The sequence below is a fragment of the Cyphomyrmex costatus genome, unplaced genomic scaffold, assembly GCF_001594065.2.
Source record: "Cyphomyrmex costatus isolate MS0001 unplaced genomic scaffold, Ccosl1.0 scaffold189, whole genome shotgun sequence".
Classification (NCBI taxonomy): Eukaryota; Metazoa; Arthropoda; class Insecta; order Hymenoptera; family Formicidae; genus Cyphomyrmex; species Cyphomyrmex costatus.
In genome coordinates, this window is record NW_017275921.1 from 289,950 (window position 1) to 357,657 (window position 67,708).

The 67,708-nt window shown below is 32.1% G+C and overlaps 6 protein-coding genes across 7 annotated transcripts in view; 1 reads left to right on the top strand and 5 right to left on the bottom strand.

Moving 5' to 3' along the window:
• The window catches only part of LOC108772456 (putative sodium-coupled neutral amino acid transporter 11), an 8,311-nt gene extending 5,749 nt beyond the window's left edge, over positions 1-2,562 (bottom strand). The window contains exon 1 of the mRNA XM_018537982.1: positions 2,462-2,562. Within this exon, the coding sequence (XP_018393484.1) occupies positions 2,462-2,530 (69 nt within the window). The 5' untranslated portion in view covers positions 2,531-2,562. The remainder of the gene's footprint in view (positions 1-2,461) is intronic.
• Positions 2,563-4,619: 2,057 nt separating this feature from the next.
• Positions 4,620-12,209, bottom strand: LOC108772421 (mitogen-activated protein kinase kinase kinase 7). Its single transcript, XM_018537943.1, has 9 exons — positions 11,945-12,209; positions 10,941-11,166; positions 10,744-10,861; positions 10,334-10,663; positions 9,598-9,710; positions 9,078-9,499; positions 8,690-8,792; positions 5,704-5,948; positions 4,620-5,537 (listed from the first exon to the last, which is right to left on the bottom strand). Exons 1-9 carry the CDS (start codon positions 12,038-12,040, stop codon positions 5,367-5,369), a joined length of 1,824 nt encoding a protein of 607 aa, XP_018393445.1. The 5' UTR covers positions 12,041-12,209; the 3' UTR covers positions 4,620-5,366.
• A 15,276-nt stretch (positions 12,210-27,485) lies between these two features.
• On the bottom strand, positions 27,486-30,150 carry TwdlT (TweedleT). The gene is made up of 3 exons (XM_018537946.1): positions 30,098-30,150; positions 28,052-28,681; positions 27,486-27,952 (listed from the first exon to the last, which is right to left on the bottom strand). Exons 1-3 carry the CDS (start codon positions 30,110-30,112, stop codon positions 27,773-27,775), a joined length of 825 nt encoding a protein of 274 aa, XP_018393448.1. The 5' UTR covers positions 30,113-30,150; the 3' UTR covers positions 27,486-27,772.
• A 10,679-nt stretch (positions 30,151-40,829) lies between these two features.
• On the bottom strand, positions 40,830-42,660 carry Coq5 (ubiquinone biosynthesis protein COQ3, mitochondrial). The gene is made up of 6 exons (XM_018537969.1): positions 42,609-42,660; positions 42,324-42,528; positions 41,667-42,079; positions 41,384-41,472; positions 41,170-41,293; positions 40,830-41,047 (listed from the first exon to the last, which is right to left on the bottom strand). The coding sequence occupies exons 2-6, from the start codon at positions 42,499-42,501 to the stop codon at positions 40,958-40,960; spliced, it is 894 nt and encodes a 297-aa protein (XP_018393471.1). The 5' UTR covers positions 42,502-42,528; positions 42,609-42,660; the 3' UTR covers positions 40,830-40,957.
• A 545-nt stretch (positions 42,661-43,205) lies between these two features.
• Positions 43,206-48,523, top strand: Hcs (holocarboxylase synthetase-like protein). Of its 2 annotated transcripts, none has more exons than XM_018537948.1 (17): positions 43,206-43,250; positions 43,804-44,036; positions 44,285-44,415; positions 44,489-44,656; positions 44,815-44,971; positions 45,054-45,122; positions 45,198-45,338; positions 45,425-45,671; positions 45,748-45,879; positions 46,079-46,408; positions 46,537-46,903; positions 47,011-47,193; positions 47,361-47,490; positions 47,550-47,710; positions 47,824-47,944; positions 48,021-48,234; positions 48,329-48,523. In XM_018537948.1, exons 2-17 carry the CDS (start codon positions 43,886-43,888, stop codon positions 48,495-48,497), a joined length of 2,871 nt encoding a protein of 956 aa, XP_018393450.1. In that variant the 5' UTR covers positions 43,206-43,250; positions 43,804-43,885; the 3' UTR covers positions 48,498-48,523. The 2 variants fall into 2 exon arrangements, with proteins under 2 accessions (XP_018393450.1, XP_018393451.1); XM_018537949.1 differs by having other exon boundaries at positions 43,242-43,280.
• A 1,279-nt stretch (positions 48,524-49,802) lies between these two features.
• Positions 49,803-57,186, bottom strand: ClC-c (chloride channel protein 3). Its single transcript, XM_018537951.1, has 11 exons — positions 56,982-57,186; positions 56,117-56,229; positions 55,619-55,790; positions 52,679-53,028; positions 52,409-52,570; positions 51,972-52,259; positions 51,576-51,758; positions 51,282-51,496; positions 50,534-51,094; positions 50,068-50,445; positions 49,803-49,982 (listed from the first exon to the last, which is right to left on the bottom strand). Exons 2-11 carry the CDS (start codon positions 56,213-56,215, stop codon positions 49,892-49,894), a joined length of 2,499 nt encoding a protein of 832 aa, XP_018393453.1. The 5' UTR covers positions 56,216-56,229; positions 56,982-57,186; the 3' UTR covers positions 49,803-49,891.
• Between the last annotated feature and the right edge of the window lie 10,522 nt (positions 57,187-67,708).

Sequence of the window (67,708 nt, forward strand, 5' to 3'; positions counted from 1 at the left end):
TGTCTCGACTTAATTTATTCTTAACACTGACGAAATTATTGGATATAACTTCATAATGTTTTACAATATATTAAGCCTTTGATTGTATCTCTACACCATCAAAGTAATGTAACCCGTGGATTTTCATCATTCAATTGTGTATATAATATATCTACATTATTATCCATAATATCTACATTATTTTACAGACTTGAGTTTAAATCACATTAGTAATTAATTTTTTTCTGTTTTTTATACGATAATGTTTTACGATAAAAATAATTGTTAATATAAAAAATTCGTTGCTAATGTAATTTGAATTCGAGTCTGTAAATTGAGAAGCTGTTACCATATCTACTATGCTAAAATAATACTTAAATATAAATGTTCTAATAAACTAAAGAAAATATTTTTTATCAAAAAAATTTAATATTAAAATATCTCTCTCTCAGAAATGGTAGACTGTCTACACTCAAATAAAAGGTGATATTCAAAAAAACGTACTCTATAATCCTATTAAATTTCGTTTGAAATCAGTGAGGGCCACTTTGAAGCCTCTCTTTGTTAGAATTTTAAAAAAATGAAGAATTAGTTGAATCAAGATTAAAATTAAATTGTGTGTAGGTACATTGATAGAAAAACGAGCATAATATATAAAAGCAGCACGTTACCGTTACTGATTTGTTACTTCTTCGTTACTTTTTTTTATAATATTAAAGTAAAATATTTTAAAAAATTACATTATATATATATATATGTATATTTAATAATCAATATTAAATGTAAAAATATCAATATGCATTAAAACTTGAAGTTCTATTTATTCCTATAGTAAGTTTTTTTCTTTATATTAAATTTATATATGTATCTAGTAAATCTAGAGACTCTTTTATATTAATATTTTTATTTTTTTAACAAATGCATATCTTTATAAGGAAATTAGATTATAATACACAAACGCAGATTTTACAAACATTGTTTTTAAATACTAATATCGTTATTAAGAATTTACCCTAATACTCACTGTCAATATTGAAAATTTATAATTCATACATACATGTATACTATATATGTATTTTTCAGTATGTAATAGTAGTGACTATCGGCAGCCTAAGATGAAGTAAAAAACATTTATCGATATATAAATTTCTATTATAAAATATTTTAATCATTAAAAAAATTTTATTCAACAGTTAAAGGTAATAAGGGATTAAAGTAACAATAAAAGTAACGGCTGAATTTATCACTGTTATTGTAATAACGTTACCATTACAAAAAAAAGAAAGGATCGTTACCGAAAAAGGTAACGAAAATGATAACAGCGTTACAAATAACTGAAATAACGCGTTACCTCCCAACTTTGAATAAAACATATGGTGTTACACAACAGTTATATTGTTGAATGCGAAATTATAACACAGATGTTATGTTACTTTTAGTTTGTGTCGACTGGGACTAGAAGAGAGATCTCGAGAGATACGTTTATTTTCTAAACAAATTTTCCTCTAGTACGCGAAAAAATATTGTATAATACAAGTAACATAAAAATATATTTTACTTTGCAGCATATGTTTCTGGTGAAAACTGATAGCGAATTCGGCTAGATACATTAATGCATATTTAAAATCGTTGTACATTAATTTAATCTGATTATGAGCGTACAAGTAAAAAATGTAAATATTTCAAATTACGAATATAGTTTACTCACAATAAAATGTTGATTTCATAATTTAATCCGTTTTTACATTTTTCTTGAACATACGTCTTTACGTCAATTTGTACTACATATCTAACCAAACCGCTACGACAACTAATTATTTTTGCTTGGATTAGCAAAAATTATAATACATTCTACATATTGCGAAATGTTATGCAGATATTTTATATCACGCTATGAACATATAGAAGCTTACAGTGTAATCAAACAAAAAACCTATGCTCTCATCAATCAATCTTGTATTATATGTAAAAAAAAATATTTCATCTATATCAATATTTATAGTTTTCATTACAAAAAGTACGTTTAATTTACGTAAAAGCAATTTAGGTTGTAAGACCTCTCTTTCACTTTACGGGAACTTGGACATTTTAAATTGCAAAATATTTAAATAAACCTTCTGTAAAACGTAACATCTGTGAATAAAAGTACCATAATTTTTGTACATTCCAGTTAAATTAAATTCCGTCGATAAATTCCAGGATGTCAAAAACTTATTGTAATTTTTATTCTATTTTATTCGCGTAGCAAATCTTGATAAGACGTAAGAAAAAAAAGACGTTAGGAAGAAAGAACACAAAAAAAAAAGAGATGCAAAACGTTCTCTTCTCGTCGTAACGCGGTTTAGTGATCTGCATACATCTGCATATCGTTTCGCCGGCAACAATTTTGTTCGCTCGTAAAAAAAGCAAAATGGGAACGTGTTCGGTTGACGCGGAAGACCATGTCCCGTTGAATAGAACAAGATAGAGACGGTTTACTCACATCCTCGAAGTTCTCTCTCGCATCCAGGATGTAGCTCTTCTCGTTGACATCGGACACGGCGTGAACCATCCTGATCTTGTGATCAGGATCCTTTTGCGATGAAGACGATCTAACGGGAGAAATGATAGCGCGAAAAAAACTAGTGCGAAACTTAAAGGGAGGAAACGAGGCTCGCGGACAGGTCCGTAGACGTCTGAAGTTCCGGCCTATCTTCTGCCCCTTCTTCAGTTTCTCGCTTCTCGTCTTTCCCCTCTGGCTATCCGTTCTCCCTCTCTTGTATACTATCTCGATCCGCTTCCCTTATTCTATCCCTCTACTCACGCACGCGCGTACACATATTTTCACCGATTTCTCCCTCCCTGCGAGCCTCAATCACACCCCATCATCCTCCCTAGTTTTCATCCTCTCTCTCTCTCTCTCTCTCTCTCTCTCTCTCTCTTCTGTTTTCCGTAAACCGGGAAACGCCAGGCTTGCATCTTCTTCGTCTAGCCTATGTACGCCTACGTATGCACACCCCTCATACCCTCTCTTCCGCCCCCTTCATTCATCTATCTCGTCCCACCCTCGTCGCAGCCTCCCAGCTTTCTCCCCCGGTTAACCGGTCGCGTCCTATTTCCTTTCTATCTCTCGTGCTTTCCCTTCATCGAGATATCGAAATACGGGAACGACTGGCAGCCGGGTTTATTGATTCCGCGACGTATATATCTTCTCTGTCGGTGATTCCAGTTTTCACCGGAACTTCATTTCGCGTGCAGGACTCATCCTGCATTTTATTTTTTATAAAATATGTAAGCCGCGCGCGCACGAGATCCGCATCAGATCGTTACATTATGCAGATTTAACATAAGCTCGATACTTCGCTGTTTGCAAACAAATAAGTCCAATGTATTACAAAAATTGGATCTTCCAGTTCTAATATATAATAATTTATCAGCTGATTAGTTTTTTATCAATTTTTTAAATTACATATCAACAGCATACATTCATACGAGATTTCCTCTAATGCTAAATTTCTACCAATGTGAATTAATTTTAATCTTAATTTAATTTACATATCTTATTCAAGTACTAAGAATTGAAAAAATATAAAGAGTAAATTAAACCAAGATTAAAATTAATTTACATGGATAAAAATGCACAGAATTATAAACACTAACGTCTCCGTGTGGGTAACATATAATCAAAGATCTTGAACACGCTATTAAGTCTCACGGCAGCTTTTAGATATATTTACAATTCTATATTACATTTTTACAAATTTAAACAACAATTTCACATTATAGATTCTCAAGAGAGAATCTGTCGCAGAATATAATTATTTGATTGTTCGTTACCGAGACCGCTGTCGAGACAACGCATGAAAATAGTTTTAAATTCTTAGTTACATTTTATACATAATTTTAATATAGGAACAGAAACGAGAACGTGTTAGTTATGAGCTTCAGCCGCTGCCAATTGTTAACTTCTATCACACATTTTCAGTATTATTTTAAACGAAAAGATAGTTTGCTGTAACCGCTCTGGATATATACGCGCATTTTTTTTATACCTATCTTAATTTTAATAAATGTTTCATGCCTCAATTCCATTTAAAATCTTTTCGATACACATTTTACATGAATTTATTTTGGTTATTGATGTCTTGCATTTCGAACGTTAAAAATAAATGAAAATACTATTACGTTTCTGTATATGCGATAATAATGTGTTGACTTAAATAGTGCCTTTATTTTGTTAGATTTGTTGTTGCAGAGAAATCAAACTCACAGTTAAGCAAGACATAAAATTCTTATTTAAATAAACAGTCACACATTCGGAAAGCGAGAAATTAAAAAAATATATTTAATTTCTTGCAGCGTAATTGGCTAAAAGTAACAATGGACTGTATTTGAGATTAATACAGTATATATCATGCAGTAATGAAGACAAACAGAATTACGTCAATTTAAAAAATGTTTGAAAAAATACTTTTAATATTACACATTGTGCCATACTTGAGAACATTAATTAAAATTTTAATGTTTTAAAAACTATTATAGATTTTAATACTAAGATTTTCATCGTCAAATAATATCAGGTGTTACTAATGGGTATTAAGATGGATTTAAAAATCTTGTATACATATAACTTATATCACACAAAAAAATCTAAATATAATTTAAAGAATGATTCACGTTTGTCGATATATAAATCTTTTGTTATTGTTCGATTCGTGTCTCTTTCAAAATACCTCCTTTTTCTGTGATTACACCAAACAGCAGTAGAAGTTCCATTGAAGACACTATCATTTAAATAATAAAAGCTGCGTATTTTATCTTACACAATGTACATTTTATATGTCAAAATACAAATGAATGATTCGATAAAATATGAATCAAAAGGACTAGATGGCAATACATTGTTAATAATGCCTTCGAGGCTTTGCAATCAAAAAATATCTTCTGTAACATTCCCAATGGTATTTATATATCAATGGTAGCACTTGCATGTGCTTGGGGTTTCATTTCAATCTATTGTATTAAACTCACACCGCAAACGAGAATGCGCAAATGTAACTGTGAATAAAAAAATTTAATTAAAGGCGTATCCGTATTAAGTGCACACTTAAAATTGCGCTTTTCATGTCGAAAAAGTCAATTGTTACCGTGCGTCGCGTCGTAGACAGCAAGTTTGATAAAATCGGAAACGATCTTCCGTTATGACTGATCACTCTGACTCATATATTCTCACATACTTTATTAGTAGTAAGCGACGCGGTGCTAAATTGCATTCATATAAAATTGAATTGGAATCTTAACGTGATTCCATCAGCATTGCACGTCATCGAACGACAGTTGTCGGGATTGTGCAATGTAGCGTAAGTACACTTTTCGTCGAGACCCTCAAATAGTCAAGTTGTAGCATCTCAAGAAAGTCTCGACGGGTCTTGACGATGAGGTACCACCACCCAACCATTGTTTCCGGAAACAGCGGGCCCTATCGTTGGCGCAGCAGCGGCATTCGTTATCACCCCCCTCTGATCCTTCATGATCTGCAATTGTCGCGTCAGGTTGCGATACAATTTCACCAGGGACTCCTGAAAGTCATCGCGTCAATCGCGATAATAATCGAAGTTGAAGATCTCTTAAACTTAAGGATTTTTTTTAAAGAGTTAGATTATCATGTAATGAAAACTAATCCACTGGTCCAACGGTGCAAGAGAATGTAGAATTCATGCAAAGAGCAATATAAAAAGGAAAAACCTTTTCATCTTCCAGCTTCCGTAACTCCTGCTGCTGTCGGAGACTGTCGAGACTCAGATTCTTCAACATCTCGTTCTTATGCTGGCTTAACAACGCTATTTCCGTTTGGACTTTGAGATATTCCTCGGCTATCTGCTTGTGCTCCTCGAAGATCTCTCGCGAGAGTTTACACGTGTCGTCGGGCGTGAGAGGCCTCAAGTCGGCATCGAGTAGGCGACAAAAGTCTTCACTCGTAGTGCTGCTACCTACGGCATTCCAAGATTTTATCACGGATGTTGATAATCACGAAATTCGTCATATCCGGCTGCAATGAAATACGCATTATTAAGAACATAGTCTTAAATGTAAAAGTGTGGACTTGAGAATATCTTCAGAATATTACAAGATTACATGTTTGCACTGGCAAACAATTCGTGAAGATTTATATCAAATTAATTTATCAAATTATTATGCGCTTCCAGTCTTGTTGGTTGCCCGAAAACATAATTCTTCTTAATTCTGAATACTACTTTGCATATCCGATGAATGTGTACTAACGCAGTAGGACCCAGCAGCGTTTGAGAGTGTCCGTGCCAACGATCTCCGGGTAGTCGTCGCACATGTCGATCATCTAGCAGCTGCTGCTCTCACGCGAGCCTCAGTTACCTCAATGATGTTAACGTTCACAATTATCTCCCGACAATGCGGCTGATCTTGTTGACATAATTCCTTCGTTCGGTTCCTCGGAATCAGCTTCGGATCTCCATCCTAGGATGTAAAAGGCAGCAGTCTCGAAAACAGTGTGATAGAGAATCACAGTGGCAATATTAAGAATCTCACTGAGACGGCTGAATTCTCATAATTATTGCGGTACCGCTCAATTAATGGAATGGTCCGGGAATGGCCGTGTTAAAAAAGTATATCAATTCCCGGTCGGATCGATCGATGTATCCTCGATAAAATCGAGCTCGTATTGCGCGCTTGGCGACCTGCGATCGGCGGGAGGTGCTCCTCCGTAGGGAGTCGGCTCTCTACTAAACAAACGTACGTCTATATTGGGGATGCTGACTCAGCCACACCTGCTTCTAAATACTCCCCACCCTGGCTCCGACGTCGAGGAACGTCGCGGAACGTATATGTGAGCCAAGAACAAAACGCGCTTCGTGGCTTGATTCATCCTCGAGAGAATCTCATGATTTTTTATTCGTCTTGCCATCGTCTTTTCATCATTTTTCTCCTCACTCTCATCCTTCTCTTTTTTGCACATAATGCCTTAGTTTTTTTCTTCTTTTTTTCTCAATAGCTCTTCTGCTATTTCCACAACTGTCTCTCCTCCTCACATTTCCATCGCTGCTGACGCGATGGTCGTCCTCTTCTTCGTCGTCGTAACGTGCCAATCAAAAGCGAGTCACACGTCCTACCGATTAGTCGTCAGTTAAATTTAGTGCACGCGCACATCGCGGCTGCTATTGCGGCTATACGGGCCCTTTGCCAGGGTACACCACCGGCGAACTCCGCCGATCGACGAACCCTCGATGAATATAGCATGCTGAGCTTATAACTTGTCCCTTCTCCGCCTTCTGGTTGCATCTCAAAATTGACCGCAATTATATTATTTATACGGCCGTCGCTATATAAAAATATATAATCCTGTGCACAAGAAAATACTTTTGTCTTTTATACACATATAGTAGTATATGTATATTTGTAAATTTTTATAAGCTTCATGCGCAAAGTTACTTAAGATGTTTAAAAGTATAACAAAATTTATATATCACACATACATCCATATACATATATAATATATTATCGAAAAAAGATAAAAAATTATTATAATTTTAAACGATGTGCAATTATATCTGGATGACCGCATAAACGGAATAATTATTCTATGATGAGATAATAACTACGACGAATCGCATACGTGGAAGTACATTATGAGTAATATGCGTTAGTCGAGGCAGACGAGAGACGAAGACGCGATCGTGGAAGGCACCCGGTGAGTCAGTGCTTAGTATTCTAGGCCGAAAATAATCTACTTCGTGTACCACAAAGCGCTACTCTGTAAGCTCAAAATGTGTGCTCATGTCAGCTCGTCTGAGGTATTGTGTTCATTAAAATATTTCATGTTATCTGATCTATTAATTATATTAATTTCATATTTTTTTCATAACTGTGCCGAAAAATAAAATAATACGATGAATTATGATAGTAACCAATAATAGAAAAAGTGTATATGTTCTTTTCTATCATTAATCTATTATTATATCGCAAATCAAACTTATAGTATTTATAAGACAAATATAATGGTGTCTTATATATGTATGTATTATAAAACATTGCATGCATCATGTGTTGGTCAATTTCTAGAATTTATATATATATATATATATATATGTGTATTTATAATATAATGTTATGTGTTATAAATATACATAAATCTTTTACTTGACATAAATTTAGGTTTTCTCTATTTTAAACTTGTTCCATACTTTTTGTACTTACAGATGACGCAATGTGATTGTACATATTATTAATTTAATTCATGCATTGATTGCCGCATAAGGCATTAAACAGAAACTTGCGCTAATTTTCTTGGCAATGTGCCTTCAACGCGACAGAGACAAGTCTCGTATAGACAGCCAGTTTGGTGCCACAGCCTCCTTGCAATCTTTTTTCGGCACTTGTTCTAAGAAAGACTTGGGTACGTGTTCGCATGCAAGCCCCGTAAAACTCTTACTGTTTATTTATGAATAAATCGAAGCGATCAATATCACATTTGGTCATCACGTACAAAAAACATCAATTAAATAAAAAAAAATGACTTCGTACAAGTATATTTCAAGGTTATTTTTTTTTAATTTAATATATAATTAGAGTTTAATCGCAAAAATCTTAATTTTTTTTATTTAATATATTTGTTCATAAAATAATTCTGTGTTAATTAATAACTCAGTATTATATAGAAAAAGTATTTTCATACAAATAAATAAAAAACTGTACTTACTTTGATTATTTTTCTTTGTTTTGTGAACCACTTTGTCTAATCCGGCCATGTTATTTGGGATTTCCCAAGATGTATCAGAAGAGCTCGGCAAATCCCAGGCATTCTGTAACATGTTAAAAGTAATGTTATTATATAAGATTACTTTTAATATAGAGAGAGAGAGAGAGAGAGAGAGAGAGAGAGAGAGAGAAAAATTCATATATTTTTAATATATATATTACAGATTTAATTATATAAATAGTAATATATAAAAAAGTCAAAAAGAAAGATAGTTATGAACTGTATAAAAAATAAAAATATATAATTAAACGATATAAAAATGATATTTAAGGTTTGTATGTGTGTGTGTGTGTGTGTTTATACACACACTAACAAGAGAATTACTAACCAAATCACATTCCACGTGCAATGGAGCAAAATTGCAATTTTTGCTTTGCAATGCAGCGAATTTGTCGTGTGCCGTCGGTGTTGTTGCATTTTGTGAAATTGATGCATTAGCGTGTTCTAAATTGCTATCCATATTTCCGAGAAAGTTATTCAATACTGGAACCTCAGGTACCCGTTGAAGTCCTAAATTATTTTGTTGCGGTGAAAATTTTGTCGATCTGTCGCTGATCGGCACGGTTTGAGGTAATGTAAAAGGCAATGAATTCTCTTCATTCGAGCATTCGTTAGTTTTTCCTACAGGCTTTGGAATTGTACGAATAGTGCCGTTTTCAACGGAGCCGTTCATACGAAAATCTAATGTACTGATTATATCAAGTGTATCCTCCTTTGATGTTTCGTTTCCGTCTATATCATCTTCACTACCTATAATAGATGTATAATAGATATAATAGACATATGATAGTATATTTTTATATAACAATATATTACGTAATATTTATGAATAAATATGTTGTACATACTTAAGGTATATTCAACAGGTTCTAAATGGCGACTGAAAAATTCTGATAGCTCAGCCATTATCCTCACCACTTCGTCCATAGAAGGTCTTTCTTCAGGTGCTTTCTGCCAACATCTGTCGAGAAAAATAGCAGACATACAACATTAGAGAAATAGATTTTACACATATTTAGTACATATAATTTTTTTACAATCGCATTTTTAAAATTTAATTTTTAAATATCTCCATAAGCATTATAAATTTGTTCATGAATACAGATATCCAAATAGTTAAGCTTGCAGACGTAGATTCTGAGCAAAGTAGCTACTTTTAATGACAAAAAGGTAATAAATTTCATAATATCTAATATAATATCTATAATATATCTAATATCGACATTTCTGCTACCAGAAATAGGACAAAATCTGCTGACATGTATTGCCAGCAGAAACAGAGTAAGATATACAACTCTTACTCGATTTCTGTTGTCAGTATATCATCATATAATACGCAAATAGATTCTGCTAGGTTTCTGCCACCAATCTGCTAGCATAACATATCAACAAACTTTGTTGACAGATCCTAAACTTTATACATGTACAGATGGCTACGGATCTACAATAGGAATCTAATCAGATTTGCTGCCAATCTATCAGCAAACTGCTACATTTTGCTAATAAATCTGGATAGTAAACTTAGATTTATAAATATATAATATCATATGTTATTAAATACTTTGTGTTTTGCACATTTCTTACCTAGTCATAAGATCCTCAATTGGTTTCGGACATCCTTCTATTAAAGGAGGCCTTCGTCCTACATGAACAGCCCACATTAACCTATAGGCTGAAGCACCAAGGTCATCAAAGGGTTTTTTACGTGTTAAAACCTCCCACAAAATGATACCCCAACTAAATACATCGCACTTCTCTGTATACCTAGATCCTTCAAATACTTCTGGTGCCATCCATGCGGCTGAACCTTTATTATTAGTCATATATGTATTTAAGTCACAGGCTGTACCAAAATCACAAATTTTCAGCCTCTGTCCACCCATAACTAATAACAAATTAGGTGGTTTTAGGTCTCTGTAATAAAATTTATCAAATTTACTTCTTGATTCATTTTTCTCGAAAGGATAATTATGAGCATGTCAATGTTTTCTTACCTGTGTATCAATGGTTTTGGTTTCATATTGTGAAGATAAGCAACACCTTGTGCACATTGAAGAGTCCAACTCATAGCATGACCAATAGTATAATGCGGTTGAGGATTGCAATGTAATACTGTATGTAGAAATGTAAAAACTTAATATAATCATTCAGTTCATTTAATTAGAAGAAATCATTTTTTTCTAGACATTACCATTGTACAATGATCCACCTTCTGCATATTCCATCACTAGACATACTGGATTCTTGGTACATGCACCATATAATTTAACAATGTTGGGATGGGCAACTCGAGACAACTGCCGAACTTCCACAGTAAAGGCTTTTCTTTCTCCTTCTGAATTTATATGTTTCACGGCGACATCCTGTCCTCTCCATTTTCCTTTCCACACAACTCCAAAGGATCCCTTACCAACTACCTATAGTCAAATAAGAATCGTATAAATCAATGATATTCTTAAGTCCACAATATACTCTCTAAATTCTTTGGAGTAGAATCTCATTTTAAAAAGCAAAAATTGAGCCAGTCTTGATAAATCTTCAATCTTTAAGAATGAAATTTGCTCTAAAAGTTTTAAAAATAGATTTACTTTAACCTTGATATAATTTTTTATTCCTTCCCAGTATTAAAGAACAAATTAAATTGAGATTAAAGTTAATTAATTGATGTTGATGGAAATAAAGACATTAGTTAAATGTTTTAATCTTGTATATCAAGTTATTGAGTTTGTATGACACAACCATAAAATAGAAAAGACTGTCATCTGATCGCATAGTCTTTTTTAAAGAAAATTTTAAAGCACACTCCAATTAATTAAAGGTCGACTTAATTGGTAGAATTGTTATCAGAGAATTGAACTTCCAGTTGTTTCGTTGTTTCATGATCCAATTTTTCTTTCCATGTATCAAATAGTAAAAAATTAACAATTCTATTTTCATCAACATTACAGACATTACTTAAAAAGAAAATCGAAGTTTCGTCGAAATCATCCTGTATACTCTTGTGTACGAATGATTAGTTCTCTCTCGTTTGAGGTTATCTTGCCGAGATCGAATGTTTCGTGGGAACAACATCATTTCAAAACAAGCTTCGGCTGTGAGAATTAACAATCGAGATGACGTTAAACTCATAAGAAGCATTCAACGAGCATTCGCGGAGCGAGATCAAGAAAATATACAAAGGTAGAGAGAAACTACCTGCTCCGTTTCGATTTCATTATAATCGATTTCTTCAACGAACTGCTGCTGATGGCCGATCATTACTCTGCTTGCCATCGCACACAGTCGACACATAATTTTTTCATTACATGAGAATGATTATCACATTATTGTCAGGGCACATTTAATCAACGTTGCGAGTACGCGCACGAGTACGTGTTTACTTGAATTGGCTTCAAACAACCTCGGAAATCGCCATTTCCCGTAACGAACCGAAGGAAGGGCACTGCACGGCTAATCTTGTTGGGACGAGCAAAGCGCCACTAGAATGGAAGTTATCGTGAGTACGTATTGCTAGTTCTAAATGAGACTGTTGGATGGCGCTCCCTTTTTTTATAAGTATTTATACGTATATGCATTTGTATTAATTTGTTTTTGCAGAGTATATAAACTGGAAATAAACATAGGTATCAGAAAACAATGAACTATACATATAGATTTTCAGTGCTTCATTGCTAACCAAACATTGTAAAACAACCATGATGCAGCCTATGGATATAGGAATAATTAATATGTATCTATACTAATAAATTAAACATCTTCAATTTTATTACATTTTTGTGAAAAATGCAGAAATAAAATAAAAAATAATAAAATAATTATAAAAATGAATATTATTTTTCCATAATTTATAAAAAATTAATTTCTTTTTTCAATTATTTTTAAATATATATTTTACAATAAAATCAATTTTTAATTTATTTTGCATTAAATACTGACTGCTTAGTTTATGTCAATTTGCTTTATATTTATTTATGGCTGCTTATGCTTTATATATTAAGTTCGCACTGCAGTTACACTCATTCTCTCTCATTTTCTCTTTTTCTTTGAAGTGCGTTCAAAGTTGAATTCCTTTCATTCAAGATTTGAATTAAGATGCACTCGATGGAACACTCGATATATTAAATGGTTTTGAAAACGATTAACTTTCAAGAAACAATTTCATGGGGTGAGGACGATGCGCGGTTCACTTGATGCTACAAATGTTTCGAAGCTTTCGATCAACCAATCAAAAGAAAGAATTTTATTAATTAACCAATCAAAAAATGTTTTGAAGCATTCGATAACATCAAATGGACCATAGCCTTGAACCAAATTTCGAAGACTTTTTATTTAACCGTTGGCTTTGAAAAAAAGTAAACAATAATAATTTGTGTTATATACGGCAAGAACTCCAGCTACACACATATAGTAAATACATAAAATGTGTATTAATTCAATATTCTTTGTCTGAAATTTCTTTTCTATTTATCAAACGAAAAAATTTAATAATTTATATTAATAAAATATTTCATTTTTTGACGAGTTAATCATCGATTAATTCACATTGAATAGAATTTAAAGTATAAAAATAGTAAATCTAAATATATATATTAGGGTGTCCGTTATTTTGGCGATTTTCGAAATTTGTACGGGATCCCCCCCCCCCCAAATTTTTAGTAAAAAAATAGAAAAAATTTTGGCGCTAATAAAAAGTTCCTACGATGATTCTAAGTGGAGGCTCATCGATGTTGAAAATTAACCCGTAAATCTTATGGGAAAGAACATTTTTTTAGTATTTCTTCGGGCATTTCCACCGCAGTCAATCTAAAAATCCAGCAAGTGAGATATCTTTTCTTGAATGTTTTCCACGTGAAATGAGCCTAGGTGGAACAAAATCGATCAATTCCGGCCGAGTTATTCCACTTTGAACTTCAATAATTTTTCACCCAAAAAATGAGAAGAGCCTAAAATCTCTCAATAAAATTACAGTAGCTCTGATAGAATGCATTTTAAAATCATGAACCATTGAATTTCACATTTCTTATAGTTTTGCGATTAAAATGACCACCTTACAAATTAAAAACGATCATTTGTAGCCGAATTACCGCAGTTTTTATGAAGAAGTTTTTTTTTACTAAAATCAGGTGAAGGAAATGAAGGTTTAGTTTATTCGCTATATAACTCGAGAGAAAAAAATCGTAAGTTATTGCACGAAATACGATCATATTCCTTACGTTTTTTCCTTTCGAAAAGCATACCTGTCGTCATTGAAAAAAAATTTCTGGACGCCATTCGGTCCCTTTAATATTGCTCTTCTTCGAACGCGAGAAATCTGCAAGCTGATAAATATCTTTCTTATTAATTGTAATCTCATTAGAATGTTGATTTTTCATGCAGATAATTTGAAATCAAGCAGAGAGCTGATAAATCTCATTGAATCGATCGTATTAGAAAGAAATGAGACATTTCAGAATCCTGAAGATACAGTTATATCGTCAAGTCTCAGTAATAAATTATTAAAGTTTCAATTGTTTGCTTATCGTTGGATCCTTAAAATACGCGTTCAGAATATCGACATAGAACATTACAAGGAAATTTACCAGAAAAGTTCCTTTCTACGAACAGGGCAGCCTTCATTGCCTATGGAAAATCATGACAATAGACAGACAGGTAAAAGAATGATTTTTTGCCGTATAAAGATGCGATATTGCACCGAAATAAAAATATTATCTTGATAAGTTTTAATCTTGATTTTTTATATAGATCAGAAGAATTATCGTGTACCACGTGATGTAGATGCAGAGATAAGGACTTACATCAATTCTATTAAAAGGTTTCCAAACCGTTTTGAAGGGTTGGATCTTCTAAACCTGGAGAACTTGAATTTCCGTCAATTAAGGTTTAAATTGGCAGTACATCGTTGGATTTCTAGTACAATAATTCACAATGCCCTTGACAAAACTGCTTTCGGTAACATGATGCCAATTCTACGAGACTGTGAACCTACGTTTCCCATAAAAGAGACTAACGAGATTGAAAAAGGTAACAGAAAAATTTTTGTCGCGCATTATTGTGCCATTATGTTCCATAAAAAATGGAAATATTATTTAACAAAAATTTCGATCTTTTGTTATAGAAATTGAGAAATTGAGTGACGAAGTCATTGATCAGGATAAATTTATTTATATGCACCAGGTAATCTTCGGTTAAATCTTCACAAAATCTAAGGACATTATTAATAGTTTAATTAATGCAATTAATTATTTGATAAATCTATTTATATTGATCATGAAAGAAAGGAAGCAAAGTTTGAACTTTGATTTAACCGAATTGATCTTTTCGCTTATTTGTGTTTTATTTATATGTAAGTCTTTGCCAGTTGTTATTATTGTTTGTATGAGATTCAAAAGAAAGATTTCACCGTACGCGTGTAAAGTCGCATTAATTATCGTCAAACTGCAAACAGCACGCCAAAAATGCATAATTAACGCACATATATACATCCGCTAATTACTACAAATATTCCGTAGTACTTATTATCAGTCATACCGGTAATCCATACAAGCAACGCATCAAATTCAAAGTTCCATTATTCAGTATATATAATCTCAAGTCTTTTATAATTCCAATATGTTTACAATTATTGTGTCGTCTAATAATTATATATAAACTGTAGTAAATCACCGTTTGTTAGAAATGTACAATTTTAATAGTGACCAAGATTGTAATGATAAAGTTAGTAATGGCGATCCATCAATTCATAAGATTGTCGTCTTTCACATTATGACTCGAGATAAAAAAAAAAGTTTAAATAAACAATATTTACAATAAAACAATACAATAAAATAGAAATTTATTCTGATTACTCGAAAAGATTGTAATTATATCTTGTACTTATCGTATTAACAATACGATAAATACAAGATATAATGTTATTATAAAAATTAATTTAATGCTTGACTGATAATTACATGCCATTGTAGATTTCTTTGTAATTTTATTCTGTGGAACAAATTCAATTAATTAAATAAGAACTTATTGTTAATTAAATAAAACCGAACTTTTATTTTATAAAATATACTATTTGTTTTTTCTCTATTAATAAAATACTTTTCAAATAATTGTAGAGATGAAGTGTCTTATATATAAAACGAAATCTATGTAGAAAACCTTTTTGTAAGGATCTAATTGCGAGATTCAAAATCATTTTGAATGTTAAAGAAATTATTCCGATTGGAAAATTTTATGAAATTTCAGAGATACAAAATCAATATCAATCTGAAATATAATGTTTTATAAACATATCTTATTATTTTTTCCAAAATTTCCTCTTTTTAGCTTATATCTTATTATTAAATTACATAAAATATTTTAAGTATTCACAAATGTAAGGATTTAAAGTTTGCTTTTATTAAATCCTTTTAAATTAAATAAATATATATATTTCGAGTAAAATAATATGTCATTATCGTTGAGCTTCTTTCACATTTAATCAATATAAATCAGAAAGGGCGATATAAGAGTCAAACAATAAAATTCCATTTAAAAATAATACTATACTGTCAATACATTTAATTAAAATTTGTAAAGTAAAAAAAATGTATAAATATGATACTAAGTATAAAAAAATATATAAATATAAAAGTTACTTAAAATTAAATACATATCGCGTTATTTCGGCTTGTTTTATACCGTTAATTTAATATCGTAATTTGTTGTTTTTTAAAAGATAATAAGATAACAATGGATGTCAGCAATCCGCAAATTATATGAAAATAGTTATATATGTTAATTACAACTGCGCAATTCACAGTATTATCAAATTAATACCAATTTAATAAAAAAAAAATACAGCCTTTGCGTAACTTTTTTACCCTTGGAATTCTTTAATATAAAATCTCTAAAAATTAAAAACTGGAACAGTCTTGAAAAACAGCAGCTTAATTTTAAATCTTTAAAAATAAGATTTAATCTTCAGGATGAGAATAATTTTAAAAACTGTAGGGAATATTTACATGTATAAAACCTACGCAACGACGATGTAACGATATTGTTACTACCATTAAATGTTACAGAATAATAGGTTTCATATTTTACTTTATCGCCAATTTGCTATATTATACTCTAAAATTTTCCTCAAAAATTATAACTTAATATTTTTTTTTTATAAATTAATTTCTCAGGTAAAATTTGCATACAAAATGATGCTTTCCAGCTAGAAATACGTATGTACAATAAACAGTGAATCATTTAATTTTTGTCTAACATTAGCAAACAACTTAGGAATACATAATGATTCTGTGTTACACTGTGTCATCTTGGAGAAAGCACCCGTCAGTATTAAAATCGTCAATACATCAATAGTTTATGAGATGCCTTATATTTTACTTTGACACGATAAGATATGAAATGTTTCGTATGATATTTAATTTCAATTATCTTTATGAAATATAATTTACAATTTTGTACCATTATATAATACATATACCATACATATGTATATCTGTGGAGATATATGATACATTAGTACCAGATTATAATTTATATTTTACATATATCTATAACTTATGTTTTGTAAAGATAATTGAAAAGTAAATATATTTGACAAGACATTTCATGTTTTATCATGTTAAAATAAAATATAAAGGCATCTTGCAAATTAATGACGTTTTGATGATTTTAATACTTTTGAATGCTTTCTTCACAAGATGACACACAATAAATCATTATGTATTATATTCCTAAGTTGTTGTCACTTATATATGAAAAACATATTTATTATTTATTACTAACGTATTTAATATATTTATAATATTTAAACAACACACACACATATTTAATATTATTATTAATTATTATTCTATTTTTTTATTATATATATATATATTCGATAAAATATATATAATATTACTTGTATTTGATACAATCTCGTAAAATTTCCTATTATTATACCCGGAATTAAATTAAAATACCGGGATACAAATCGGCAAAATAAAATCTCGACGCGACGAAACAATACATTTATAGGACACCCATGTGTCATCTACCGCAATGCATAAGTTCTAGTGTGTACAGACACCGTTTCGTATGTGTCACACGATATTCGCATGGGAATGTCGCAATAGCCCGCGCGCTCTCGCATTATATAGAAGAGGAAAGCAAGAAGGAAATGGCTCTTCTTTCAGCCGAACTGCACTGAACTTAACTCGGCGAGCGCGTGTAATTGCGCGAGTTAGAGATATGTGCGGGTTGTATGTATCGGGCTAGATATACGGTGCTTGGCCTTTACGTTGACCCATGCTTTCACCCGGTAGCGTCTTCGTCTCTTCGACTCGTTTCGTCCTCCGTAGCATGTAGCCCTCATCATGGATTCGTCCCCGCTGGTCACCTACTTAGATAGTCATGACATAATACTTATACCAAGAGATGTTTACGAATAACGTCGAATTTCGTCGTTATTGAATTTTTCTGCGAGATCCTCCAAAGTGACGCAAACCTCGAAACTGTTTCTCTCTTTGAGAAGAGCTTTCCATTTTGCATCAAAATAAATTATTCGGGAAACTTGTCAATTAAAAATTTTGTTTTTGAAATTTAATAATAATAACACATATATAAGTTATAATAATAACTTAAAAATAATAATAATAATTTATTATGTGTAAGATAATGATGATGATATATAGTTGACAAGTATGTTGTGCAAGCATGACGAAGATACGCGTGAAAGATAAGACTTTAGAGAGGCGGCTATGATGTCTATCAGGAAATTAAGGAAAGAGTTAATGACACGTTCATGACTTAAAACAAATAGAACAAAACATAACACGGGAAATACGATGAACTGATTTGTAATGCAATTTTAAACATTTCAAATCATCGTTGATATATTTTCTTATCGTTAATGCATGCTGTGTTCTGATGGGATAATCGAAATCAACAACGATGATTCAGGATAAACTTTCCTTTTATTCTGTGCCGTAATGAGAAGACAGGCTCATGATAATGTATAAAAGGAAAGTACACAGCATATGTCAACAGATTATAAGCCCAATATATTATAGTTTATGATTCTGATTCTATAATAATAAAAAGCGAAAAAAAAATTAAATTTTTAAAGCAAATATAAGATTGTGAATTATACAATAATTCCAACATTTACGCTAAATAGCATACAATTTTTTGAGGACTGCCTTAAATGCAGTCAAAACATACGAACTTGTAATGTAATAGCGAGTTAAATATAATTTACTTGTACAGCTAAACTCTTTTCGGATGTTTATGCACTATATCGCATTCTTATCTGTCTAACGTCTAACTTTTTGTGAATTATTTAATTTTTTACTTAATTTCTTTAAATTTTTATTTAAAAAGAATGTTGAATGAATGAAGTATAATAGATATGTATACATAGTAGAATATCCTTCTAAATAGTTAAAAGTTGAGCGAGGAGCTAGCATTGCTGCGTCGTAAGCGAGAGCAAAGAAGAGTATAGCAGATTACGCCAAAGTTACATTAAGGTTTGTTAGATTACGGAGATAGATTAGAGACCTGTATGAGAAAGCGAGGATATACACAGGTATCTCTGCTGCACCAGCGGACCACGTATGCACTACTTTGGCGTTGTTCATTATCTCTCACAATGTTTCGTAATGCAACTCTGGTCTGCAAATTGGTTACGAAACCGAATTATTTCGAAGCTCGCAATCAATTAATGAAATATCGAGTGAAGATCTAATTAAGAGAAGAAAATATATATCTAAGGTGCAGGCTTGTGAGTTATACTTTAGCGTTGTAGTGTGCATGGTGCAACAGTTGACTATTTGTTATTACGTGATTATGCTACTCACGAGTGATCACTTTGTCATAACCACGCGGCAGTGTCTTAATTACCACCATTTTTCATCACAATCATTATGATTTATCATGACAGTGATGATCAGATCGACTAGAAATTAGATACACATTTCAAAGATTAGATTCACAGCTAGTGTAACAATTAAATTAATTTACTACCGTAAAAGGATATGCCTTTGTTTTATCGAGAAGAAAATTAGTAAAATATTTTTAGAACATATTCAAATATGTTCTGTTAATTTATAAATCATTTAGGAATAATATTAAACAATTTAGAAATAATTTTTTTTCTATTTTTTTTCTAATAAGAAAAAAGAAGAATTATTTAAATTGTTTTGCAAAATAAAAATACCTCTGTATTTTATCCATAAATATATATATTTTTTTTATTTATTATAATTATAAAACGAGATAATCATTAATAAAGTCAAACATTTTCGAGAACAATAGTTAATATATAATTGGTTTAATTAATTGCTATTCTAAAAAAAGCACGTGTTTAAAAATACATCGTTCGTTACATTTATGGAAAAGAAACTCTTTAAATTCCTTGAAGTGAAATCTCACTCTAAAGATTGAAAATTGAACCATTCTTTTTCAAGATTGGCTCAATGTTTTCAATCTTTAAGAATGAGATTTCACTTTTCAGAGTGAGATTTTCTCCAAAAGTTTTAGAGAGAAGGAAATGAGACGGAAATCGAAAATAAAAAAAATCGATTCATAAATTGATACAGTTTGCTCAATTTAATCGATTGTGCCATACCATAAAGTATATGGTAAGAAATGTATAAAATATGTCTCTGAAATATATTTTGTCAGCGTATATCTTTCTATCTAAAATACCTTTGTCAGGCTGCTGATGTAACACATTTCGATGTGCAACCAATCAATATAATCGCGATAATTCACACGTTAGTAAAGTTACATCTACGATTCGATCTTAACGTCGCATCTTGTGAATATCTCGAAAATGGACGAACGTACGGTACAGTGCCGTGTACGTACTAATCTCTCGGCACCTTTCACCGAGCGCGTGTCATCACGGTCCATCATATTCGGAAGGATTGTATAGCGCTCGCTCGCGAATCGCGATCTTAACGTACCCTCGTCGTGAGAGCTCTTGCCGTACGATCCGCGAGCTATAATATCGTGTCCACGATGACGCTCGCACGACACATAGAACCCGTCGTTAAACAGTGCCCCGGTCTTACGTAAGATATGCACGCGGGAAAAGCCACGGTTCCCCCATGCAAACATCGCATAATCGCGTTTTTTTTTTTTACCGATGCCTCAAACTAAGCTAGAGAATTACCCTCGTAATGGTGCGAGTAAAGCGCAATCAGCAGCAATTCCGCTTTTCTTACATTCCTCGTGAAGAAAGAAGCGACGCGACGGGAGGCTTCTACTTGGAATATCGAACATACGTGGGTTTCGATTAACTGAGATCGACAGCCGCTTATTAGCTGTTGCAACAGAAATGCCGCGAGGGATATAAATAATTCAGATTATCTATCGAGATTAACGATCACGCGGAAGCGCAAAAAAAATTTGTAAAAGTGATCGAAACCGGTATTCGTGATCCTTTCTTATTTCAAGACTGTCTTAAGTAATGTCTTAAGATGCTAATACATAGACGACAACTGATTGATTCGTGACATTTTAAGACAGTATTGAAATCAATCTCAAATATAAGAATTGATTATAAATCAGTTCGAGTCATAGCAAATGGAAAAGTTTGGAAATCTTTTGAATCTTAACTGTAGACATACTGAGAAAAAAATGTCTAGTAATTAGATTAATTCTAGTAAAAAATGACGAATCTAAATTTTTTTTCTCAATGTAGTAAATTTATTCGACCTCGCTGAATATCCGTAATGGTGTCAATTGCTAATCTTGCGCAGATAGGTACTATTATCAGAAGATTTCGTGAAAAGATCTTCAATTTATCGTTTCCGCAAAGACGAAATTGTGTGGAACAGTATCGGGAAACTCAGGACAGTGAAAGTGATCTCTCGACCCCGGCGAATGTATCTCTGATGTTCTAATAAATTAGTTGCACGCCAATCACGCAGTCATTCTTGTACTCGTGGGATGAGATCCGCGGGAAGAAATCTCTCGTGTTAAAATTTCTTCCGTATATAAATACAATTATTAAATTATTTAAACCTATTATTATTACAATAAAAAATAAAATTGTGTACAATATAAATTCAAATTTATTCGCATAAAATTTCGGACTAAATTTATTATAGAAATATAGAAGTAAAGAAAATCTGATAAAAAAATTTTGCGATGCTACATCATAATTTTTAAGGGAAGTATTTTAATTGGCTAAAGAAATATCTAATTAATTGTCAATAAATTGTAGTTAAAATAAATAATAATTATTAATAAATTTTCTTATTACATGATATATAGACAATATTTACCTTTTATTGATACACAGAGCACAAAAAGAATGTAAAACTTATGTAATTTGCAATAATTATCAATTAATTATTAAAATATTACAAAAGAAGAATGATTTGGTTGAAGTATTTAAAAATTTTGTTAGAAGTCTGAAAATATTTTTGTTGGATCAAAATTATTATGTAGGGCAATCAAGCATAATGAACAACGCTGTAAAAAATTTGATGTTTTAGCAACCGGTTTGAGCGTCCTACATAATTATTTTGATGGTTTAATAAAATTTTTATGTCCGTATCTCTCTCTCTCTCTCTCTCTCTCTCTCTCTCTCTCTTCCTTTATTCTATTCAAATTTTTAGATTCTTTAGCAAAACCGTTTTTTTGTAGTTATTAATGATAATTTCTATCAATATAGCAGTCAGAATCCGTTACTTTTGATTGACACTCGAATGCATAAATACGTTACAGTGAGAGTTTAGTGGGAAGTTTAACATTCTTCATGAATAATTAATCACGAATCGGCTTTATAATAAAGTCAAATCTTCAATTGAAGTTACTAATTGAAGTATCTGAATGTAATAATAGTGTAATGATATTAAATACATCGCTATTCGAACGTAACGCGTTAACGTAAACACATCGTACTGTAATTTCACGCTCCACCGCGCGTTATTATCGCTCGATTATCGATCTTATGCTGTTAAGTACAGTTCATTTCTACAAGACCGACGTGATTCACGTGATTTGAACAAAAGAATATGTTCAGTAGCAAATTCTACACTTTAAACAAATTATATCGGTGCTCCTTAATCTGTAATTTGATGACAACACGAGAATGATGAAAGTGTAATGAAGAAGCTTAATAGCGAATTCGTCACGTGCATTATACTAGATTCATTTATACTGCTATATACGTGAAATTAGCAAAGTTATGAAAGCATTTATAAATATTTTTAACGATTAAATATAATTCTAATGATATTGTTATTTTATTTAACAGATATCTAAATTGTTTTATTGTTATTTGATTATATATTATGCCACTGCATTTAGATATTTTATATTAGCAGCCTTTAATGTGCACTATAATAAAAAGGTGTAGTGCGAGTGATTGAATTTATTGTAAGAACCGACCTAGAAAGGAGATGTTGGAAAGGAAACAATTTCTGTGAAAAAGGTGTAAAACATAATAAAGGAAATAATAATTTTATCATATCCAGGAGATCAAAATATAAAAAAAAAAATATTATTTCTTTTTTACATTCCTTTTCAAGCAGAAACCAACCTCTTTTTTTAACATCATCTCTTTTGTAGGTCTATAAATAATATATATAAATTACCTATTTGTCATATTATTATAGGATGGAGAGGAAAGGATCATAAAACGCTTTCACGTTTTGACCAAGTATCCCTCGACCGGGATGATATCATGATCACGAAAGAGACAATGTCCGAATAACGGCCTCGAATCGGAGTTGTCCGATTTTTGAACGAGGCCGGCATCAACCTTTCGAAAGTGTTTTTTCTTCTCTCTGCTGCCTCTGCTTGCCAGCCTTCTCTCTTCCTCGTTCGGGTAGGAAAAAAAAGAAGCGATGTTCCCGTGAAAGTTGCCTTCTGGCTACTACGGAGTGCCGTCATGCCTTCCCGGTGATCTTCCCTAACTTATCCCCCCGACCTCTTCGCTCTGCTCAACTTCTTATCCTGTTTTCCTCGCAAGCATCTTCAATCCTATTTGACGTACAAAATTTCTTCATCAAAATTATATGAACATTTTTCATCATATTCTTAAAACGATTCTTTAGAATCCGGTATTTAAATATTCTGTTTCTGATAAACTTGCCAGCGTATTAAAAATCAGTAGAGCCACGATATTAATATCTACAAAAGTTACAAATTCTTTTTTAATAAGGAGAGGACACAGTGAATTTCATAAATTTTAAGCTCCATCAATATGATGAATCTACATCAAATATAAATTATATCGTGCTTGAATGCGTTTTATTGAATAAACTTTAAAGATATTTTTTTATTTATGTAAAAAGATCCCGCACTAATTATATGGAAAATTGGATTCCGATGAAATGAATTAGTTTCCACATATAATGTCGCTTATAAATGTGGCGAATAAAAGATATCATAGACAATAGAAAGCTTAATAACGAATAATTTTTAAGCTATAAGGTATCAAAGATGCTCTATGCATGAGCTATAAATTTTATACACCATTTGATGCACCATATATATAACTCAAAAAATATTTATTATTGTACCAGTGATACCTTTTGTTCGCTACATTATAAGCTACATTATATGTGAAAACTAACTCATTTTATTATAGTTCAATTTTCTATATACGAGAGAGTAGTTAATAATCAGCGAGGAATTATTTCATATATTATTTACAATAAAATACTCTGTTTATTATACTCTGTTCAACAAAACGTTATAGATGATCAGAACACGGCATAATTTATTTTCGATATACATTCGTCATACTAAAGGAGATCAAAATTCGTGAAGAGTCCACTGTGTTCTCTCTTTGTAAGCTTTTGGAGATTCTGCTTCGATTTTTATTCAGACACGGCACAACGCGGAAAAACAAAGCAACTAGAACTCACGACCTCGCGCATATAAGGCGCTTGACTTATTCATTTCGTGAATTCAAAGCGATTTGAATCGTCCTGTTCTCATTGTTACTCGCGTCACGTGCGCGTGAGAGCCGTAAAGAAGAGAGAGAGAGAGAGAGAGAGAGAGAGAGAGAAAGAGAGAGGGCACATATACGGACTGTTGCACGACATGCTAGTGAGCTTCCCTTTCTTCCTTTTCATTCGTTTTCTCGGCTTCTCTCCTGTTAAACTCTCGTGTCAATGAGCAAGAGGAGCCTCGCTTTCGCTCATCGTCTCATCTTTCCCCCCGGGCAATTTCGAGCAGCAACCAACTGTTCGGCGCTGTTGATGCGTGCGACGTATATACGCTTTTCATCACACGCGTCTGTCGCTCGGTAAACGATAGCTAAGATGCATTTTCTCTCCTTTCGACCATTATGGCATTATCTCTTAATCCTTTGTGAAACGCCGAGACATCCAACTCTCTTCCCACCTCCCTTCTCTGTGATTTGCATTTCCTTCTTTTTCAAAGACTATAGATTGTAAATAAAACTGAAGTGATGCAAAATATTTTCTTCAATAAAAAAATTGGTATTACTTCGATTTTCGCTTACTCTATTGTAAATATTAGGTGTTGTAACATATGTACATAAGTCTTTGACGAGTAGCGTTTACAAAATTTAGGCAAATATAAAGAGTAATATTATACAATTTGCTAAGTCATCAACTTCATACATTACCGGTTACGTTAAGTTGGATCGCCACGTAACGCCCAATTTAATTCCATCATATGAAAGATAGAAAGAATATTATTTACAACATATATATATCTATAGATGCCTTTTCAAATTAATTTTTTTAAAGATAACTTGAGAATAAGACAAGGATAAAATATTTTCTAAAAAATTATAAAGTCGGCTTTTGTTTCGATATACATCGTCAGTACTGAAAATTTATAATACTTGTAACTTGGACTAGATTTTCAAAAATCTATAATTTATTCATTTATTATGTATAATATTATAGATTTTCAGTATTTATAGTATATGTATATCGGAACTTGATCAATATAATCCAATAAATAATACGCAAGTCCAAAAAAAAATATATGACGTCTTTGAGACGTTTTATGGCTGCATTTTAAACATATTGTTCTCTGGAAATTTACATAAAGTTATAATCTGAAAGATGTCTGGAAAATGACATTATACAAAATGTCTTTAAAACGTCAAATCATCATAGGAAATGTCTGAAAAACAGCCACCAAAAATATTTAGAAATGTCTTGCAAAAGTATTTGGGCGTGCCTTAATGTTTACTGGGTAAATTTCTTCATTCACGACCGAATTAATCAAATGCCTTCGTTTGCAAACAGATTAATTAATTTCGCGGGAAATTATATGCCGCCTTAATAATTGAGTTCTACTAATTGTCTCGCACCTATAAATACCTGATAGAAACACATGTGCAAATTTCGCGCGTGTCCTATGCATTTCCCATGCGCATTGACGCCTATAAGAAACGCACAAGCATTATTCGTCTAGTCATCGTGGGAAATCCTCCTGCGCTACTTTGTGGATTCCATCGGATCTCATCGTCGAGTAAGTCGCGCGGCTTTTTCGCCAAGTGTTCTACGAGAGGGAAAGAGGGAGAGAGAGAAAGAGAGAGAGAGAGAGAAAAAAAGAGAAAAAGAGAGACAAATGTAAGGGAAACGGTTGAACGAAATCTGGCGACGAGCGTCGTTCTCGTCTCTTGATTAGCGGTTGTTTAGGAGTAGTGAAAGTTTCTCCGCTCGCGAGAGATGCGCTGCCTTTTTGGAAAGAGATAAACGCGGCTTCCTCCTGTCTTCTCGCGCCTCCCCCTATCTACCTGCGTTCCCTTCTCTCTTTTTCGTGGCGAGAATTGACGAGAGAATTGTTGTCGCTGTCGCGCAATACTCGGCGCGTTCTCATGCGGAAACGCACTGAGAAAGGAAATCGTCGCTACGGGGAATTAACCCCGTGGCCCACCTGTCCGACGAAACCGGGACCAAGCTGGTATCCCCCCTTTCTCCCTTTTTCTCCAAGCGTTCTGTAAAATGTCCGTTGATATTCTCGTACGTAAAATACGTCAATTACTCGTGCGATCGTAAAGCGACGCGTAGCTCGAGTATAACTGGGATTAAAATGCCGCGTTGACACGCGGCTGATTGACGTGAGATTAATCGTCCGTAAAAATGGTGTTGCGAATTTCTAGAAACAGAAAAAGAATCACGTACAAACGCACGATTATTTTTTCAAGCCGCGTAAATTTTACGTCTTCATTCCCGTTTAAAAAACTAGCGTAGAATTTAACTTTAGAATATTTTGAAAGAAGTATAATTTAATTTTTATATAGGTATTGTATAATAAATAATTGTTCTGGTTCTGTGAGAATTAAAAAAAGTTTAAACTGAGATTAGTTAATTTACATTGATAAATATTATTATTAATGTAGGTTAAATTTAATTTCGGCTCAAAATTTACTCTTTACCCTTTTTTGATTCTTACAACTAGAACTTTTGATAGAACTAATGTGGGGCAGTAGGCAAATTTGAATGTGAAAATTCCACGGAGCATATTATATTATATATATGATATATCGAATTCCAGAATCAATTCGAATTGGAAAGGTATACAATAAGTTGACAAGCGTAGACTTAGTTTTATGTAAAAATACATAAAAAAGCTTTATTTCGCCACCGTTTTCTTGCAAAAAATAAGTATAAAAAACATCTCTCCTTCGCTCTAGTCGTCGTAATCATCATCATCATCATCACCATCATCATCATCATCATCATCGTCATCATCGTCGTCATCATCATTATTATCATCATCATCATCATCATCGTTATCGTCGTCATCATTATCTTGGTAGTCGTCGTTATGATCGATATCATCATTGTTCTTCTCATCATCGTCTTCATCATCATCGTCGTCGTCGTCGTTATCGTATTCAACATCGTCATCATCATCGCCGTCTTCAACTTTGTCATCGTTGTCGTCTTCTCTCGGCGATCGCGCATATAACCCAGCGATACGTCAATACGGCAAGTATCATCGTCGCTGATTATGTTAGAGGTATGTGAGCGGTGTGTGCGTGTGTGTTGGTGAACGGGAGGGTAGGACGGAGGGGCCGCGACGGGGGTAGCGGTGAATTGACTAGTATGGCCCGGATCCACCGGGTGCCCCGTAACTCGTGCTGGGTCCACTTGGTCCGGTGCCACCGATACCGATGCCGCCAATTCCACCGGTGCCGCCAATTCCACCGTGACCGCCAATTCCACCGTGACCGCCAATGCCGATGCCACCACCACCACCACCACCACCCGTAACTTCTTTCTGCAATGTGAAGAAAAAAGAAAAGATTAAATAATTAGATCGGTTTAGAATTTTCGCTTCTTTCCTTATATTATGCTCAAGTTTTTTTTTTTCCATTACCTGAGTCTTGTATTTGATAAAGTAGACTTCCGGTTTGCTGGGCTGAGTGGGTGTGATGGTGGGCAGGCTGATCTCGGGCGCTTCCTCGGGTTTCTTGACCAAGACGTAAATGAGCGTTTTCTGCTCGTCTTGCTGTATCGCCGGGATCACCGGGGCGGTCGGGGTTGGTGGAGTAGGTGCCTTGATGAAGATGATCTTATAGTGCTTTTGTGGCGGATTATAAGCTCCAGAAAGCGCAACCCTTCTTTCCTCGGGAGCCTCTGGGGGTGGTACGTGAACGTAGATGTGTTTTTGAATGAGCGCTCCACCGCCGCCGCCTCCGCCGAATACACCAGAGATACCTCCTCCAGCGCCGACGCTGCCGGCAAGGCTAACTCCGCCGCCACCACCTCTGCCGAATGCTTGAGCACCGCTCACGCCGAGGATACCTTCGTCAGCGCTGATGCCACCGCCGAGACCTGCACCACCAGCACCACCAAAAGCCCCAGAAGGCTGACCAAAGATACCACCAATACCACCACCAGCACCAACACCACCGCCGATGCTTGGAGCGCCGTAGCTACTACTTGGCTGGCTGTAGGAGTATCCAGCTTCCGGCCGCGCCATCGCCGTCGCGACGAGCGCCAGGATCTACAATTGCGATTCAATTTTACTTTTTTGCCGTTTAAACATTGAAACTGAAATTTCGGCTGTTTTATCATTTTCTTTCATAAATATTTTAATATGTTTATATATAGAATAAAAAAGAAACATGCCCACAACTGGATGTGCAAAATTTATTATGATTTTAGATGCTTTTTTTTACAATATTATAATTGAATCGTATATTTAAAGATTGTAATTAAATTATAATATTATCTTTTTAAAAATATTTTAAATCAATAATATAAACAAATAAGATTTTGTGTAAATATTCGGACATACATAGGTATAATACATGCCCGGTAATTATTATATTTATGATTTTACAATTATACTCAATTCCATTACTGTAAGATTAACTTTGATCTCGGTTTAATTTACTGTCTATTTCTAATTCTTTCTTTTTTAGAAATAGATAAACAATAAATTAAACCAAAGTTTTAATCAATTGGTGGAACAAGGCCATAACGTTTTAAATACTTTCGGTATATACTTCACTTTTTTTCTTTCATTGCAATTTAATATAATTATTATGCAAAAATTATGTGCTATTGTAAAATTATAATATAGCTCGTAAATAAATCAAGTTGAATCTGTTAAAGTCGAACTTTAAGTATTTCTTACACGGAAGAGATGTACACGTGCGAAAAAAATGCATTATTTATTTGTATACATTCACATAAACAGTTTCCACGCGGTTTTAATTAAAGAAGAATAAATATATCTTTCTTAAAGATAAAATATAAACTCTTTCGTCTAGTATATTTTTTAAGTGAGCAATGGTCCTCGGGTATTCTTTTATGTGTTCTTGTAATAAACGTGTCTAAAAAGCAAGCAGTGAACGTTTCCGGAAATGCAAGGCGGTGGATTTACGAGCACGGGACGTATCCCTTTCTTTCAGTCACCGACCGCGCTTAACGTTTCATGGTGCTAGTGTTACATAAGCTCGGGAGAGAGAATCCCGATATTTCTTTTCTTTCTATTTTTTTTTTCTCTCCATTTGTTTCCGCGCAAACGGAACTAAAAAAGTAGCACAATCACTGAACCGGTTCCTCGGGTTAGTCACTATCACGGAGTACATTGACACCGCACACAATACTCCCTGTGCACCCTCCCCTCTCTTTTACTTTCTCCCGCGTTCTCCCGCCTCCCGTCCTCGGATGAAATCTTCGATCCCGGTTTCGATCTCGATCTCGATCACGAATTCTCCTCATTTCTCTCGCACGGTCTCTTATCATCCTCCGAGAAAGCTCCCGTATACGCGAGAAGGGAGACAGAGAGGAGGACCCGAATAGAAAGACAGCGTCAGGAAGGAAGAAGAAGAAGGACCGTGAAGAGAGTGAGGAGAGGAGAGGAGAGAAGGAAACGAGAAATTGGGGAAATCGCCGTGGACGGGCTACTCACCATGAATGCCCTCATGGTTGCTGCTGTTCCTTGATTTGAGGACTGATGCTCTGCGGATGTCTTGGAGCCCCCTTTTATACAGGCCAGCATGGGGGCCCCACTCAATGCCTCGACCCATCACCTATGAGATGCGACGGAGCTATTACAAATCTCTCTCCCTCTTTCTCTCTTTCTCTTTCTTTCTCTCAATTCTTACCTCCTCTTGCGATATAGAGCCGTGTATGCGTTTGCTCAAATTTGTCTCTGTACTTTCATTAAAATTCATCTATTCAGATTGGCTGCGTCCACTCATGACACACACCTGTCACGTAGCCGGTAGCGTAGATTCAATGACGAACGAACGTGAGAAATGGACCATACATGTTACATCTCAAAGATGGCAAGAATTTATTTATAATTGCTTCGACATGATAACATAATAAGATGGTTATTTTACTGATAAAAAGGCCATTTAACGAGATGATTTTTATTATGGTTACTCGTTTATCCCAGATGTTAGTAATTTTGGTGGTTGTACAATATTCTTGTATAAATTTAGATCAAAAGTATTTTGCACATTATATATTATATTTATGTATATATATAGGCATTACAAATGAGACTTCATTTTTGACTGTAAAAAAATATACATTCATTGATTTTAACGCTTTAAGTGTCAAAAATTTTATAAAATTGTTAATGACAATTTTTTAACGATATCACATATAGCTCTTACATTACTTATTATAAGAATTTTACGAAGAAACACAATGTGCGTTTCTTGGATTATAAATGCAGGTATTATACCACCCGCAAATTATGCTGCGGTTTGCCATAAAAGTTTCAGTCTATTTCCTACAGCTGGCTGCAACTTCCTATATAAGTCGATGTCCGCCCACGAAAATACCGCTTTCTTTAATCCAAAATTTTCTCACGGCCAGATAAATTGACGTTAATTAATTATTATAAGTTCAGCTTGGAAATGCTAATACCGTTAAGAGATTTTTATTATTGCAGTTTTTTCTCATCCACGAAAAGAACGGTTTTGCTAAAGTATTAAAAAATTTAGTTAGATTCAGATCTAAAAATAATTTTATAGACTATCAAAATAATTTTGTGTGGACTAGTAGGGTATTTGAGCTATGGTTGCTAGAATGTAAAAACGTTTCACAGCTTGAATATCCTACATAATTATTTTCAGATCTGTATTTATTTAAATTTTTTAATATTTCAGCAAAATCGTTCTTTCCATGCGAACGTATAATATACGCATTCTGTAAACAGATGATAAGTATACATTATAATAGTATAATAACGCAGCAATACGAAACACGTATAATGCGCGAGCTCTTGCGCAGGGTAGTTAAATCACACTTAATGCAGCCACGCGTTTCGGGAAATGTGAGTGAGAGCTGAGGGCAGGCTGAACCGCGAGAACCTTTACTTTGTACGACTTGAAATACGGATTTCAGTAGAGCGATGACGATAACTGATATTATACGCCAGCCTATTCAAATCCGTGAGAAAAATTGTAATTGAGTTTTATGGCTGCGCGTAGACTCATTATCGTGCGTGTGCGTTTAAAAAGCGTGATTTTCGGCGCGCCTTGTAGAAAGCGTAACTGGCATGTCACGAACATCTAACAGCTGCTTGTTGGAATCCATAAAACGTTCAACTGTACAAATTTTGTTCGATTATATTGTATTACGTTATATTGATGTGCCACTCGAAAGATTTATGCAATTCTAATTTGTACCATGATGTATGAAAATTCCAAGGTTTGATGTGTGACTCTAATTCTATTTCATAAAGATCTTTTTTAAAAATGCTCTACTATTCGACCAAAATAATAATCTTTTCTTGTGAAAAGGAATTTAAAACGATAAACGTGAATCTGTTTTTTTTTTAAATTTTATTTATATAATCGGTTTCTATAAGAGAGAGAGAAAGAGCACTGTGCTTCAATTTTATACAGATATTTAGACGTAATAATGGAACAAATATATCTATGAAATTTTTAATAATGTTTTGTGAGATGTGACCTATATATCTAAATTTTTGAACGACACTTTTCTCTATTACATGTAGAAATCTGCATAAACGTTTATCTCATTTTTTTACGTGAGATGCGGACGTTTTGCGATTGACTAAGTACTTAATTCGCGGTAACCGAATGCTTTCCGCCACTGGTGGTTGAAACAATGGAATTGGCTGCTTCCGCGATCTGGCGAGGTCGAGAAACGGGCAGGAAGAGAAAATAACTTAAAAATTTCGATTGCAACTTCCTCGGAAATACCTCACGTTTATGCATACTACATAAGAGACGAGAAAGGGAAAAGAAAAAAAGGGAACGAGACACAAAGTGTGTATGTGTGTGTGTGTGTGTGTGTGAGAGAGAGAGAGAGAGCTCAGTAAATCGAAACTCGTTTTTCAAATATTATCATATCATTGTTTATCACAAATGTAGAAAATTATGAAAGATATAATTCTACAAACACGTGTCGACTTCCACTGCAGTGATACAAGATGCTTTTTCCAGAAAAGTAGATCACGAGCGAAACGAGTTCCCCAATTCGGACGCGTGACCATCGGTCGACGAAAAGTTAGCCTTGCTGATGATGGTATCCTCTCACGTTCGAGGTTCATCTTTCCTTTCCCCTTCTTAACATGTATAGATACGAACGAAGAGGAGCTATGGCTTCAATGAACGGATTCAAGAATGACATAATAATGAAACTGATACAGGCAGATTTTCTGTATAGATTCTGCTCATCTTCTTGCGGCCTCGTCACGTATGTAAATGTTGTATCATTCGGCTCCTACAATTTTAATGGCTATATAAATCAAATAAAAATAGATTAATAATAATCGAGGAATTAATTTTGATTGTTGTGAAAATTTACAATTTTATCTTGTTTGAAACGATTAATAATCGTTGAAAATTAATAATGATTTACGATTAATAATTGTTAAAAAAAATTAATTCCGTTTACAGTTTGCAAAATATAATTAAATTAACTGAGAGAGAAAGAGAGAGAAGCAGAAGTAAAACATCGATTTAAAATAATGACCAAGTGAAAGAGATTTCGGTCGCAAAAGTCGCATTCGCTATATGAATTTCTCTTTCTCAGAGAATATTTCCTTTTTACATATAATCAGAATGACAAATTGTAGTAAAAGTAGATATTTCTTTTATCTGATAGATCTTCGATGGAGAATCTAGAGCTCGTGGCAGGTGACAAGTCGCAAAATTACCGTCGGCCTTCATTGCGAAACTGAAAGTCTTCTTTGGCCGCAGAGAAAGAGAAAGAGAGAAAGAAAGGACCTCGCATTTGACCCGAATATTCGATTCAACGCGGCTTCTCGTTTTCTTCTTCGTTTCCCGGTCGAGGAGGAATTAAACTTTCCCGATCAAGGAAGCCGGTGTCAGGAATCTCCTTCCTTTGTGTGTATCGTGTTCTCCTCCTTCTCACTGTCTGAACGAATTCAACGGATCTAGATCTTCATCGATCACTCGGAATTCTCTGATCGGCAGCAGCCATTGAGGCCGAGGACGAGCACACGAGAGAGAGTCGGCAATACGTACTTATCGTATCCACGAGCCCCCTTGAAGTGAAGAACCGTATATAGTCAAAGCGAATTGTTTATACAGTCTGTCATTGTTAAATATATGTTTTTTTTTCACTACACCGTCGAAAAATTTGTGTTAAATTTAACATTTTTCACATGTCATGTCCCAAACTGTCAACTCAAATTTATGTTAATTTAGCACAAGATGATATGCTAGAGAGAAGGTGGCATAAATATTATTTAAAATAATAAAGTGACATAGTTATGCTTTTATTATACAGCAATAAGCAATATTTTCACAGTTTGTAAACAAAGAAAGAGTAGCTTATTTTTTTGTAGTAAAATTAATATTTACGATATGTTAAATTAACACATGTATTATTCGTTTATCTTAGAATTTATTTAATTTTTTTTGCTCCGGATTCCGATATTGTCTCAGAAAAATCAAATTTTTTTATTAAATGCGACTTTAAAAAGTATTAAATTGTGAACTCTGCAATTTTTAATCTTGTGCAATGTGTAGAGATATATAAATATTACAGAAAAAATGCGATTTGTAATCCTGTAAGATAAAATCCTGCTTTTATGCTTTCCAGTACACAGATTACCGCAAGCACGTACAAAAATTTATATCATGACGAAGAAATATCATTGGCCAGCGGATGTCTTAACTTTTTCCGTGAAACGTCCCACTGTGTAATGTAAACGTAACGTAATTTGCGTCATGTACATTACGGGCAGATTAGACGTCACGCTCGTCGCGAATGTGGAATACCGTGAATAGTGCCTCCTTTTCCGCGACCGTTGTGCAATACGTGTGTATGTATGTAACGCAACTTTGTGTTAGCTGTTATGCGTAAGTATCTTAGAATATAATGATAATGATAGGATACGTCCTCGTAAATTTTACGCTCCCTCGAGGCAAAACGCTAAACCGACGGGTCGCCTACGAGGCAGTGAAATCCTTCAAGATTCCCCGAGATCGTGGCGAATAGCGTGTCCCGCGTAGAAGAGTCGACTTTGCGTAACAGATCTGCTTCGAATATAAATACCGTACATAATAGACCGTCGTAGTAGGAACCAATAGTTTCCTTGTTGAGAACGCCGGACAATCGACGGGGGGAGAATTTTTTTTCCACCCTCTCCTCTCCTCTCACGTTGCGTCCAAAGAGTATGGGATATAAGTTAAGGTTGCGCAATATTTATTGCGAGACGTAATCGAGCGAAAAGCTGCAAGAAATCGTTCGTAAGAGGGACTCGTTAGATTAGAAGGTAAAACGAAATAGGAACTCGCTCGATCTGCGGCCGCAATACCGTGGGTTGTATAGCGTCTTCGTTCCCGCGGCCGAAGGTGCGGCGTGAGCTGACCCGTTAACGCGAAATATATAGCGAGTAGGATGCCACTTGGCATGACACTCGGCAAATGAGTTACATGCAAATAACGTTTCGTGAGCGATTGAATTCGTGACGAAATATTCCGACACACTGAACATCCCTTTAAACCGTGTATTCCCACCCCATAGATAATTTCCTAATGCGAGGCAACTTAAATCGAGTTGCGCCAGATTGAATATTCTCCGCAGCATCTAGATTTTTGCCCAAGTACTTTATGTATATGTATACACAGAGTAAATCATAATTTATTATAAATACGTTTTAAAATTTCGTGAGCGTGTTCCTGGATGAACAAATACTCCTATGAACAAAATTTTTGTTACCGAAATAATAGACAATAGATTTGAAATAGTATGTCAGTCATGTATATATATATTATATAGTGTTCAGGTACATGTGAACAATTTTTAGTAATTATTTCTTATAAATGGAAAAAAAACATCCACTTGAAATCTATAAATAAATTCAATTTTTGATATTACTGTGTTGTATCCATTATTTTGATATAAAGCATTTGCAATTTAATATTCATAGAAACATTTCTTCCTTTTTTATCTATAAGGAATGTACGTTCACGAAGTTTTTAAAACATATATGGAAAGGATGGTTTTCCTGAAGTATCTACAAATTTAGCTAGCTACAGATACAGATTTGAAAATAATTCGAGCTAGTTAATAGAATGTAAAAACTCTTAGCATTGCTCGTCTCACGTTTGAGATTTCTACATAATTATTCTGATGGTCCAACAAAATTATTTCTAGATCTAGCTAAATTTTTACATATTTGAGTCGCTCTCATAATACATGTACATTACATATACATATAAGTAAAAATATATGCATCTTAAAAAATATGAGATGCCTTATGTATGCGTTTCGCGTGGGCTAAACGTTTCTCGACGACGGAGAACAAGTCTCTTCGTTGACCCAGGAAGGAAGACCTTTCTACCTTCGAGCGCTGTGGCATATCGGGACATCCGGTTAAATCGCGTGCGATCGAAATTTTCCCATTCACCTCGGACCTTACGCGGTTTAATTACATGCTGTGCTTTTACCTTCGCTCTTGCTCGCGGCTAACTGTTCAGTAAGAGCACAACGAGAACATCCGTTCTTCGTTCGCTGTTCTCTCATCTCGTCTCTTCATCCATCACACATCTTTCACCATACGAAATGCATGAATTCGGTTGGCTCCTGTCATATCTAGATTAATCATGCTTATTATATTTTCGTAACTGCAAAATATTTCAATTCAATCATTTAATTTGTTAAAAGATAGTAGACGTGTCTAAAAAGTATGGTAAGAGTAAATATCAAATTTATAAAAAGAACTTATTTAAATCAAAAAAATTTTTAGTAAAAATTCTGAAATATATTAAGACATTAAACATAAAAATTATTAAAACATGAAGTAAATTGTACGTATAATAAATTTAGATCGTTAGGATATTAGATCATAATTTTAAGTTACAAAAAAAGGATACGAAGCAAAACGTGTTGTAAGCTGTAGGATTAAAAGCAATATTGACACGGTAGAAATTCATACGGCAACGTTAAAGTCTCTTCTTTCGTATTCTCTTTATCATTTCAGTCGATTTGTCAGTCTGGCGTCACATTTCCGCGAGGATAATCGTGTTATAATTGTAATGCCGCGAGGAGAAGCTCTGTGCAGACAGACTTGTCCGAATGCCAAGTTATCCTTATCTAACACTTTCTCTCCTTTCCAATACTGTCGTCAGTATCCGAACGCTATCGAGCGCTCATCTCACGTCGAGTATTAAGTAGAATCACCTTTGCAAATTTTCGGTTAAATCAACACAGACCAATTACGTAACGCTTCATACATCTCTCCGGAGTCTATAATCACGTGTTTCCTTATTTATTACTGTACTACATCAAAGAATTCTACATACCAAATAATTTTATGATTGCTCTCTCTCTTTTTTTATATGACATCTTGTGAAATTTTTACACTGAAAAAAAATACGAAGAGAGAGCTGTTATGAAAATGATATATAATTTGATTTACGTGAAAATTAAATATAATATTGCCTCACATCAAACTGCGATACTCCTTTTAAACATGGGAAGTCTAAAATATTGGTCATTTATAGATTCGAATGAATAATCGTCTGAGTAATATTAACTGCCGAGAGAATCTATCTATTGAGATACGCTTGTTTTTTAAAGCTCGATTCCACCAACGTAAAATGAATTTTATAATATATATATTTTTATATTAATATTTAATTTTAATTTAACTAAAAATATTTTTAGTTATTATTGTATTTGTAATATATAGATATCTCAGCTTAATTTGCTCTTTATCTCTTTGTAATTCTAAGGGATGAAGAGTAAATTGAAAAACAGGAAGTCAAATTGAGATTAAAGTTAATCTTACATTAGTGGAATCAGCTCAACTTTTGTATAAGCTTTATAGCTTATATATTTTTATCAGAATATACGTAATTCTAGTTCTATATAAGCTATATAAGTTCAAAGAAATGGAAGCATATTGATCCATGTTGATTCCACCTTCTGGGAACTTTATACCGCGACTCGGAAGTTCGCGTTGTTACTCTCGATTAATCGGTGCAATCATCGCGTAATTCTCACGTTTGATGATGTAATCTAAAACAACCGATGCAATGTGATTCGTCCTTTAATGGATTAAGTAATTGATGCGCGACATCGAGTTCTCGCTGACATCATCTATCATCACTCATGTCATCGTAATCTTCTCCAAGCGAATAATTAACCCTTTAATATTTTTATATTATAAAATGTCTACTATAAAAAATGTTCAAGTATATATAAATAAATTCAATGTAATTCTCATTGTGTATGAAAATAATGTTCATCAAACATTAGAATTGCAGTATTTATTTTTTTTTCTTAAAATATATATTATTTTAATATATATTAAAAATACATATATAATATTAATATATTTTTCATCTCATATATTAATATATTTAATATATTAAAATTGAGATGAATTATTCCATATGCATTAATCTCATGTTCATAAAATTCTATCAATCTATTCTGAACTTAATTATAAAATCAAAATAGCTCCACAATAATTGACAATGTCTCTGATTTTATATCAGAGTGCCTGATGATTTTTCAAAATTAAGTAAAAAAATCTTTTTTATTTTAAAACAATAATATAAGAGTAATCACGCATACAATGCTCTTGCGTGACAGGCACTGTACATGTTAATTTATTTAATGTAAGCGATGAATTGCTGGTTTAATGCATCGCTCACTCATAAGTCTGAGAGCAATGTTTATCAATCGGATGGACCACCATATGCTGGGTACCTATCGTGAGAAACAGTGTATTATATAATAGCGTTGCACCGATCCTCGTCAATAGACGGATACAAACTGTAGACCGAAGCGGTGGCGGGGTATTATATACTTTCCAGGAAGTATCCAAGGCGGAAGGGGTACGTGGTCACCGGGGTCAGGAAAATCGATACGTGTGCAAGAAGCTACATCACGATTCTGCTTCTTCGTTCGGTACAACCGACACCGCACGATTTCTTCCGGTAAGAAATATCTCTTCCAATTTATCACTTGGCGAGTTTGACCTCTGTTTGCATTAAGTTTATTAAGTTTCCGGCATGAAGGATAATTTTTCTTAGGGGTGGGTGGCAAATTATGTAATATATTAATGATATTTCATAAGTTTGTATTATAACGCTCGATAAACCTTCTTATCTAATATATAAATAATTTATAGAGATACTCGCAAGTGTATGCTGAAAAAAAATGTGTGAATCTCGAAAAGAGCGAGTTCACGTTACAAAGTTAGAAATTCGCGTATAACCATAAACTCCCACGCCGATGAAGTTAGAAAACCGCCGGGTCTTAGAAAAGAGGAAAAAGAAGGATCTCCCGTGGGGGTGACATAACGTATTGTGAACGCCGATCGAAGCGAAATCGTTGGCGCCAGTAACACACCGGGAAGTGAGGAGAAGATGCGTCAATAATAGACAACCCGACAGAGTACTGAAAAGCTGTGGGAGCGCGGTGCCAAGCATCATCGGCGGCAGTAGGAATGTTTCTATGGTCGAAGAAAGTTAAGAATTTTCACCTCCTAGAGAAAGCACACCGCATGACGCATGTAGATATTACGCCACGTAGAATGAATTTCCCCCCTTGCCTCGACGGCCTTCGATCCGTTGGCATCGTCTTTGCTGCTGTTAGCACGATACATCTTCTCTCACTGGGTCGTCTCTGAAGTATCGTCGCATTGAAACTTCCTTCTCTTACTGTCTTCTGTTCTCTACCCTCTTGTATAATCAAAATCATAGTCCGTTATTTTAAGACTGTCTTAAGTAATGTTTTAAGATGCTAATGCGGCTGTTTGATTGGTTCATGACATCTTCTCTGATAAAAAGTTGATGGAGAACGATTGAGAACGATAGGATTTCTATCAATTGATTTTCTATAAGATCGTTTTCTATCGTCGATCTCGCGAGATTAGATTGCTCGGATATAAATCCTATCGAATTTTATTGGATAAGATTTGTGTACAAGATTTCTAGAAGATTTGATTTAAATTAGTGAATTCACGAATCACAGATTCTATATTCAAAACAATAGAATTTTTTTATCGTTCTCTATCAACTTTTTTATCAGAATTAAACAATCTTAAATATAAAGGTAGACTATATAAATATAAATATCGGTCAAAAGATAAACTATCCTATTTGTATCTAAATAGTACATCTCAAATGTGATCAACAACAAAAAAAGAGAGAAAGCTAAAGACAGCCAATCTCCCTCTCTTTCTAACTTATTATATGTGATTGGTTGTGCTGAGTTCAGATTCCCATCCTAGTGTCATCCAAGTATCATTTCATCCTTACTGTTTACGGCATGTTAGACAAAGATGACATTGCGGCTCACTAATGTGTGTGGAAAAGATAAGTGTCACTTACTTTTATGATACTATTATATAATAACTTCTAATTAAGTCAATTAATATAATTTATATCTGAAAAAATAATGATCCAAATAATATTTTTATCTCAACTTGATTTGGATACAAAAAAATATAAATAATATAAGCTCTAAAAAAATAAAACTGTTCTGAAATAAATAAACGATACTAATTAGAGATGAATGGTAAGTCATCTCGAGAATTTTTTAAATTGTTTTCGATTGCAGTTAAACCATGTCTTGAAATTTTCTGTTGTACCTATTCGCATCCTTAGGTCCATGAAATTACGAAAGAGCGATCCACGGAAGCGACCCGTGCAGAAATGCGTAGTAAGGTAAATCGCGATAGGCACAGTCAGTCGCGTCACCTTATGTTCGAGGTACCAAAGAGTCGCACGACTCTTACGCAATACGGTGGATTGCAGGTGTAGAGCGATTACGCAGTAAGCAAGCAAATTTCACACTCGGACAGGTGGCCGAAATGTACTAGCATAGAGAAATGGGTTTTTAACCAGTATCTCTGTGATACCGCGTAAATACTACAAAGAAATTTCACGCGATTGTAGAAAGTAGCTGTTGTGATAGAAATACGTATGATAAACTGACGAGATACGTCGTATGTATATTGCAATCAAAATGATAGTAAATCAATAAAAATGTAATAATAATTGTATAATATTTACAAAAAACACATGATTTACTTTTTACAACGTGATCAAGTAATTAATATAATCAAGAAACAATTCATAATTTTTCTAAAAACAATAAATATTAATTAATAAAAAGTAATAAAATAACTAAAGGAAACCATGTAAATTTTTAATACATACATTTTCTTTGTACTTTGATGTTGCTGTAACTATCACAACTTCTGTAACTTGTTGTTTGGTAATGCTGTAATTATAATTGTAAATTTCCTTGTTCCTCAAACAAATAATCAATTCTGTATTCCAAGATATTTTATTTATAGTTTAAATCCTGAATGAATAGCAACTATACCAAACATAAGATTTTGATAAGTCACATTTCTGAATCCTGCAAGTTCAATCATATTCTGAAAATAGAATAAGAAATAATAATATTAGGAAAAGTTTCCAAAAAACCTCAATATTGAATCATGTAGTTTATGTATAAAAAAATAATAAAACGAGTAATATTAAAAAATGCATTTTTTACTTTAAATTCTTCTTGTTTTGGAAATCTTCTTATGCTTTCTACTAGATATTGATAAGCTTTCCATTGTCCTGCAATCAGTGTCCCCATTACAGGTATTATTTGAAAAGAATATTGGTCATATAACCTAAAACAGAATAAATAAAATTTTGTTACAGATTGGTTATATGTATATTTTTATCTTATAAGTTTTCTATTATTGTTTTAGCATATATACCATTGTAAAGATTTATTTTCAATGTGACTAAATTCTAGACATAAAAATCTTCCTCCTGGCTGTAATACTCTGTATGCTTCGGACAATACCTGTGACATAGAATTAACAAATAAATTCAATTAATTATATTTAATATAAATCTAATATTCAGATACACTTATAATTTTTAGCTTAAATATGTAATAGGTAGAGATTAATAATGTAAATTTGTATGATGTACTTTCAATGTATTTCGGTATATATATGCAAATAATTAAGTAATAAATCAATGTATTGCAAGTACCTTGTCAATATGTGTCACATTCCTTACTCCAAATGCTATAGTATAGGCAGAGAAAGAATCATCTATAAAGGAAAGCTTCTCTGCATCTTCTTGCTTCCACGTAATATCACAATTACTATCCTTTGATAAACCTAGCCTACTTGATCGGTTTTTCCCAACGTCTAACATATTTTGATTTATGTCACATACAGTTACATGGCTACGTATATTATGTGGATTTGGCGTATTCCTCAGAAAATTAATATATCGAAATGTAATGTCGCCTGTGCCACCAGCAGAATCCAAGAGATGGGTACCGTGAGTAGGTCCTAATTCTTGTATAAAAATATCTTTCCAGATACGATGGATACCCAAACTCATTGTATCATTCATCAAATCGTAAGAATTGGCAACATTTTCAAATATGGTGTACACTGCAAGAAATATTTTTTAATTAATTTTGACATTGCACATCTAATGTTTTCCCATATAAAAATTATATATGGAATATTATAAAATTATGTATGGTAGTCCAAGAAGCTACAAATTATAAAATTGTATAAAGTAGTTCAAGAAATTACAACTGTTGCTATTATTATTATCTAATTCACTGTTACAACTATTAGTATGCTATATAATGAAAAAGAGAGCGTTTGATAAAAATAATAGAATTTTCACCTTCCTTTGCCTTCTGGCTCTCCTTAACTGTTTGGAAACCAAAATGTGTCGATCTCTCATCGTCCTCTGAAAATGTGTTTGCTGTTTTTGAATAACCACGTTTAGTTACAGTAGCTTTTAAACATTTATCTAGTATTCGACTTTTTTTAATATTCACGCAAAGACTCTTATAGGCCATCGTACCACGTGCGTGCACGTGCTACACCTGCAACAATTAAAAAAAAAAAACAATCAGGTAAACACTATCATATGATTCATATGGTACTTGACACTACAATACTCTACATTCGTACACCAATTCATTTGCACTTTCTGCACTCGAGATTGTCTTTTTTTCTTCCTCCAAGGTTAGAAAACATATTTATCCTCATTCAGGTATGGTCGGTATGGGCAGTGTTGCATAGTGCAAAAATACGACATAAGTCTAGCAGTCGACACATGCTGTCAAAAACAAATAGACCCATAAATGTAAGAATACATATTTATTATTACATTATAAATAGACTCGTGTATGTGTAATTCGCTGTCGAATAGAGAACATCCTAAAATTTTTTTACTTTACTGTAATTACATTTTACTAATTCATTTAGCTAATTAAAGTACATTATGTATATATGTATATTTTTGCTGAACAGCATCTGTTGGTTACTATTGGCAGAGATGACAATCATGCAATTTAACAACATATAATGTAATTGTGGCATCTAAAAAAATAGCTTGAGAGCGATAACATGTTCTGTTTTGCCGAATGTCCAGAACAGAGCGTTTTGTCCAGTTTGACAGTGCATTCCTGGCTGTCTTTAGGAATGCCACAGTAACTATCGATATTTTCGAGTATGGGCTACCTGGGGTTACCGCTTCTGCGCTCTAGTTTAATTCCACCGTAAGCGAAAAGCGATGCTTCATGATTGTGGTGCTTATGGATTGGTATGGATATTTGCCGATTTAAATTTGCAAGTACAATTCACTTTAATAATGTATTTTAGTATTTGTCAAGTAGCTTTTCATGTCGCTCGTATGTACGATTAAAAACAGAGATTGGTCAGGATCAGTCAGGATTATTGTCTCTTTATGTTACATGCTTCCTAATTTTTATGAAATCTTTGCGTGTATAAGAGAAGAACATGTATCTAAAGATCGTTATAAAAATCTATGTTTATAATTATGTATTCTTTACAACACATTATTGCAATGCTATCATTTTTAAAATATTAAATTTTATGTATTCAATACCTGTTACATATAAATATTCATAAATTAATATGTTGTGCATTCACATGTGTGATTTTGGACACAATTACTGATTGATTTTAATATTTATTTAGATTGGAGGTCACTTATTTTCCTTTTATATGATTTTTCCTAGAGTTTTTATTTCAAGAAATATATACTTTCATTATGAGACAATTTGAGACGAAATTTTTTCCAAGTCTGTTTACCTTATGTGTTTTTACAAAGTGAGCATCTTATTATTTTTCAGATTTAAAGTCTATGGCAGGAATTCCCATTCAAAAATAAACTAGCAAGTATAAACAATTATCGGCTATTTTTATGAAAAAAGTATGCTGTTAACATTTCTTTACATGATAGCCACCATCATGCAAGCACGGAGGATATCATTTCTGAAAGCACACTTAAATACTATCTTTAAGGAAAACAAGAGTCATCCTTCTATTGCGCTTAAGATTAAATCATCTCGACACCTAAGTAAAGGTAATTTTTTTTAATATACACATTACACAAATACCATAGATTTTATTACATAATTAACAAATAATGTCTTTGTTTTTCATGTGTATAATATTATCTATGAATACTATAAATAATATTGCAATAATAAAGAGTTTTCAAATTCATTTCATGTTTTTATATAAACATTAAAATTTTTTATTTAAATTCAAATTTATTAAATAAATATGCATCGAAAGCATTATGTATGTATATTTTATAATGATTTCAAGATCGCAATGCATCACGATACGATGATGAACATTTCATGAGTTCTCGTTTGTGTACTAACAAACATCTTGCAAAACTTGACGAATTAGTATGGTTTCAAGAAAATGCAAAATTATATACTATATACCCTCAAGTATGTATAATACAACAAATATTATTTCAGTTACATTTATAAAAATTAAACAAAACTGATTATTATTTTACAGCAAAAAGTTGATGTATCCGACTGGCTGAGTTATCCAAATGGAAAGTCGTTTCCCCTGTATGCGAGTAACTGCTGTCAGATTTCAAGCAAATCTGATCTCAAGATGCATATTCTTGTCGAAGTTGATATGGAAACTTATAGATCTCGGGCCTCAACAGTCTCTGCAAAAGTACAATGTCAAGTCTTTAATTATTTGTTATTCATTCTGTGCTCTATTGTTATACACATTCTGCATGTATAATTATGTAAGCTTTGAAACTGTACTATTATTTTGCGACTAACTGTAGATTAATTTATCATATTCTATTTATACATATTATTTTACAGCTTGAGGATTATGGTCTAATTATGGCATGGACAACATCAGATACGAATATGAGTTTCATTTTAGAAACAGATATAGAACATATTACGAGCTTAATAACTGGGGTTATGCAAGGACAATATTGTATTAATCATGGCTTATGTTTAACACGTGTTCAATGTATATATTATTCTTGTATCTCGAAATGTAACATATTTTAATACCTTGATATACATTTGCTTCATTTTACTTTATTTTTCAGCTGTTTTGGTATCGGGAAAACCGTATATTTATAATGATACTGGACACCTTGGTCCACCACCGAATAAAAGTAAGTTATAATAATTTAACTTTTGTATTTATTGTAATATATCTTTTAATACATAATGATTATGTACTTTTATAGATAGTTTTTATGCAAAGTGCGAAGCAGCTCGAGTATCTTCCCAAAAAAATAAGCCTAAAGGGATTATATGTGGTGTAAGTGTACGATCACAAGATAAAAATGTGAATGCTGATGCATTTACAGAAGACTTTTATGCAAAAAGTAAGAAAGATATTGATATACCAGCATTATGCATAAATGTTTCTAAAAATTTTTGTAAGAAAAATTTTTAATTTTACATCTTTTAGGTGCTAAATCATCTAATTCAGCACCAGCAACATGTAATTCGTCACCAACTGACGAGCGTATAGGAGGATTGGTAAAAAATCCATACAATAGAGCATTACCAAGCGATGTGCTTCTTGCCGCTACTGGAGGATACAAACCTGATTTAACCAAAATTTATTTACCTGATGCCACAGAGAAAAAAGACAATAGTAATGAAGAACTTGAAAATAATCAAAGCAAGTCTACTAAAGAAGCAAGTACTTGCAAGTAAGTATAATATATACATATATAAATATAAAAATGTATAGAATATATTTAATGATTATTTGTATCATATTTACAGAAATTTTGAATTGAAAGTAGAGGAAATTCCCAATAAGGTGATTAAACCACCAAATGTTCTCGTCTGTGCAGATACTCTAGGTGCGACCGACAATTTAGAAAATTTATTATCAAAAGTGCTAGAGCGAAATAGGTATACTATATGTTAATAAATCTTATATTATATTAGGATCTATAAGTTTTTCAGTAAGTTATGTTAAAACATAATAAATTTTACAATTTGTTTCTGCAAATAATTAAGTATCTATTTTAATAATTATTAGCTGTAAATAATTGATATTTTTATGAAAAAAGACATATATAATTTTTATATAATTTTCATGATTTTACAGGTATGACATCCATGTATTTTGTAAAGGGGACTATAATAGTTGCAAAATTTGGATAGATCAGGTTTCTTTAGTAGTTCTTTGTGGTAATGTTGGTGCAGAACTCGGTGCTCAACTTGTGGAATACATTATACAAGGGGGCAAACTTCTAGCGTTATGCTCAGACATGTTACATATTTTGCTACCATCATTCAAGACTGCCGAAGTACGTGAAAATGAACTCGTACACTTTTCATATGGTAAATGGAAACAAGTACGTATGATGCATCACATCTTTTGCTACCATGCATCCCCCGTACGAACCCGTTTTTCTCAAGATCACGAAGATACAAGGTAATATTTCACTGTATTAGTAAAATATTGTATATTATGCTATCGCGAGAAGAAACGAAAAACATTAAATCAAAATAAGTATGGAAAAAATATTGCAATTATATATGTTCAATACGTTACATTTTTAGAACGTCTACGTTGAATACTCCGACGTCAACTAGTGTTAAGGACAAAAAGGGAAATTTACATTCGTTTGATGTAAAAGTATTAGGCAGAGAAGAAACATGGCACAGTCCAAGCATATTACTCGCAACTTTGCCTAGTAGTGGTGGTAAAGTGGTATTCTCTCAAATCCATTTAGAGATAGATCCAATGAAATATGTATATGAGGGAGATAAATTTAACGAGTTGAAAAAAAGTAACACTGCACGGTTGGAAATAATCAGTGATCTACTGAGCATACATTTAGGATTGGATGTAAATCGTGATTTAAGTCAAGTATCAGATAAAAAATCTGTACGGTATACTCCAGGTTACTTTTTAGGCAAATTTGAGGTACATAAATATGTTATGAATGAACAATAATAATAATAATTGTTATACAATTAACAATAAAATGTTATAATTTGTTAATAACTACAGTATTTCATTATATATTTCAGATGAAGATGAAGATGCTTGAAAAACTGAAGGATAGAATAGATAAAACTAACATATTAAAAATGTCAGACATAGAAATTCAATTTTGCGCAAATAACGATGATGCGCACTCACCATCTGCTAAGTTTCTCCCTATTATGATGCATATGTGTCCGCCTAATTTTTCGACTGTAGATTATTTTGAAGTAAATTCTCTTTTAAACATTAGTAATGATTGTACATATTTAAAAATTTACTTAAGCATCAAGTGCTATATGTAACTTAAAGAATTAAAAAAAAAACTATTTTTATTATTTTTTTTAAATCATATTTTCATATAAATTCAAAATTTATATGAAATTTATTTTCACAGAATCTCTGTACAAAAGAACTGGGCCGTTTAGTAATATATGCCGATATCTTGACATCATCCATGCATGTGAGTAACGCCCGATTACAACACGGACTAGCAGTTATTCCACGTCAACAGATATACGGACGAGGTATTATTTTTCATTTTTTATTATATGTAGAAATAGTATAATGATTGCGTTATTTCTAGGGCGATACAATAATAAATGGCTCAGTCCAAATGGTTGTGCTATGTTTACTTTACAAGTACATATTTCGATAATGTCGAGTCTCGGTCGTTATGTCTCGCTTCTTCAACATATTGCTGCTGTAGCACTTGTATCAGCTGTAAGATCTATTAAAGGATACGAGGTATTTTTATATTCTCCTATTATATAAATAACTTTAATCTCTAAAAAATATAGTAAACAATATTTTATAAAATGAATGCCTAATAATTAATAATATTAATTAATTTATTGAAGGATATTAATCTCAGAATAAAATGGCCTAACGATATATATATTGGTAATTCGATTAAGATTGGTGGTATAATCGTTTCTACGCGGTCGGAAGATGTTGGAGCAAAGTACATTTGTAATATTGGTATGTAATAATCACAAATATAAATTTTTTATAATTTTTAATCTACTTGAAACACAAATGTTAATATTTATTTCAGGTGCTGGTGTAAACCTTTCCAATAATAAACCTACAACTTGCATCAATGATACGATTCTGCAATATAATCAAAAATATGGTACAAAATTAGAAACGTTATCTCATGAAAAGTACTTGGCATTGGTATTCAATGAAATGGAAACTTTATTAGATATTCTACAGAATGGCAACACAGAACACTTCTATCAACTTTATTACAAATATTGGTTGCACACGTAAAGTCGTTAATTTAAAACTTTAAATAATTTCACTTTCTTAAAGTTAATATAATATTTTTACATTATCTATACATACATACATCTTTTTTAGGAATGCAAATGTGATGGTAACGAGGATAAATGGAAGAAGAGAAAGTGTTACGATCTTAGGTATTGATGATTACGGATATCTATTGGTGCAAGGAAAAAAGGGTTTATTTTCTGTACAATCAGATGGAAATAGTTACGATCTTTTCAAAGGGCTAATAGTACCAAAATAAAGAATTATATATTCGTTAATTGTTACCGGGAATTATATCTACATGTTAAAATATGATAATAAATATATGTATATATATAACATACAGTTTTATATCTCTATTCGTGTACATGTATCATATATTACATACATATATTATATATATGTACATATATAATATGAAATATTTTATATGTACATATGTATAAAATTTTATATTATATATGTATCTATGGATGTGTGTGTATACATATTTGTAATATATGACATACAAAAATTACACATATATGTATGTGTATGTATATACATACACATGCGTGTATTATATATATATATATAATACATATAATTTATATATGTATATATATATATATATATAATTTAATTTATATTATGTTGTTACGAAATACATTCGTTATGTTTAGTGATTTATAGAAATTTTATTTTAAATAAAATTTGATTATCATATTTGATGCTCTATATGCTCTACACACGTCTATTGTATGTATGCGAAATAGAATAATTGTTATACAGTGTATGTTAAAAAAATTATATTTTAATTAAATAATTTTTAATTTTTATTGAATAATGGCTGCTAAAATTATTTTTAAATGATACGAATATATATATATATATATATAGTTTTTATCGAATGCTAATTTAATGTTTCAGCTACAATTAACACATAATTTAATTAACAGTACTATTTCATGAACAACAAAGACGCGAATGTAAACAAATATTTTAAAACTATATTTATAAAGATATATTAAGATAAATGAGATAGCAAATGAAATCGATCACGCACAATCACGAAATATACAGAATAAAAACACGTTTATATAGGATGTAATGATACATATTGTTAAACAATATATACCTATAATTAACTTAATATAAAAAGTATCATATATAACATATATTTATGAAATTACAATACCATTCAAAAAATTGTGTATCAACAATATTTATATTGCCGCCAATAATGAATCAGATTTTGATATAAATAATTCACTGTGTACATTTTTTATAAATTATGTACATAATAAATTATTTACACATCACGAATTGTCAACCTAATTCATTATTGACTACAATGCGAAAAATATAATTCTGCAGTATGACCAGATACTTAAATTTTAAAGAAAAAAAAAATTATTTTCCTATTTCATTCAAATAAAGATAAATGTACAAGTTTAATTATATAAACCTATTGCACGCTTACTTTTATACAGTTACGCGATGTTATAATTTAAGTGTGCACAGAGATATAGATTGACGAAGTAGATAAAATACATTTTAATTAAATTTATATAAATTATCTCTGTATGTATATATATATATATATATATTTCATTTTATTATACTATTTCATCGAATTCATAATCTCAAATTGGCTATTTGCAGCAGGAAAGTTTAATTAAATAAAACAGAATTTGGATCTTCATTGTCAAGCTGCTTTACATGCCTCAGAACGTCTTTCTTTGTAATTACACCAAGTAGTCGCCTGCATGAGAAACAGAGAAAAATCTCGATATTAGTTTATAACAAACATAAAGATTATATGAATACAAGAGCTTTTATATACGTACCCGTTATGTGTAACTAGAGTTTGCCGTAATCCTAATTTTCGGAACATATCCACTACAGTTTCCATAGGAGTTTGATCTGTGATAGTAATAGGGGCCATATCTAATATCTTTTTTAATTTCAAAGGCGGGGGCGAATGACTTTGGATATTGTTTCCGTTAGTAAAAATAACTAACGATTGTCTGCTAATATCTTCGATCATTCTTTTGGCATTAGCAATGGCAAGGTTGAGATCCCGTCGTAAGACAAAACCAACGAGATATTGAGATTCTTTAGAGACTATTACAGGAAAACCATTATGCTCAGTTTCTTTAAGCAAATTCTCTACATCTTCAACAGTCATCGAATCTTGAGTAAGAACATGAAGAGCTTCGTTTCGCCTAAAAATTAAGAATACATAGACATGTGTACGCGCCGCATACATGCAGAATCTTAAAATTTATACATATATGTTTATTTTTTGCTTACTTGGGTTGCATGACATCTGCTGCTAGAGTTGTATGCTGAAACTCATCCTTGCTATCCAGAAACGGATACCCATTTAAACCAATGTGAGCATCATAGATACCTTGTTTCCCGAGAGCATCACCAACCCATTTACTCGCCATAGCTGCAGCCATTAAAGGTACAATATATCGTACGCCGCCTGTTAATTCAAACATAATGACAACTAAAGAGACCGTCATTCTGGTTACACCCCCAAGGACAGCAGCAGCCCCGACCATCGCATACAATCCAGGTGTTATGCAGTCAACACCCATAGAACACTCCTCGCTAAACATCCATATGTGAGGATAATTATAAGCAAGTTGTTCCATTCCTATTCCCACGATACGACCCATTATCGCTCCCAGACAGAGAGAAGGAATAAACAAACCGCATGGAACTTTCATGCCGAATGTGAATATTGTCATAACGAGTTTTAATATTAATGCTAGCACAAGTAACCATATAGCTTTGTAGACTCCTGGGCCAGCTGCAGCAATCTCAATAGCAGATTTCACAGCAGTGAAGTTTCTATTGTAATCACTATAGAGCAGAAAATATTTTTAAAATAATTTAAATATATTCAATAATATACATGTTAATTTTATACCATGCTGACAAAAATTAATTATAAACAATTGTTAAATTTACGTATTTTAATAATTTATAATTAAGTAATTATATATGATATCTTCAGATAAAACAATGAAATCTTAGCATATTTACTAACCATAACATATCTGCGTTCGATACACCGCATTGGCTAAATAACAAGTAAATGAGTTGACTGGTGTTCATCCTTGTGTAAGGATTTGGATATCCAATTACTGCTGTTACCACTGTTACAATTAATACTTCAGTAACAGGATATTGTCCCAATTTGGAAGTTTTACGATATCGGCACCAAAATAAATTTGCTTTGATAAATAACGTTGCTATTACTCCCTACCGCGAAAATTTGTTTTTATAAATATACACTTTTAATAAAATTAATAATACGCAATATAGAATAAAAATTACATACTCCAAATATACCAAGCATGACGAAAGGAATCAATTCGAAGAATATCCAAGGTTTATTATATTCTACATAAAATAATACTGAATGCTCATTTCCAAATGGATTTATGGAACGTAGTACAAAAGCAGCTATCAAAGCACAGAAGAACGATCGCCATAAAGTTTTTAATGGAAAATAATAGCTGACCTAAAACAAATACATAATTTTTGCAGTCTTTCAAAATATAAATTACATAATCAGGATATGTTTTCTTCACATTTTTTAACTTTAAATTGATTAAAAACATAAACATATAATTAAAAATTATTCTATATATTCTGCTAGAATACTTTTAGTTCTAACAAAATATTGAGAATATCTTCGAAATATATCATGTTATTTAATCTTCTCAAATAATACCTCTTCTAAGCTAAATAGAACACCGCCAATCGGGGCTCCGAAAGCAACGGAAACTCCTGCCGCGGCCGCAGCAGATAAAATTTCTCTTTTCTTCGCTTCATTTCTACCATATTTTGGAAATAGATACGAAAATATATTTCCTATACAACATGCAATGTGTACCATGGGACCTTCCTTTCCCAAACTTAAACCCGCTGATACGGAAAGAATCAGACCTACTGACTTAATAATCAACGTCCATTTACCGAGATATCCGCGGATAATAAAGCCACTCAAAATTGTTTTTATCTGAAAAAATACACATATATGAACAGAACGTAAAAATAAAATGTAAAATAAAAAAATTTAATTTATTAGATTTATATACTTATTAAGTTGTATTATCGAAACATATATTTATAATATTTCTAAAAGAGAGAAAAACTTGATAAATTTACTTCAGGTATTCCAGAGCCACAAGCGTAAGGAGCAAACATTCGCACTAGAGATGCAGAAAGTGCTGCAAACAGAAGCGCCCATGCTGTATAAAATAAATATGATATTGTATAAGGTCCTGCTCCCTCTTTTGCCTGATATAATACTTCAGGCCATGTCAACCACTGCAAAAAAAGATATATTATTAATCATATTGGAAAAAAATTTAATTAACATAAGAAATACAAAAAATTTGTAAGTCACAACGAAATTAGAGAGAATTATATATTTACTTGTGTACAGTTTCCACCATCAAACGTAGTCTCATTATAGCTCCAACAACATTGCTCTTTATTTAACCAGAAAGCTTGTGGACAGATACCGAATTTAAGATCTGTCATCCAGGAAGCACCAATATCTATAACACCAGCCGCCACTCCCGTAAAAAGTCCGACTAGTAAAACGCAAAGCCATCCCGACCATGCGTCATGAGCTCCTTTTATCAAACCCCAGATAGAATCGTGCTTCTTTTTCACGATATAACGATGCCGCATTCGATCTCGCGCGATATCCCGTTGCCAATCGATAGTATGAAAATCATCATACTGTCCAATCCCAGGTATGTCATCAGAATCAACTGAAACTAATAAATGTAAAAATTTCGTAACACTGAATTATTTTGTAATGTTTTTGATACAACTTTGGAGAATTGTATTTTCAATATCATTATTGTATACATATATATGTATACAAAAAATTTAATAATTATATAAACAAAAGAATATTGTATATATGTGAGACAGAAACTAGCAAATATGTATATTTTCTACAGTTAGTAACAATAAATATAATAATCAGAATATATACTCTGTATCCTTTACCCGTATGAAGCTGGCCCTCCAATATTAAAAAATCGATTTTTTTCTTCATGCATTCGTTTGCTCATCGTTTGCTCATGAATGCTCAGTTCAAAAGATACAAAAAAATTAAGTTTTGATATCGAATTAAAAAATCGATTTTTTTCTTCATGTATTTGTTTGTTCATCGTTTGCTCACAAATCTTTTGAACTAAGGGTGAGCAAACGAAAATTCCAACTGAGCATTCGTGAGCAAACGATGAGCAAACGAATGCATAAAGAACACACACACAGTACATACATAAAATGTATAATTCGATATTCTTTGTCTGAAATTTCTTTTCTATTTATCAAACGAAAATTTAATAACTCATATTAATAAAATATTTAATTTTTTGACGAGTTAATCATCGATTAATTCACAATGAGCAGAATTTAAAGTATAAAAAATTTAAAGTATAGTAAATATATATATAAATATATATATATATATATAATTATTATTGTCAATCTCTCCCATTTCTCTTCTTCCATATATATGTATTAAATAACAAAAAATTAATTCTATGTATATTAATAAAATACTGAAGGAGAATTATTTGATAAATTAATCTTTTAACTTATTCGACTTGTGAATTGCTTAAAACAAAATTCGATTATCCACAATCCAATCTCCTATTCATATATGTTATAATACTATAAATAACAAAAAAAATAATTCTATTCAAGTTATTTTTCATGTTAAAATAAAGATTAATTAATAATTAAGTTAACAGACGATAAATTAATCGATAGAATTGCTCAAAGTAAAGTCTAATCACAAACTTTTATAGTATAGAAGTCTGTTTCTAACTATACATATACCAATATAATTTATTGTTTCTAATCTGATCGTTTTTTCTTATGTTAAATAACAAGTAAATTCTATCTGTATTAACAAAATATAATATTTTACCTCATCAATTTTTTAGCTTGGTCTCATATTTATTAGTTTCAAATTTAAATTATAATAGGCTAAATAAATCATATTATTAGATAAAAGAAACATAAAAATCAACTGTGGACTTTTCGCGAAAAATTATTCTGTCATTATTCAAATATATTATTTAAATATAAATGTTCTTTTGAATTAAATTTTATTTTATACATGTAAATATTTCCTACAGTTTTTAAAATTATTCTCATCCTGAAGAGGAAAATCTCATTTTTAAAGATTTAAAATTAAGCTGCTTTTTTTCAAGACTGTCCCAACTTTTAATTTTTAGAGATTTTATATTAAAGAATTCCAAGGGTAAAAAAGTTACGCAAAGGCTGTATAACAATATCATTACTGCCCAGTGAGAAATGACAATAAAATCGTCGTCGAATCGATGTTGATTTTATTATCATTTCTCATTGAGTGTCGGTTAAAAGAGTTAGAGACACACAGAATATAAGAGGTCTAAATCGACAACAAAGGATTTTACGAACCTATAAAAACTGAGTTCTCATTATCTTAGATAGCGCAGTTACTGCTTTTGTACTGTGTCGTACAACAAAGTTACATTATACCTGAAAAAAGATCGCTGACAGATAATGCCAATTTTTCTCAAGTGAAAGATCAATATTCAGTGCCTATTGAAAGCGACAATAAACGGAAAGGTAAAAGAGAATGACTTTTTGTCATAGAGAGGCGCGATATGGCGTTATAATAAAAATATTATTTATATCTTAATCTTTTACGTAGGTCGAGAGGCATCAAAATCGCTCAATTGGTTCTTAAACGTGGTCGATATAAAATGTATAATCATAAATATCCATCGTGTCATTTCTAATTTTATCAATAAAATTAAAAATGATACAATGGATATTTATGATTATACATTTTACGACAATTTGCTAAATAAAAATTTCATATATAGTGACCTTGATAAACAGTTAACGACTCCTTTTATCTCCTTATGTGGAGCATAGGACGTCTATAGACCTCTTTTGTCCGAGGCCTATATTCGTTTCTCGAATCAGATTGTTTTTCGGATTTGTGGGTGATTGGTTCACAGAATCCTACCTCAGTCAGATATTAGAAACAAATATCTACTGATATGTATACTACTGATGTACACTGTGTATAGGATCTACAATTTAACGCCGCATCCGAACGGCGCTGATGATCATAGATCTTTTGATCACCAGGTGGAGCCATTTTTTGGCCCATTAAACGCGAAAAATCGCGTTTGGGCGCACGTGGGATCGAACTCGGGTCTACAGATCGCGAGTCAATCGCATTGAGCGGTGAGCCACTCGACGCCACAACATTATTTATGGAATTATTAAATATTATTAATGGAATTAGATAATGCATGCGTGAAATCAGGCAAAATAACTTAAATGACTTACGATGGGAAGATGCATCGTCGATACGGACGCAATCTGATAGCACGTTATTATCTGAATGAGATGTGTGATGATTGATATCCAACATGTCGTCGTCGCTACTGAGATTTGTTTCGCGTCTTATAGTTCCAGTTCGTAGTCGTACATCCTCTGTAATGTCACCATACTTTACATTCTGAAAATATAAGATTTACTTGCTTAATACTATCTACTTTTATCATTTAGCTATAGCTTATACATCAATCATTTTAGTACAAAATAAAGATGCGTTACCTATTATTTATATGAAAACCAAGTTTTTATTGATGAAGATAAAATACATGACTTGTTGATATTCTTGATAAATTTTAGTATATGTAAGTACACATAAAATATTATATTAATACACATAAGAAACATGATAATGTATGGGATCATGAAGAAAAAACAAAAATATATTAATCTAGATGCAACAAAACATATAATATGTAAGGCAAGAAGATGCAGATTGAAACAACATACCTTTGCATCAACTGAATGATATGTTGTAGCGGCATTTGCATTTGAATGAAGGATTGCAGAATTCAAGGATGATGTACCTTTCAGCGGAAACCTCTCCATGGCATCATGATAATCTAATTTTATACAAGTAAAATATTACTTTGCCGTCTTAAAATGGAACTTAAAGATTCTTTATCAAGACTCTACGTAACAGAGAAAAAGCGAGAACCACAATGCCATACACGGTACTAAATATTTTATTAATAAGCACATTAATATGTAGCTTAATCGGCTTTGCCATAATCCTTTTTAATCCTTCAAATGGATACTATGTAATATAATTTGAATAATATATTCATGATACACAGAATTACAGACACTTTATCCATTATGGATTCCACAAGTGTGCTATAAGAGTTAGGACAAATGTTATTATATGTATGCAACTACAAATATGACGTAAAAAAAACAACGTTTTTTCTCAAATTATATCAATAATTATCTTTGTGATTTGCATCTTCTTGTTCAAAAAGAAAAGATTTGTTAAAAAATATCAATTACACACACCATGTCAAAATGATAGTAGAAACTGAAATCATTCCTGGAAACAGCTGTCGAAATAAATATAAAAAGACGTACAAAACAGTACAATGCACTTGAGACACCATATGACAACTTTTTCTCCCATTATAAAGCATGCATGTTACGAATTTTTTTTGCAGAGATTTTAAATCAAACACAGAAAAATATGTTGACGTAGTCATATTCAAAACTGCGTATCTTTGAGCTTACTTCTAAGCTTCTTCTTTATATGTTTCATTCCTCAGGAGAGATGAGGTTACCTTCTCAAATTACTTCATGCGTATCAGAATGTTCGAGAACTTACCATGTTTAAGAAAAACGTCCTCGTGTTTTTATCTACAAACACCAATCATTATGCCATGTTTTAGATTAGATTGTCTCAGATTAATTTGACAGTTCCGCGACAATAAGAACTCTGTCAGATCAGCACTCCACTATCACGTACAAAACTTGCGGAGCGGAGTCAAAAATGGTCAAAAAGTAACAAGGCAGAATAGAAAGTGAGCTTATTTCAGTACTACAGCCTCTCACTAGGCGGCTAATCGGACTAATAGCGAATTCAATTGGACAATAGCAGAGAGAAACCTGGCAGCCCTGAACCTGAGAAGAAGGGCCGCGTCTTTAACCTTTTATCCAGATCGAAATCGTCCGCTTACTTTAGCGCCAGAACATATATTTTCGATTTAGGAACTATATAGCTAGGTTAGTGCAAACTCGGTCGGATCGAAAACGCCACATTAATATCAGAGAAAAACCTGAGAGCGGCCATGGAGGCCTTTTTCTTGTAATGCTTCTAACTCCCGTACACTAGCGGCACCAACGTTTGCGGGAACTACGTACCACGTCCATTTTCGTGAACCGCCGTCTCGCCCGATAAAATCGTATCGTCGAAAGTGGACGTGGTTCGGGTCCGTGTTAAATCTGGATAAAGAAGATTTGCTCAGAATGAGTGAGCGCGACAGATCGATACTTCCGTTATTTTCTCGTTCGGCAACCTTTGACGCATCGAGAGAAAGCGAGACAGCGAGACGCTACGTCACGAACGTCCCGTCCTTCTCGCTCGGTCGCTTGTTTCGAGCGACTAAAAATGTTTTCTCAGCGATCTCCGCCGTTCGGCGCGTGCCGTATATGTATATACCGAGTGGGGCAATAACTTTGCCACCTTAAATATCTCCGCTATTTTCAGAGATATGAAAATATTGTTACTACAAAAGTTGTAGGGCATCAAGAGAACTATAACATATGCTAGTCATAATTTTTCTAGGTGGAGGCGCTTCGGAGATTTCGAGGTCGACCTCATTTTTTTAAATGGAATTATATGAATTTTTTCACTATATATGATTCCTCTAATTATTCTGTACATAAAAGTATCAAGGTAGAGATATAAAAAAACCAATAGTTTACGAGATATTTTACATACTCTTTTGGTACATATTGACATAAAATGTTTAATAACTCGTGAACTATTGACTTTTTGATAATCGTACCTTAATGCTTTACGGGGCTGATATTTTATCGGTCGACAATGCTTTTCAATGGCTGCAGAACAGAATGATTCTCAGATTATCTATTCTTGAAAAGAAACGTATATGTATGAGAAATCAGAGAAATACTAATACAAAGTTTACTAATGAGTTCTCAAAAATAAATTTTTGAATTTTGTATATCTTTTAATAGAGTAATCAAAATTGCTGACTTTTAAGAAACTTGAAATCAAATATTCAAACAAATTAATTTCACGAATTTTGTCTGTTAATACGTGTCTGTATAAAAATGGAAGTTGAATAATTAGGAAGTTGTTTTTTTTATGTTAACTTAGCCCGTTCTTACTAAATATATGTATAGTTATTAGTAATTAGTACATAGAGATCTTGAATACATTTAAAACTTTTCCAATCATATATTGTGTGACAGTTTAAGGTTTTATTTAGCAAAAACGAGCTAGAGAGGCCCTCCACCACCCCCGTCGATTTTATCGGCGGTCCTCTTTTCTTTATAAATTATACTTACTCGTAAAAAACGGACCATCGTAAATGTAACAACAGCTTCCTTTTACTTATAAGTATATTTGTTGTTTTATATTTTTATATATATCTTTTATTTTTTTTTATTTTTTATATACATTTTAAATATAATACTTAATGCTATTTTTGGATATAATTTTTTATTCAATTTAATAATATAATAATTATAATATGTACAATAATTATGTGTATACTACAATAACAGTGACAATATATAATAATAATAATATTTACAATCATAGATAATATATACAATATAAATGCTGTTCAAAATACATGAAAAATCATATTAAGAGAGAACATAATTAAAAAATTACATTATATAATATAATAAAGTGGGATTATACGAAAACGTCGAAAATACGTATAAGAACACATAATTTTATTAAATGTATAGTTTCTAGAAAATACTTATAAATGAAATTAATTAAACATTAGCAGTAATTGAATCGTATTTGTTTTTATAACTCTTGACTTATTATAAAATTTATTAAGTATAAAATCTAATAAAATTTAATATATTTATCTTGTGATGCGCGCTGGTTAATATCCGATACAAAAAAGAAAAATCTTCATAGTAGGGAGCGAATTTAATACATTCCGTTTCTACGTCAAATTCATAAAATCTATTCGCAAAGAAAAGTTAAGCAATCCGTCAAACAGCGACGGTCTTGTTATGAGATTTTGTTACAGGTGTGTGAATCTCGAATTTTCCTGACCGTTTATGTGATAATTTTAGCAGCGTGTCAATTACAATTACCATTTTTATCGCATCTTTAACATTATATTAAAATTTGTATGCAAGAAAATATATGTTCTGCCATTACTAAAAATTGTAATCTTTTATTGAAAATGAATGGATAGAATGATTTCCTTGTTGAATAGTAGTTACGAAGGAATATATTTAATAATAATAAAATACATGTATTACTGTAATCTCTTATATGTGTGGATACAAAGTGTCTCAGGTACCAACTGTTCGAGATGAGCCGAACCCAATAATAGTGGGATTTTAAAGAATTATTTTCTATTATTTTATATTGAAATAATTATTATATAAAATGTGACAATATTTCCTGCATATATTTCAGGCTAAACATTTTAATTATTATAATCCCGCTAATATGAGGGTACCCATTCGACTTATCTCGAATTTTCTGTATCCACACTTTTTTAATCAAATTCATGTATTCATGATACCATTGTTGAAAGAGTACAAAACATTTTGGTTTATCTAAGTTGACACAAAAATCAAAATTTGTTAAATATAATCTTATAATACGTGCATGCATTTTATTATAAATATAGATATATAAACATATTAGAGAAGCTGCAATTAATTAATTAATTAATATCCTAGAATAGCGGGATGTCCAATACCTGAAAATAATTTTTAAAACAGTTAACTGTTAGAGCATTTAATATATACATTCGTAACTACATTTTTATTAAAACATAAGTAAAAAAAATTGAAGTAAATCATTTGTATGAAATTTGAATGTATAAACAAATATATTATTATATATCTATAAGATACTAAAGTTTTATTGTCATTAAGACAGTATTGTTACTAGCATTATTACTAATAGGAGAACATTTAGTAAAATTAAGAAAGCGAAGAAAATTGTTTTCTAAATTATACCACTAAATTAATTCGTAACTTAATTTTAAAATACATATCGTAGATAATATAATTGTAATTGACTCATTGACAAAATTATTTCTGCGCGAGAACTGCTTATAGAACCTTCAGGATTAATTCCGATTTTGTAACAAGAATCTCCAACGGAACCAACTACACTTCGCAAATAGATTTTACAGAAAACAACGAAGAATAATGCTTCATTATGAAAATAATTTCGATTTTCCATCAGTATATGAACCAGGCATTTACTGACAATTATCTGACGGAGATACAATAATGAGACCCTTACATATAAAAAAATTAATCACCAATGATAATATATTTTTATAATTCTGTAATGTTAAAAATATACTTGTCGAAAATTTTACGAGTGAGAAGTTAATATTTAACCATTGTCTCAATCAAAGCTCAAACTTGTACTACATTTTATTTAATAAAAATAAATCTATATACTAAATGTAAAATATATGTCGATTATTTTTCACCAAAATTAGAAGTAACTTAAAATTGTTGACTTTTTGATATTCAAAATAAAATTCAAATTAAAAAAGAGTTAAAATTACATATGTGTCAAAATCTCTTGTTGTTATACGTTTCGCCGATTTCGTATAATTTGCAGTAACTCAACAAATTGGTGTACTGAGCCAAGATAAATGCTATTAAATTCAGGATATTCAAAAATCCGATATATATTACTTTAACAGTCTAATTAATGTATAATTTATTAGTATAATTGAACAAATTACAAAAATTAATTTGATGGCATTTATCTGGACATAGTTTACATAAATTTTACATTACGCATCCAATACTATAAACATTTATTTACAATAAAATTAAATTACAATTACAACATTAATGCGTTACATAAGTAATATCTGTGTAACATTTTACATTGTTAAATTAAATCTCGATAAAGAGTTGCTGAAAATACAATAAAAAATGTAAAACTATTAATTCATATTATCTTCATATTTGCTAATTGGAACAGAATGCTGATAATTGAATAAAATTTAAAGTTTTATTCAATTTTAGTTCCTTCTTTCCAATTATCAAGTATTGTATGATATCTATGGATGGTTTCGTTTCACGTATGATGCGAATGATGTACCATTTCATCTTTCTTTAGTATTCGATAAATGACAAGGATAAAATTATACATCTTGCACATCGTGTGTGAAACGGAATAAGGACTTATATTTCCCTATTTATATAGTATATTAATTAGCCTATTCATACCTATTGTCCTGCCTACCCGTATTTTTATTTCGTGCCTATTCGCCTATATATAAGCTGGATGACCTAAACGCGATATTAAACGAAAAAGAAAATTTTAGAAATGAAAGAACTCGCAATTTAGATTGCGAGTTCTTATATTTCGACAATTTTGCCCTCCCGAAAGTGATTACCCTCCCAAATATCAAGAGACACGGTAGTGTCTCGACACTAAGACTATTTAACTTACATTTAATATTTACCTTCGTACCTTTGATTGGTGTTACATACCAACCTACCTTTGTAGATCCTCTTCGTCTTCTTTCTTCTGGCCAAATTAAACTAACCTTTTGATGATCTTGGCCAATAATTTCTGGCTTCGTATACCAGAAATCGATATAAAAAGGAGAAACTCCTTTTTGCCTGCCGACTATCACCGGCAATAAGCGTAAAATTTTTACGCTTTCGTTCGATGCGCGAAACACGGACGCGTCGCGAAAGGCCATCATATTAATGAAATTAATTGTACTAAACGAAAATAAATTGTTAATGAGATAGTATAATATTTTCATTAATATACGATTTGTATCTATTCTTTATTCGCCTTTCTGCGTAATTAAATATGTATCTATTTACTAAAATATATTTATCTGATTAAAAATAAAAGTAAATTAAAAAAATCTTTATTTATATACTGATCTGATTCAAAAAAGCTCTATCGCGAATATTATGAAATTTAGATTTGTTTTTTACGTAAACTTTATAAAATGAAAATAAAATCTTGATTTAAAAATAAATAAAAGGAACATTATTTAATCAACTGCTATTTGATAGAATCTAAGGCCCATTTACATCGATTCGATCGATTCGTTACTGAATTTCATCTCGAAAGCATTCGGAGATGAGAAATTCAGAAAAATGACGCAAGATTCGATAGGGATAATAAATTTCCCTTAAAAAAAGTAATATCAATTTAAATACCTTTTTATAGTAATTATTAGAATTATTTTTTATTTATTTATAATAATTATTTCGAAATAAAGTATTTCAAGTAACGCAAATTTGTGATCACAGTTATAAAACAGTTATTAGGTAAATTTCATTTTTTATTTCGTGATAAAACGTAAATTGAATCTTACGTCATTTTACTACTTTAACTGGTAAAAAATCCAGTTACCAATTACTACGTATGGATAAGTTATAACAGTCTAGGCTAATTAAGTTAGAGCAGTGAGAGAGATAATAATAATTAGAAATCATAAAACGTTTTATATCAAAAAGCAGAATTGTTTGTAATATATCGCTCAATATCAAAACGTTTGTTATTATTTTATAAAACATACAATTATGAATTGAGGTAATAAATAAAATTACTTAGAAAACAATATCTTCTTATACGCAATTACTTTTTTGCACTAACTTTTGTAAAACTTTATCTTAGATAATTGTTTGGAATGGGATAGATGGGAAAAATAATGAAACAATATGTAACACTCAGATCTTCAATCTTTATGAGATAATCCAAATGTCATAATTTTTTTATTAATGTAGGTAATATCTTTAACCATTTTTCTACATTCTGTTTTATTTTACTAGAATATTGCATTTTTTATTTAATATACAAAATATATATAAATATTTGATTCTCTCTATTTTTGAATCTTAATATGTATCCATCCCCCCGTTTTTGTTTATATTTTATTGATATGCATTTTCTGTGATTCTATTATACTACTTTATATTATTCTTTATATTTTCTTTCTATTATAAGATTTTGTTAATTTTTTTCTATTTGATCATGTAAGAATATCATGAGTTAATTTAAGTAACAGTTGTAAATGAAAAAATCAACATACTTTAATCTTCTATAGTTTTATTTAATCTGTTCATAGCTTTAAAAAATTATATAATTGTATATTTTTAACTTATAAACATAAAAATCCAATCAATTTTTATGTACTCGGTTTTAATGTGAACCAAAAAATATTAAACGATCAATATAAGAGTGAATAAATAATAATCTTCTATTATCCTCATGATATTCTCAATTTCTTGAAAAATTTCGCCTTTATACATTTGAAATATATGTGCATTCGAACGTATTTTCGTATGCACATAAATTTATACGCACAATATATTCAACAATAAAAAGGGATCCAAGATTAAGTTTATCCTAATCTGTTAAAACTTATCCATTTTAGGGCAACGGATGTATGGAATGTTACGTTCTTTTGTCTATTAAATTTGTATATTACTATTATTGAATTGATGTATACATGTATCTAGGTATACCTTTCTCTCTCTTTCTATATATAATATATTATTATAATAAAGTTACCACACATCCATACCCCAATAATAACGTTAATTAATCACTCACCGACCCGATGCGCAACAGCGGAGTTACATCTGCAACGTCGCTACGATGATTCTGTAACAAAAAAATACATAATCCAAATTAAAACACAATTATAAATTTTATGAAAAGACCTCTTAGAAACATTTTTATAAAATTTCAAATTTTAAAGCAATCCTTGTTTTAATTAAATAGTATTTTTATAAATTATTAGTATTTTTAAAGTAAAAGTATTTAAGAATAAATTGAGCAAAGATATCGATTTTTTACATAAGTAAAAAATAATATTTACCGCAAAGTTGCTCCACCGATGCCCGATGCCTCTCCCGGTCCTCCTCCTCCTCTCAGATTTCGGTTGACATCCTCTCGCACTGGTCACTCGCGTAAAACACTCGCGAATAGTATACACAATCGCGCGCGGACTATAATTTTTTCAAAGTCTTTCGCGCGACACTGTCGTTTTCCGGATTTACAAAACTCACGATAGGATTTCCATTTCGGTCGGTGGAATCAACACCACACGTCGACGAGTACTGCGAAACACACGGTTGTTGCCGAACAAGGGTTAAGCCCCACACGATAGAAGACGTAATCGATCGTATCGAGTTCATCACCTCTGATTTAAGCAAAATCACGTTTAAAATTGACTCAGCCATACGCCCTAACTATCATTTCGTCGTGGACACAAAAGGTGCTGTACCTCGTGCGATAACACTAGGCTAGTAGACGTGACGAGCGCCTCTTGATTTATATCAAGATTAATTGATAACAAGAGAAAAGTTGGTACCGATTGCCGATTCTAACAATCTAGACAGTATCGGAAATAGGATCCAACCCCTCGTCCCGAGCAGACCATAAAGATCAACAGCTAGGCTCTGACCAAGTCAGATTAAAGCGATTCGAACGGGTATAAAGCAGAGAAATGAGCGTCCTGACAGAGTTATACAACTTCAGCCTTTTTGGGCGACCCAGAGATGAACCCGAGAGACAAACGATCGCTTCTACCGCTAAGGGCCGAACCGTTTGACGACAGACGGAGCGTGTCCTCTATCAGTCGAAACCGCGCGAACACAGCACCCTGTGCGAAGTGCGTGACATGTACGCGGCCGACATCACCTCGTGCTAGGGCACTCGGCGTGAGAGTTGCAATGACCACCAATGGTGGCCACACGTGCAGCAACGTCTCAAAGAGAGTTCCGTTTTCCTGTCGAAACATTGTAGATGTGATTCCATCGACCGTCGAAACAGATCTCCATCGAATGGGTATTGTGAAAAGTCCAATTAGTCCGATAATAATTTCAACGGCACTCCCGAACGGCACGCGCGACGCGACGAACCGGCTGCGGTTCGTTTATTTTCAATTTAAATCGGCGACGAGGGTACGTTGGCTTCCCCGTCGTTGGATTTTTACACGAGAAGAGAACGACTTTACTCAAGCATCTAAAAATTTATCTAGGTTATTATATATCATTCAGATAGATCTGAAAATTTCGAGATACTTTAGGGAAATCGTTTTACTCGTGTACATCCTCGGGGTACTGAGCCCTCTCACCACGTCAAGGTCGTACCCATGAGAGGGAAGATATTATATGAAATTCTGAAAAATGTATTATATGTATTTATTATCTATTATTATATCATCAACAATTAAAAATGAATATTAAATATACATAAATTGTCACGAAATAAATTAAGAGCTGATAAAAGGATTGAATCTCTTATTACGATATCTATTAGATATGATTAGGCTCTATGAAATGAAAAAATGATAAAAACGAGAAATATTCCTTTCATTACCGACAAATAGTTTCATAGTTACGCTCAAGTTTTTATACGGATTATATTAAAAAAGATGCGAGAAAACGAAAAATTAATAAAATTATTAATTACACGAACTGTGTGTGCATTAATTTTGAATATAGAAATCGTATGAATAGAATTGCGCGCGTTATTTGCATGAAAATATTAATTGTTTTTTACAACTTATGTGATATCGTTCGAAGTACTCTATAATCGAGAAGATTAACTCAAGGAAGAGAAAAATGTTACGTTAAACAAAATTATAGTCCATAATTATCGCGAAATAGTAATAAATTTTGCTTTCTATCGTGTTTTGATTCCAACTGAATGAACCGTACGAAATATCTGTTCCATGATACACGATTATGTCATCTCGATCCCTTTATGGATAGTTGATCACGCGAGCTAACAATCGTATACTGTGAATATTCACAAAGTACAATATTTCGTATAATTTAATTCGTCGTGTTTATGTATACCTATAAGTCTCGGCAATTAAATAACTGCGCGATGACTACACGCGCGTTACAATGACACCCGCCTGTCCTTCCGCCTCAAACTACAAGGTCGCGTGCCGACCAACTGTCGAAATATTAACGGATATTATAAAATAAGTAAAACAATCTATTCTTTACTTTATTTTTAATATTCTCTGAATACGCTTTGTTGTACGATGTCACTCAACATTATTTTAAGATTCAAGATGCTATGAGTATTAAACCTGTTGGATTGTTAGTCAATACGAATTATTTAAAATTATAAAATAAATGTAAAATATGTTCTTCGGTGTATAATTACAATATCATATTAAACGATTCGTTAAAATTAAACTGCTAATAGAAATTATCTCATTAATTCTGCGATAAAATACTAATTCGATTCTGTTTCAAATAATTTAAACTCAAATTGTTATTATACTAATATACAATTTGATCCTATTTAAAAAATAAAACAAAATAGAATAATTGAAAGGCCAACTCTTTAAAGAATTAAACGTTTTTTTATTACTTTTTATTTTTAAAAAATTAAGTTATTTAAAATAGATGTTTTTAGTAAAAAAAAAAGATTAAAAGATTAATCTTTATTATCAATATTTTAAATAAAATTTTAAAACTTATTTTATATTTTATATTAATTTTAAATACGTCGTACCAGTCAGCAGTCGATAGTATTTAAAATAATGTTATTTAAAATATATATTTTAAATATATGTATTTAATATGTATTTAAATTATATAAAAATCAAAATGAAACAGTTATTTAATATTTCTTCTTATTTTAAAAAACTTTTTCTAATTTATTACTTATTTAATATTTTAAGTACGTTTTTGGAACGTAAAATACAACGTTTAATATTATCTTTAATAGTGTTATTACAAAAATATGTTTTAGAAAGAAATATTAAATAGAGCCGTACACCACAGCTTACACCGAGCCGCGGTAATGGAATGACTGCTCGCCGAGCACTGCTCGGTCTATCGGTGAGCCGGGGGTGAGCGGGGACTGTGCGACTCGTGTCTGCCCTTCCACATCAAAACAATCCCCAAGGCTGCTTTCACTAACCGTCTAATATTTACTCGTCGAAATATCAATTAACGCGCTCGCGTATTACAAAATAATTAAAATAATCTAAACCGCAAAAATTTGATCCTTCCTAAATTAAAACAATCTGTTAATGACTCGGAAAAAGAACATGGCTGCATTAGATTAGAATAAAATAAGGATCCACCGCATTTTCAAAAGCTACATAACGATAATGATGTGAACACATTATATTGAAATGCCTTTTTCTTAGAATAAATGATTGAAATAGAACTTGATTTATGAAAATATTTTAGTAATACTTATTTTAGTAATATTTATTTTGTAATACGCGAGCGCGTTAATTGATATTTCGACGAGTAAATATTAGACGGTTAGTGAAAGCAGCCTTGGGGATTGTTTTGATGTGGAAGGGCAGACACGAGTCGCACAGTCCCCGCTCACCCCCG

Coding starts and splice junctions, on each gene's coding strand:
- LOC108772421 (XM_018537943.1), bottom strand. CDS start 12,040: ATGTGTCGACTGTGTGCGATGGCAAGCAGAGTAATGATCGGCCATCAG. Junction 9,711..10,333: donor ATTGAGGATCTTATGACTAG/GTAAGAAATGTG, acceptor TTTTCTCGACAG/ATGTTGGCAGAAAGCACCTG. Junction 5,538..5,703: donor GGAAGCTGGAAGATGAAAAG/GTTTTTCCTTTT, acceptor GATGACTTTCAG/GAGTCCCTGGTGAAATTGTA.
- TwdlT (XM_018537946.1), bottom strand. Junction 27,953..28,051: donor TTATCAAATACAAGACTCAG/GTAATGGAAAAA, acceptor TTCACATTGCAG/AAAGAAGTTACGGGTGGTGG.
- Coq5 (XM_018537969.1), bottom strand. CDS start 42,501: ATGGCCTATAAGAGTCTTTGCGTGAATATTAAAAAAAGTCGAATACTA. Junction 42,080..42,323: donor GAGCCAGAAGGCAAAGGAAG/GTGAAAATTCTA, acceptor TATTTCTTGCAG/TGTACACCATATTTGAAAAT. Junction 41,048..41,169: donor CAAAACAAGAAGAATTTAAA/GTAAAAAATGCA, acceptor TTCTATTTTCAG/AATATGATTGAACTTGCAGG.
- Hcs (XM_018537948.1), top strand. CDS start 43,886: ATGCTGTTAACATTTCTTTACATGATAGCCACCATCATGCAAGCACGG. Junction 46,904..47,010: donor ACTTTTTAGGCAAATTTGAG/GTACATAAATAT, acceptor TATATATTTCAG/ATGAAGATGAAGATGCTTGA. Junction 48,235..48,328: donor TACAAATATTGGTTGCACAC/GTAAAGTCGTTA, acceptor CATCTTTTTTAG/GAATGCAAATGTGATGGTAA.
- ClC-c (XM_018537951.1), bottom strand. CDS start 56,215: ATGGAGAGGTTTCCGCTGAAAGGTACATCATCCTTGAATTCTGCAATC. Junction 55,791..56,116: donor ATCATTCAGTTGATGCAAAG/GTATGTTGTTTC, acceptor TTATATTTTCAG/AATGTAAAGTATGGTGACAT. Junction 49,983..50,067: donor ACTCTAGTTACACATAACGG/GTACGTATATAA, acceptor TTTCTCATGCAG/GCGACTACTTGGTGTAATTA.